Source organism: Schistocerca gregaria, chromosome 10, assembly GCF_023897955.1.
Source record: "Schistocerca gregaria isolate iqSchGreg1 chromosome 10, iqSchGreg1.2, whole genome shotgun sequence".
Lineage (NCBI taxonomy): Eukaryota > Metazoa > Arthropoda > Insecta > Orthoptera > Acrididae > Schistocerca > Schistocerca gregaria.
Genome location: NC_064929.1, coordinates 31,138,176 through 31,210,264, shown reverse-complemented (window position 1 = coordinate 31,210,264; position 72,089 = coordinate 31,138,176).

Sequence of the window (72,089 nt, the reverse complement as noted above, 5' to 3'; positions counted from 1 at the left end):
AAGAAGACCAGTAGTAGTTTCCGATGCATATCTGGAAACAATCTGTAATCTGTGGACTATCAGTGTGTTGATGAAACACAGAAATTGCATCGGGATTGAATACAACAGTCACCATCCGCACTTTCCTCCATGGGAGTAATATCTGAAACAGTCCACGCCTTGATCTCTCCCTGGAAGACCAGTATTTGCTTCCGATGCACATCTGGAGGAATTCTGTAATCTGTGGACCTTCAAAGTGTTGATGAAACACAGAATTTGCCTCGGGAGTGAATACAACAGTCATAATCCGCACTTTTCTCCATAAGAGTAACGTCTGAAACAGTCTACGCTTTGATCGTTCCCTGGAAGACAAGTAGTAGTTTCCAATACACATCTGGTGGCATTCTGTAACCTGTGGACTATCAGAGTGTTGACGAAAAACACAGAAATTGCATCGGGATTGAATACAACAGTCACCATGCGCACTTTCCTTCATGGGAGTAATGTCTCAAACAGTCTACGCTTAAATCGTTCCCTGGAAGACCAGTAGTGGTTTCCGATGCACATCTGGAGGCATTCTGTAATCTGTGGACTATAGAGTGTTGATAAAACACAGAAATTGCATCGGGATTGAATACAACAGTCACCATGCGCACTTTCCTAAATGGGAGTAATGTCTCAAACAGTCTATGCTTTGATTGTTCCCAGGAAGGCCAGTAGTAGTTTGCGATGCATATGTGGAGGCAATCTGTAATCTGTGGACTATCAGATTGTTGATGAAACACAGAAATTGCATCGGAATTGAATGCAAAATTCACCATTCACACTTTCCACCACGGGAGTAATGTCTCAAACAGTCTACGCTTTGATCGTTCCCTGGAAGACCAGTAGTAGTTTCCGATGCACATCTGGAGGCATTCTGTAATCTGTGGACCTTCAAAGTGTTGATGAAACACAGAAATTGCATCGGGATTAAATACAACTGTCACCATGCGCACATTCCTCCATGGGAGTAATGTCTCAAACAGTCTATGCTCTGATCGTTCCCAAGAAGACCAGTAGTAGTTTCCGATGCATATCTGGAAACAATCTGTAATCTGTGGACTATCAGAGTGTTGATGAAACACAGAAATTGCATCGGGATTGAATACAACAGTCACCATCCGCACTTTCCTCCATGGGAGTAATATCTGAAACAGTCCACGCCTTGATCTCTCCCTGGAAGACCAGTATTTGCTTCCGATGCACATCTGGTGGCATTCAGTAATCTGTGGACTATCAGAGTGTTGATGAAACAAAGAAATTGCATCGGGATTGAATACAACAGACACCATGCGCACTTTCCTCCACAGGAGTAATATCTCAAACAGTCTACGTGTAGATCGTTCCATGGAAGACCAGTAGTAGTCTCCGATGCACATCTGGAGGCATTCTGTAATCTGTGGACTATCAGAGTGTTGATGAAACATATAAATTGCATCGGGATTGAATACAACAGTCACCATCCACACTTTACTCCATGGGAGTAGTGTCTGAAACAGTGCACGCTTTGATCGTTCCCTGGAAGACCAGCAGTAGTATCCGATGCACATCTGGTGGCATTCTGAAATCTGTGGACCATCAGAGTGTTGACGAAACAAAAAATTGCATCGGGATTGTATACATCAGTCACCATGGGGACTTTCCTCCACGGGAGTAATGTCTCAAACAGTCTACGTTTTGATCGTTCCCTGGAAGACCAGTAGTAGTTTCCGATGCACATCTGGTAGCATTCTGTAATCTGTGGACTATCAGAGTGTTGATGAAACACAGAAATTACATCGGGATTGAATACAACAGTCACCATGCGAACTTTCCTCCATGGGAGTAATGTCTCAAACAGTCTACGATTTTGATCGTTCCCCGGAAGACCAGTAGTACTTTCCGATGCACATCTGAAGGCATTCTGTAATCTGTGGACTACCTGAGTGTTGATGAAACACAGAAATTGCATCGGGATTGAATACAACAGTCACCATCCGCACTGTCCTCCATGTGAGTATTGTCTCAAACAGTCTACGCTTCGATCGTTCCCAGGAAGACCAGTGGTAGTTTCCGATGCACATCTGGAGGCAATCTTTAATCTGTGGACTATCAGAGTGTTGATGAAACACAGAAATTGCATCGGGATTGAATACAACAGTCACCACGGCCACTTTCCTCCATGTGAGTAAATTCACAAACAGTCCACGCTTTGATCGTTCCCTGGAAGACCAGTAGTAGTTTCCGATGCACATCTGGCGGCAATCTGTAATCTCTGGACTGTCAGAGTGTTGATGAAACACAGAAATTGCATCGGGTTTGAATACAACAGTCACCATGCGCACTTTCCTCCATGGGAGTAATGTCTCAAACAGTCTATGCTTTGATCGTTCCCAGGAAGACCAGTAGTAGTTTCCGATGCACATCTGGAGGCATTCTGAAATCTGTAAACTATCAGAGTGTTGATGAAACACAGAAATTCCATCGGGATTGAATACAACAGTCACCATGTGCACATTCCTCCATTCGAGTAATTCTCAAACAGTCTACCATTTGATCGCTCACTGGAAGACCAGTAATAGTTTCCGATGCATATCTGGCGGCATTCTGTAATCTGTGGACCATCAGAGTGTTGATGAAACACAGAAATTGCATCGGGATTGAATACAACAGTCACCATGCGCACTTTCCTCCACAGGAGTAATATCTCATACAGTCTACGCTTTGATCGTTCATTGGAAGACCAGTAGTAGTTTCCGATGCAGAACTGGTGGCATTCTGTATTCTGTGGACTATCAGAGTGTTGATGGAAAACAGAAAATGCATCGGGATTGAATACAACAGTCACCATGCGCACTTTCCTCCACAGGAGTAATATCTCATACAGTCTACGCTTTGATCATTACCTAGAAGACCAGAAGTAGTTTCCGATGCACATCTGTAGGAATTCTGTAATCTGTGGACCTTCAAAGTGTTGATGAACCACAGAATTTGCATCGGGAGTGAATACAACAGTCATAATCCACACATTTCTCAATAAGAGTAACGTCTGAAACAGTCTACGCTTTGAACGTTCCCTGGAAGACAAGTAGTAGTTTCCGATACACATCTGGTGGCATTCTGTAACCTGTGGACTATCAGAGTGTTGACGAAAAACACAGAAATTGCATCGGGATTGAATACAACAGTCACCATGCGCACTTTCCTTCATGGGAGTAATGTCTCAAACAGTCTACGCTTAGATCGTTCCCTGGAAGGCCAGTAGTAGTTTCCGATGCACATCTGGAGGCATTCTGTAATCTGTGGACTATAGAGTGTTGATGAAACACAGAAATTCCATCGGGATTGAATACAACAGTCACCATGCGCACTTTATTAAATGGGTTGTAATGTCTCAAACAGTCAATGCTTTGATCGTTCCCAGGAAGGCCAGTAGTAGATTCCGATGCACATCTGCAGGCAATCTGTAATCTGTGGTCTATCAGATTGTTGATGAAACACAGAAATTGCATTGGGATTGAATACAAAATTCACCATTCGCACTTCCCCCCACGGGAGAAATGTCTCAAACAGTCTACGCTTTGATCGTTCCCTGGAAGACCAGTAGCAGTTTCCGATGCACATCTGGAGGCATTCTGTTATCTGTGGACCTTCAAAGTGTTGATGAAACACAGAAATTGCATCGGTATTGAATACAACAGTCACCATGCGCACTTTCCTCCAAGGGAGTAATGTCTCAAACAGTCTATGCTTTGATCGTTCCCAAGAAGACCAGTAGTAGTTTCCGATGCATATCTGGAAACAATCTGTAATCTGTGGACTATCAGAGTGTTGATGAAACACAGAAATTGCATCGGGATTGAATACAACAGTCACCATCCGCACTTTCCTCCATGGGAGTAATATCTGAAACAGTCCACGCCTTGATCTATCCCTGGACGACCAGTATTTGCTTCCGATGCACATCTGGTGGCATTCTGTAATCTGTGGACTATCAGAGTGTTGATGAAACACAGAAATTGCATCGGGATTGAATACTACAGTCACCATGCGACTTTCCTCCACAGGAGTAATATCTCATACAGTCTACGCTTTGTTCGTTCATTGGAAGACCAGTAGTGGTTTCCGATGCAGAACTGGTGGCATTCTGTAATCTGTGGACTATCAGAGTGTTGATGGAAAACAGAAAATGCATCGGGATTGAATACAACAGTCACCATGCGCACTTTCCTCCACGGGAGTAATGTCTCAAACAGTCTACGGTTAGATCGTTCCCTGGAAGACCAGTAGTAGTCTCCGATGCACATCTGGTGGCATTCTGTAATCTGTGGACTATCAGAGTGTTGATGAAACACAGAAATTGCATCGAGATTGAATACAACAGTCACCATGCGCACTTTCCTCCACAGGAGTAATATCTCATACAGTCTACGCTTTGATCGTTCATTGGAAGACCAGTAGTGGTTTCCGATGCAGAACTGGTGGCATTCTGTAATCTGTGGACTATCAGAGTGTTGATGGAAAACAGAAAATGCATCGGGATTGAATACAACAGTCACCATGCGCACTTTCCTCCATGAGAGTAATGTCTCACACAGTCTACGCTTTGATCGTTCCCTGGAAGACCAGTAGTAGTCTCCGATGCACATCTGGTGGCATTCTGTATTCTGTGGACTATTAGAGTTTTGATGAAACACAGAAATAGCATCGGGATTGAATACAACAGTGACCAAACGCACTTTCCTCCATGGGAGTAATGTCTCAAACAGTCTACGCTTTGATCGTTCCCTGGAAGACCAGTAGTAGTTTCCGATGCACATCTGGAGGCATTCTGTAATCTGTGGACTATAGAGTGTTGATGAAACACAGAAATTCCATCGGGATGGAATACAACAGTCACCATCCGCAATTTTCTCCATGGGAGTAATATCTGAAACAGTCTACGCTTTGATCATTCCCTAGAAGACCAGTAGTAGTTTCCGATGCACATCTGGAGGAATTCTGTAATCTGTGGACCTTCAAAGTGTTGATGAAACACAGAATTTGCATCGGGAGTGAATACAACAGTCATAATCCGCACTTTTCTCCATAAAAGTAACGTCTGAAACAGTCTAAGCTTTGATCGTTCACTGGAAGACAAGTAGTAGTTTCCGATACACATCTGGTGGCATTCTGTAACCTGTGGACTATCAGAGTGTTGACGAAAAACACAGAAATTGCTTCGGGATTGAATACAACAGTCACCATGCGCTTTTTCCTTCATGGGAGTAATGTCTCAAACAGTCTACGCTTAGATCGTTCCCTGGAAGACCAGTAGTAGTTTCCGATGCACATCTAGAGGCATTCTGTAATCTGTGGACTATAGAGTGTTGATGAAACACAGAAATTCCATCGGGATTGAATACAACAGTCACCATGCGCACTCTCCTAAATGGGAGTAATGTCTCAAACAGTCTATGCTTTGATCGTTCCCAGGAAGGCGAGTAGTAGTTTCCGATGCACATCTGGAGGCAATCTGTTATCTGTGGACTATCAGATTGTTGATGAAACACAGAAATTGCATCGGGATTGAATACAGAATTCACCATTCGCACTCTCCTCCACGGGAGTAATGTCTCAAACAGTCTACGCTTTGATCGTTCCCTCGAAGACAGTAGTAGTTTCCGATGCACATCTGAAGGCATTGTGTAATCTGTGGACCTTCAAAGTGTTGATGAAACACAGAAATTGCATCGGGATTGAATACAACAGTCACCATGCGCACTTTACTCCAAGGGAGTAATGTCTCAAACAGTCTATGCTTTGATCGTTCCCAAGAAGACCAGTATTTGCTTCCGATGCACATCTGGTGGCATTCTGTAATCTGTGGACTATCAGAGTGTTGATGAAACAAAGAAATTGCATCGGGATTGCATGCAACAGTCTCCATCCACACTTTCCTCCAAGGGAGTAATGTCTGAAACAGCCCACGCTTTGATCGTTCCCTGGAAGACCAGCAGTAGTTTCCGATGCACATCTGGTGGCATTCTGAAATCTGTGGACCATCAGAGTGTTCACGAAACACATAAATTGCATCGGGATTGAATACAACAGTCACCATCCACACTTTCCTCCATGGGAGTAATGTCTGAAACAGTCCACGCTTTGATCGTTCCCTGGAAGACCAGCAGTAGTTTCCGATGCACATCTGGTGGCATTCTGAAATCTGTGGACCATCAGAGTGTTGACGAAGCAAAAAATTGCATCGGGATTGTATACATCAGTCACCATGGGCACATTCCTCCACGGGAGTAATGTCACAATCAGTCTACGCTTTGATCGTTCCCTGGAAGACCAGTAGTAGTTTCCGATGCACATCTGGTAGCATTCTGTAATCTGTGGACTATCAGAGTGTTGATGAAACACAGAAATTACATCGGGATTGAATACAACAGTCACCATGCGAACTTTCCTCCATGGGAGTAATGTCTCGAACAGTCTACGAATTTGATCGTTAACTGGAAGACCAGTAGTAGTTTCCGATGCACATCTGAAGGCATTCTGTAATCTGTGGACTACCTGAGTATTGATGAAACACAGATATTGCATCGGGATTGAATACACAGTCACCATCCGCACTTTCCTCCATGTGAGTATTGTCTCAAACAGTGTACGCTTCGATCGTTCCCAGGAAGACCAGTAGTAGTTTCCGATGCACATCTGGAGGCATTCTGTAATCTCTGGACTGTCAGAGTGTTGATGAAACACAGAAATTGCATCGGGTTTGAATACAACAGTCACCATGCGCACTTTCCTTAATGGGAGTAATGTCTCAAACAGTCTACGCTTTGATAGTTCCCTGGAGGACTAGTAGTAGTTTGCAATGCACATCTGGAGGCATTCTGTAGTCTGTGGACCTTCAAAGTGTTGATGAAACACAGAAATTGCATCGGGATTGAATACAACAGTCACCATGCGCACTTTCCTCCATGTGAGTAATGTCTCAAACAGTCTATGCTTTGATCGTACCCAGGAAGACCAGTAGTAGTTTCCGATGCACATCTGGAGGCATTCTGAAATCTGTAAAGTATCAGAGTGTTGATTAAACACAGAAATTCCATCGGGATTGAATACAACAGTCACCATGCGCACTTTCCTCCATGGGAGTAATTCTCAAACAGTCTACCATTTGATCGCTCACTGGAAGACCAGTAATAGTTTCCGATGCATATCTGGCGGCATTCTGTAATCTGTGGACAATCAGAGTGTTGATGAAACACAGAAATTGCATCGGGATTGAATACAACAGTCACCATGCGCACTTTCCTCCACAGGAGTAATATCTCATACAGTCTACCCTTTGATCGTTCATTGGAAGACCAGTAGTAGTTTCCGGTGCAGAACTGGTGGCATTCTGTATTCTGTGGACTATCGGAGTGTTGATGGAAAACAGAAAATGCATCGGGATTGAATACAACAGTCACCATGCGCACTTTCCTCCATGGGAGTAATGTCTAACACAGTCTACGCTTTGATCGTTCCCTGGAAGACCAGTAGTAGTTTCCAATGCACATCTGGAGGCATTCTGTAATCCGTGGACCTTCAAAGTGTTGATGAAACACAGAATTTGCATCGGGAGTGAATACAACAGTCATAATCTGCACTTTTTTCCATAAGAGTAACGTCTGAAACAGTCTACGCTTTGATCGTTCCCTGGAACACAAGTATTAGTTTCCGATACACATCTGGTGGCATTCTGTAACCTGTGGACTATCAGAGTGTTGACGAAAAACACAGAAATTGCATCGGGATTGAATACAACAGTCACCATGCGCACTTTCCTTCATGGGAGTAATGTCTCAAACAGTCTACGCTTAGATCGTTCCCTGGAAGACCAGTAATAGTTTCCGATGCACATCTGGAGGCATTCTGTAATCTGTGGACTATAGAGTGTTGATGAAACACGGAAATTGCATCGGGATTGAATACAACAGTCACCATCCGCACTTTCCTCCATGTGAGTATTGTCTCAAACAGTCTACGCTTTGATCGTTCCATGGAAGACCAGTAGTAGTTTCTGATGCACATCTGGTGGCATTCTGTAATCTGTGGACGATCAGAGTGTTGATGAATCACAGAAATTGCATCGGGATTGAATACAACAGTCACCATCCCCACTTTTCTTCATGGGAGTAATTTCTCAAACAGTCTACGCTTTGGTCGTAGCCTGGAAGACCAGTAGTGGTTTCCGACTCACAACTGGTGGCATTCTGTAAACTATGGACTATCAGAGTGTTGACAAAAACACAGAAACTGCATCGGGATTGAATACAACAGTCACCATGCGCACTTTCCATCATGGGAGTAATGTTTTAAACAGTCTACGCTTTGATCGTTCCCTGGAAGACCAGTAGTAGCTTCCGATGCACATCTGGAGGCATTCTGTAATCTGTGGACTATAGAGTGTTGATGAAACACAGAAATTCCATCGGGATTGAATACAACAGTCACCATTCGCACATTCCTCCACGGGAGTAATGTCTCAAACAGTCTACGCTTTGATCGTTCCCTGGAAGACCAGTAGTAGTTTCCGATGCACATCTGGAGGCATTCTGTAATCTGTGGACCTTCAAAGTGTTGATGAAACACAGAAATTGCATCGGGATTGAATACAACAGTCACCATGCGCACTTTCCTCCATGGGAGTAATGTCTCAAACAGTCTATGCTTTGATAGTTCCCAAGAAGACCAGTAGTAGTTTCCGATGCATATCTGGAAACAATCTGTAATCTGTGGACTATCAGAGTGTAGATGAAACACAGAAATTGCATCGGGATTGAATACAACAGTCACCATCCGCACTTTCCTCCATGGGAGTAATAACTGAAACATTCCACGCCTTGTTCTCTCCCTCGAAGACCAGTATTTGCTTCCGATGCACATCTGGTGGCATTCTGTAATCTGTGGACTATCAGAGTGTTGATGAAACACAGAAATGGCATCGGGATTGAATACAACAGTCATCATGCGCACTTTCCTCCACAGGAGTAATATCTCATACAGTCTACGCTTTGATCGTTCATTGGAAGACCAGTAGTGGTTTCCGATGCAGAACTGGTGGCATTCTGTAATCTGTGGACTATCAGAGTGTTGATGGAAAACAGAAAATGCATCGGGATTGAATACAACACTCACCATCCACACTTTCCTCCATGGGAGTAATGTCTGAAACAGTCCACGCTTTCATCGTTCCCTGGAAGACCAGCAGTAGTTTCCGATGCACATCTGTTGTCATTCTGAAATCTGTGGACCATCAGAGTGTTGGCGAAACAAAAAATTGCATCGGGATTGTATACATCAGTCACCATGGGCACTTTCCTCCATGGGAGTAATGTCTGAAACAGTCTACGATTTTGATCGTTCCCTGGAAGACCAGTAGTAGCTTCCGATGCACATCTGAGGGCATTCTGTAATCTGTGGACTACCTGAGTGTTGATGAAACACAGAAATTGCATCAGGATTGAATACAACAGTCACCATCCGCACTTTCCTCCATGTGAGTATTGTCTCAAACAGTCTACGCTTCGATCGTTCCCAGGAAGACGAGTAGTAGTTTACGATGCACATCTGGAGGCAATCATTAATCTGTAAACTATCAGAGTGTTGATGAAACACAGAAATTCCATCGGGATTGAATACAACAGTCACCATGCGCACTTTCCTCCATGGGAGTAATTCTCAAACAGTCTACCACTCGATCGCTCACTGGATGACCAGTAGTAGTTTCCGATGCACATCTGGCGGCATTCTGTAATCTGAGGACCATCAGAGTGTTGATGAAACACATAAATTGCATCGGGATTGAATACAACAGTCAGCATCCACACTTTCCTCCATGGGAGTAATGTCTGAAACAGTCCACGCTTTGATCGTTCCCTGGAAGACCAGCAGTAGTTTCCGATGCACATCTGGTGGCATTCTGAAATCTGTGGACCATCAGAGTGTTGACGAAACAAAAAATTGCATCGGGATTGTATACATCAGTCACCATGGGCACTTTCCTCCACGGGAGTAATGTCTCAAACAGTCTACGCTTTGATCGTTCCCTGGAAGACCAGTAGTAGCTTCCGATGCACATCTGGAGGCATTCTGTAATCTGTGGACTATAGAGAGTTGATGAAACACAGAAATTGCATCAGGATTGAATACAACAGTCACCATGCGCACTTTTCTCCATGTGAGTAACGTCTGAAACAGTCTACGCTTTGATCGTTCCGTGGAAGACCAGAAGTAGTTTCCGATACACATCTGGTTGCATTCTGTAATCTGTGGACTATCTGAGTGTTGATGAAACAGAGAAATTGCATCGCGATTCAATACAACAGTCACCATCCTCACTTTCCTCCATGGGAGTATTGTCTCAAAGAGTCTACGCTTTGATTGTTCCCTGGAAGACCAGTAGTAGTTTCTGATGAACATCTGGTGGCATTCTGTAATCTGTGGACGATCAGAGTGTTGATGAATTACAGAAATTGCATCGGGATTGAATACAACAGTCACCATCCCCACTTTTCTCCATGGGAGTAAGGTCTCAAACAGTCTACGCTTTGGTCGTACCCTGGAAGACCAGTAGCGGTTTCCGATACACAACTGGTGGCTTTCTGTAATCTATGGACTAGCAGAGTGTTGATGAAAAACAGAAAATGCATCGGGATTGAATACAACAGTCACCATGCGCACATTCCTCCACGGGAGTAATGTCTCAAACAGTCTACGCTTTGATCGTTCCCTGGAAGACCAGTAGTAGTTTCCGATGCACATCTGGTGGCATTCTGTAATCTGTGGACTATCAGGGTGTTGACGAAACACATAAATTGCATCGGGATTGAATACAATATTCACAATCCACACTTTCCTCCATGGGTGTCATGTGTGAAACAGTCCACGCTTTGATCGTTCCCTGGAAAACCAGTAGTAGTTTCCGATGCACATCTAAAGGCATTCTGTAATCTGTGGACTACCTGAGTGTTGATGAAATACAGAAATTGCATCGGGATTGAATACAACAGTCACCATGCGCACTTTCCTCCACAGGAGTAATATCTCATACAGTCTACGCTTTGATCGTCCATTGGAAGACCAGTAGTGGTTTCCGTTGCAGAACTGGTGGCATTCTGTAATCTGTGGACTATCAGAGTGTTGTTGGAAAACAGAAAATGCATCGGGATTGAATACAACAGTCACCATGCGCACTTTCCTCCATGGGAGTAATGTCTGAAACAGTCCAGGCTTTGATCGTTCACTGGAAGACCGGCAGTAGTTTCCGATGCACATCTGGTGGCATTCTGAAATCTGTGGACCATCAGAGTGTTGACGAAACTAAAAATTGCATCGGGATTGTATACATCAGTCACCATGGGCACTTTCCTCCACGGGAGTAATGTCTCAAACAGTCTACGCTTTGATCGTTCCCTGGAAGGCCAGTAGCAGTTTCCGATGCACATATGGTGGCATTCTGTAATCTGTGGACTATCTGAGTGTTGATGAAACAGAGAAATTGCATCGCGATTGAATACAACAGTCACCATCCTCACTTTCCTCCATGGGAGTATTGTCTCAAAGAGTCTACGCTTTGATCGTTCCCTAGAAGATCAGTAGTAGTTTCTAATGCACATCTGGTGGCATTCTGTAATCTGTGGACGATCAGAGTGTTGATGAATCACAGAAATTGCATCGGGATTGAATACAACAGTCACCTTCCCCACTTTTCTCCATGGGAGTAATGTCTCAAACAGTCTACGCTTTGGTCGTACCCTGGAAGACCAGTAGTGGTTTCCGATGCACAACTGGTGGCATTCTGTAAACTATGGACTATCAGAGTGTTGATGAAAAACAGAAAATGCATCGGGATTGAATACAACAGCCACCATGCGCACTTTCCTCCACGGGAGTAATGTCTCAAACAGTCTACGCTTTGATCGTTCCATGGAAGACCAGTAGTAGTTTCTGATGCACATCTGGTGGCATTCTGTAATCTGTGGACGATCAGAGTGTTGATGAATCACAGAAATTGCATCGGGATTGAATACAACAGTCACCATCCCCACTTTTCTCCATGGGAGTAATGTCTCAAACAATCTAAGCTTTGGTCGTACCCTGGAAGACCAGTAGTGGTTTCCGACTCACAACTGGTGGCATTCTGTAATCTATGGACTATCAGAGTGTTGACAAAAACACAGAAATTGCATCGGTATTGAATACAACAGTCACCATGCGCACTTTCCATCATGGGAGTAATGTCTCAAACAGTCTACGCTTTGATCGTTCCCTGGAAGACCAGTAGTAGTTTCCGATGCATATCTGGAATCAATCTGTAATCTGTGTACTATCAGAGTTTTGATGATACACAGAAATTGCATCGGGAATGAATACAACAGTCACCATCCGCACTTTCCTCCATGGGAGTAATATCTGAAACACTCCACGCCTTGATCTCTCCCTAAAAGACCAGTATTTGCTTCCGATGCACATCTGGTGGCATTCTGTATTCTGTGGACTATCAGAGTGTTGATGAAACACAGAAATTACATCGGGATTGAATACAACAGTCACCATGCGCACTTTCCTCCACAGGAGTAATATCTCATACAGTCTACGCTTTGATCGTTCAATGGAAGACCAGTAGTGGTATCCGATGCACAACTGGTGGCATTCTGTTATCTGTGGACTATCAGAGTGTTGATGGAAAACAGAAAATGCATCAGGATTGAATACAACGGTCACCATGCGCACTTTCCTCCACGGGAGTAATGTCTCAAACAGTCTACGGTTAGATCGTTCCCTGGTAGACCAGTAGTAGTCTCCGATGCACATCTGGTGGCATTCTGTAATCTGTGGACTATCAGAGTGTTGATGAAACACATAAATTGCATCGGGATTGAATACAACAGTCAACATCCACACTTTCTTCCATGGGAGTAATGTCTGAAACAGTCCACGCTTTGATCGTTCCCTGGAAGACCAGTAGTAGTTTCCGATGCACATCTGGTAGCATTCTGTAATCTGTGGACTATCAGATTGTTGATGAAACACAGAAATTACATCGGGATTGAATACAACAGTCACCATGCGAACTTTCCTCCATGGGAGTAATGTCTCAAACAGTCTACGATTTTGATCGTTCCCTGGAAGACCAGTAGTACTTTCCGATGCACATCTGGAGGCATTCTGTAATCTGTAGACTATCAGAGTGTTGATGAAACACAGAAATTCCATCGGGAATAAATACAACAGTCACCATGCTCACTTTCCTCCGTGGGAGTAATTCTCAAACAGTCTACCCTTTGAACGTTCACTGGAAGACCAGAAGTAGTTTCCGATGCACATCTGGTGGCATTCTGTAATCTGTGGACTATCAGAGTGTTTATGAAACACAGAATTTGCATCGGGATTGTAACAACAGTCATTATGCGCACTTTCCTCCACGGGAGTAATGTCTCAAACAGTTTACGCCTTGATCGTTCCCTGGAAGACCAGTAGTAGTTTCCGATGCACATCTGGAGGCATTCTGTAATCTCTGGACTACCTGAGTGTTGATGAAACACAGAAATTGCATCGGGATTGAATACAACATTCACCATCCGCACTTTCCTCCATGTGAGTATTGTCTCAAACAGAATACGCTTCGATCGTTCCCAGGAAGACCAGTAGTAGTTTCTGATGAACATCTGGTGGCATTATATAATCTGTGGACGATCAGAGTGTTGATGAATCACAGAAATTGCATCGGGATTGAATACAACAGTCACCATCCCCACTTTCCTCCATGGGAGTAATTCTCAAACAGTCTACCATTTGATCGCTCACTGGAAGACCAGTAGTAGCTTCCGATGCACATCTGAAGGCATTCTGTAATCTGTTTACTACCTGAGTGTTGATGAAACACAGAAATTGCATCCGGATTGAATACAACAGTCACCATCCGCACTTTTCTCCATGTGAGTAACGTCTGAAACAGTCCAGGCTTTGATCGTTCCCTGGAAGACCAGCAGTAGTTTCCGATGCACATCTGGTGGCATTCTGAAATCTGTGGACCATCAGGGTGTTGACGAAACAAAAAATTGCATCGGGATTGCATACATCAGTCACCATGGGCACTTTCCTCGACGGGAGTAATGTCTCAAACAGTCTACGCTTTGATCGTTCCCTGGAAGACCAGTAGTAGTTTCCGATGCACATATGGTAGCATTCTGTAATCTGTAAACTATCTGAGTGTTGATGAAACAGAGAAATTGCATCGCGATTGAATACAACAGTCAACATCCTCACTTTCCTCCATGGGAGTATTGTCTTAAAGAGTGTACGCTTTGATCGTTCCCTGGAAGATCAGTAGTAGTTTCCAATGCACATCTGGTGGCATTCTGTAATCTGTGGACGATCAGAGTGTTGATGAATCACAGAAATTGCATCGGGATTGAATACAACAGTCACCATCCCCACTTTTCTCCATGGGAGTAATGTCTCAAACAGTCTACGCTTTGGTCGTACCCTGGAAGACCAGTAGTGATTACCGATGCACAACTGGTGGCATTCTGTAATCTATGGACTATCAGAGTGTTGATGAAAAACAGAAAATGCATCGGGATTGAATACAACAGTCACCATGCGCACTTTCCTCCACGGGAGTAATGTCTCTAACAGTCTACGCTTTGATCGTTCCATGGAAGACCAGTAGTAGTTTCTGATGCACATCTGGTGGCATTCTGTAATCTGTGGACGATCAGAGTGTTGATGAATCACAGAAATTGCATCGGGATTGAATACAACAGTCACTATCCCCACTTTTCTCCATGGGAGTAATGTCTCTAACAGTCTACGCTTTGGTCGTACCCTGGAAGACCAGTAGTGGTTTCCGACTCACAACTAGTGGCATTCTGTAATCTATGGACTATCAGAGTGTTGACAAAAACACAGAAATTGTATCGGGATTGAATACAACAGTCACCATGCGCACTTTCCATCGTGGGAGTAATGTCTGAAACAGTCCACGCTTTGATCGTTCCCTGGAAGACCAGTAGTAGTTTCCAACGCACATCTGGTAGAATTCTGTAATCTGTGGACTATCAGAGTGTTGATGAAACACAGAAATTACATCGGGATTGAATACAACAGTCACCATGCGAACTTTCCTCCATGGGAGTAATGTCTCAAACAGTCTACGATTTTGATCGTTCCCTGGAAGACCAGTAGTAGTTTCCGATGCACATCTGGAGGCATTCTGTAATCTGTAGACTATCAGAGTGTTGATGAAACACAGAAATTCCATCGGGAATAAATACAACAGTCACCATGCTCACTTTCCTCCGTGGGAGTAATTCTCAAACAGTCTACCCTTTGAACGTTCCCTGGAAGACCAGTAGTAGTTTCCGATGCACATCAGGAGGCATTCTGTAATCTGTGGACTACCTGAGTGTTGATGAAACACAGAAATTGCATCGGGATCGAATACAACAGTCACCATCCGCACTTTCCTCCATGTGAGTATTGTCTCAAACAGAATACGCTTCGATCGTTCCCAGGAAGACCAGTAGTAGTTTCTGATGAACATCTGGTGGCATTCTGTTATCTGTGGACGATCAGAGTGTTGATGAATCACAGAAATTGCATCGGGATTGAATACAACAGTCACCATCCCCACTTTCCTCCATGGGAGTAATTCTCAAACAGTCAACCATTTGATCGCTCACTGGAAGACCAGTAGTAGCTTCCGATGCACATCTGAAGGCATTCTGTAATCTGTTTACTACCTGAGTGTTGATGAAACACAGAAATTGCATCGGGATTGAATACAACAGTCACCATCCCCACTTTTCTCCATGGGAGTAACGTCTGAAACAGTCTACGCTTTGATCGTTCCGTGGAAGACCAGTAGTGGTATCCGATGCACAACTGGTGGCATTCTGTTATCTGTGGACTATCAGAGTGTTGATGGAAAACAGAAAATGCATCAGGATTGAATACAACGGTCACCATGCGCACTTTCCTCCACGGGAGTAATATCTGATACAGTCTACGCTTTGATCGTTCAATGGAAGACCAGTAGTGGTATCCGATGCACAACTGGTGGCATTCTGTTATCTGTGGACTATCAGAGTGTTGATGGAAAACAGAAAATGCATCAGGATTGAATACAACGGTCACCATGCGCACTTTCCTCCACGGGAGTAATGTCTCAAACAGTCCACGCTTTGATCGTTCCCTGGAAGACCAGCAGTAGTTTCCGATGCACATCTGGTGGCATTCTGAAATCTGTGGACCATCAGAGTGTTGACGAAACAAAAAATTGCATCGGGATTGTATACATCAGTCACCATGGGCACTTTCCTCCACGGGAGTAATATCTCAAACAGTCTACGCTTTGATCGTTCCCTGGAAGACCAGTAGTAGTTTCCGATGCACATATGGTTGCATTCTGTAATCTGTGGACTATCTGAGTGTTGATGAAACAGAGAAATTGCATCGCGATTGAATACAACAGTCACCATCCTCACTTTCCTCCATGGGAGTATTGTCTCAAACAGTCTACGCTTTGGTCGTACCCTGGAAGACCAGTAGTGGTTTCCGATGCACAACTGGTGGCATTCTGTAATCTATGGACTATCAGAGTGTTGATGAAAAACAGAAAATGCATCGGGATTGAATACAACAGTCACCATGCGCACTTTCCTCCACGGGAGTAATGTCTCAAACAGTCTACTCTTTGATCGTTCCATGGAAGACCAGTAGTAGTTTCTGATGCACATGTGGTGGCATTCTGTAATCTGTGGACGATCAGAGTGTTGATGAATCACAGAAATTGCATCGGGATTGAATACAACAGTCACCATCCCCACTTTTCTCCATGGGAGTAATGTCTCGAACAGTCTACGCTTTGGTCGTACCCTGGAAGACCAGTAGTGGTTTCCGACTCACAACTGGTGGCATTCTGTAATCTATGGACTATCAGAGTGTTGACAAAAACACATAAATTGCATCGGGATTGAATACAACTGTCACCATGCGCACTTTCCATCATGGGAGTAATGTCTCAAACAGTCTTCGCTTTGATCGTTCCCTGGAAGACCAGTAGTAGTTTCCGATGCATATCTGGAATCAATCTGTAATCTGTGGACGATCAGAGGTTTGATGAAACACAGAAATTGCATCGGGATTGAATACAACAGTCACCATCCGCACTTTCCTCCATGGGAGTAATATCTGAAACACTCCACGCCTTGATCTCTCCCTGGAAGACCAGTATTTGCTTCCGATGTACATCTGGTGGCATTCTGTAATCTGTGGACTATCAGAGTGTTGATGAAACACAGAAATTGCATCGGGATTGAATACAACAGTCACCATGCGCACTTTCCTCCACAGGAGTAATATCTCATACAGTCTACCATTTGATCGCTCACTGGAAGACCAGTGGTAGCTTCCGATGCACATCTGAAGGCATTCTGTAATCTGTTTACTACCTGAGTGTTGATGAAACACAGAAATTGCATCGGGATTCAATACAACAGTCACCATCCGCACTTTTCTCCATGTGAGTAACGTCTGAAACAGTTTACGCTTTGATCGTTCCGTGGAAGACCAGAAGTAGTTTCCGATACACATCTGGTTGCATTCTGTAATCTGTGGACTATCAGAGTGTTGATGAAACACATAAATTGCATCGGGATTGAATACAACAGTCAACATCCACACTTTCTTCCATAGGAGTAATGCCTGAAACAGTCCACGCTTTGATCGTTCCCAGGAAGACCAGTAGTAGTTTCCGATGCACATCTGGAGGCATTCTGAAATCTGTAAACGATCAGAGTGTTGATGAAACACAGAAATTCCATGGGGATTGAATACAACAGTCACCATGCGCACTTTCCTCCATGGGAGTAATTCTCAAACAGTCTACCATTTGATCGCTCACTGGAAGACCAGTGGTAGCTTCCGATGCACATCTGAAGGCATTCTGTAATCTGTTTACTACCTGAGTGTTGATGAAACACAGAAATTGCATCGGGATTCAATACAACAGTCACCATCCGCACTTTTCTCCATGTGAGTAACGTCTGAAACAGTCTACGCTTTGATCGTTCCGTGGAAGACCAGAAGTAGTTTCCGATACACATCTGGTTGCATTCTGTAATCTGTGGACTATCTGAGTGTTGATGAAACAGAGAAATTGCATCGCGATTGAATACAACAGTCACCATCCTCACTTTCCTCCATGGGAGTATTGTCTCAAAGAGTCTACGCTTTGATCGTACCCTGGAAGACCAGTAGTAGTTTCTGATGAACATCTGGTGGCATTCTGTAATCTGTGGACGATCAGAGTGTTGATGAATTACAGAAATTGCATCGGGATTGAATACAACAGTCACCATCCCCACTTTTCTCCATGGGAGTAAGGTCTCAAACAGTCTACGCTTTGGTCGTACCCTGGAAGACCAGTAGTGGTTTCCGATGCACAACTGGTGGCATTCTGTAATCTATGGACTAGCAGAGTGTTGATGAAAAACAGAAAATGCATCGGGATTGAATACAACAGTCACCATGCGCACATTCCTCCACGGGAGTAATGTCTCAAACAGTCTACGCTTTGATCGTTCCCTGGAAGACCAGTAGTAGTTTCCGATGCACATCTGGTGGCATTCTGTAATCTGTAGACTATCAGGGTGTTGACGAAACACATAAATTGCATCGGGATTGAATACAATATTCACAATCCACACTTTCCTCCATGGGTGTCATGTGTGAAACAGTCCACGCTTTGATCGTTCCCTGGAAAACCAGTAGTAGTTTCCGATGCACATCTAAAGGCATTCTGTAATCTGTGGACTACCTGAGTGTTGATGAAATACAGAAATTGCATCGGGATTGAATACAACAGTCACCATGCGCACTTTCCTCCACAGGAGTAATATCTCATACAGTCTACGCTTTGATCGTCCATTGGAAGACCAGTAGTGGTTTCCGTTGCAGAACTGGTGGCATTCTGTAATCTGTGGACTATCAGAGTGTTGATGGAAAACAGAAAATGCATCGGGATTGAATACAACTGTCACCATGCGCACTTTCCTCCACGGGAGTAATGTCTCAAACAGTCTACGGTTAGAGCGTTCCCTGGAAGCCCAGTAGTAGTCTCCGATGCACATCTGGTGGCATTCTGTAATCTGTGGACTATCAGAGTGTTGATGAAACACATAAATTGCATCGGGATTGAATACAACAGTCACCATCCACACTTTCCTCCATGGGAGTAATGTCTGAAACAGTCCAGGCTTTGATCGTTCCCTGGAAGACCAACGGTAGTTTCCGATGCACATCTGGTGGCATTCTGAAATCTGTGGACCATCAGAGTGCTGACGAAACAAAAAATTGCATCGGGATTGTATACATCAGTCACCATGGGCACTTTCCTCCACGGGAGTAATGTCTCAAACAGTCTACGCTTTGATCGTTCCCTGGAAGACCAGTAGCAGTTTCCGATGCACATATGGTAGCATTCTGTAATCTGTGGACTATCTGAGTGTTGATGAAACAGAGAAATTGCATCGCGATTGAATACAACAGTCACCATCCTCACTTACCTCCATGGGAGTATTGACTCAAAGAATCTACGCTTTGATCGTTCCCTAGAAGATCAGTAGTAGTTTCTAATGCACATCTGGTGGCATTCTGTAATCTGTGGACGATCAGAGTGTTGATGAATCACAGAAATTGCATCGGGATTGAATACAACAGTCACCATCCCCACTTTTCTCCATGGGAGTAATGTCTCAAACAGTCTACGCTTTGGTCGTACCCTGGAAGACCAGTAGTGGTTTCCGATGCACAACTGGTGGCATTCTGTAATCTATGGACTATCAGAGTGTTGATGAAAAACAGAAAATGCATCGGGATTGAATACAACAGCCACCATGCGCACTTTCCTCCACGGGAGTAATGTCTCAAACAGTCTACGCTTTGATCGTTCCATGGAAGACCAGTAGTAGTTTCTGATGCACATCTGGTGGCATTCTGTAATCTGTGGACGATCAGAGTGTTGATGAATCACAGAAATTGCATCGGGATTGAATACAACAGTCACCATCCCCACTTTTCTCCATGGGAGTAATGTCTCAAACAGTCTACGCTTTGGTCGTACCCTGGAATACCAGTAGTGGTTTCCGACTCACAACTGGTGGCATTCTGTAATCTATGGACTATCAGAGTGTTGACAAAAACACAGAAATTGCATCGGTATTGAATACAACAGTCACCATGCGCACTTTCCATCATGGGAGTAATGTCTCAAACAGTCTACGCTTTAATCGTTCCCTGGAAGACCAGTAGTAGTTTCCGATGCATATCTGGAATCAATCTGTAATCTGTGGACTATCAGAGTTTTGATGAAACACAGAAATTGCATCGGGATTGAATACAACAGTCACCATCCGCACTTTCCTCCATGGGAGTAATATCTGAAACACTCCACGCCTTGATCTCTCCCTAAAAGACCAGTATTTGCTTCCGATGCACATCTGGTGGCATTCTGTATTCTGTGGACTATCAGAGTGTTGATGAAACACAGAAATTGCATCGGGATTGAATACAACAGTCACCATGCGCACTTTCCTCCACAGGAGTAATATCTCATACAGTCTACGCTTTGATCGTTCAATGGAAGACCAGTAGTGGTATCCGATGCACAACTGGTGGCATTCTGTTATCTGTGGACTATCAGAGTGTTGATGGAAAACAGAAAATGCATCAGGATTGAATACAACGGTCACCATGCGCACTTTCCTCCACGGGAGTAATGTCTCAAACAGTCTACGGTTAGATCGTTCCCTGGTAGACCAGTAGTAGTCTCCGATGCACATCTGGTGGCATTCTGTAATCTGTGGACTATCAGAGTGTTGATGAAACACATAAATTGCATCGGGATTGAATACAACAGTCAACATCCACACTTTCTTCCATGGGAGTAATGTCTGAAACAGTCCACGCTTTGATCGTTCCCTGGAAGACCAGTAGTAGTTTCCGATGCACATCTGGTGGCATTCTGTAATCTGTGGACTATCAGAGTGTTGATGAAACACAGAAATTACATCGGGATTGAATACAACAGTCACCATGCGAACTTTCCTCCATGGGAGTAATGTCTCAAACAGTCTACGATTTTGATCGTTCCCTGGAAGACCAGTAGTAGTTTCCGATGCACATCTGGAGGCATTCTGTAATCTGTAGACTATCAGAGTGTTGATGAAACACAGAAATTCCATCGGGAATAAATACAACAGTCACCATGCTCACTTTCCTCCGTGGGAGTAATTCTCAAACAGTCTACCCTTTGAACGTTCACTGGAAGACCAGAAGTAGTTTCCGATGCACATCTGGTGGCATTCTGTAATCTGTGGACTATCAGAGTGTTTATGAAACACAGAATTTGCATCGGGATTGTAACAACAGTCATTATGCGCACTTTCCTCCACGGGAGTAATGTCTCAAACAGTTTACGCCTTGATCGTTCCCTGGAAGACCAGTAGTAGTTTCCGATGCACATCTGGAGGCATTCTGTAATCTCTGGACTACCTGAGTGTTGATGAAACACAGAAATTGCATCGGGATTGAATACAACAGTCACCATCCGCACTTTCCTCCATGTGAGTATTGTCTCAAACAGAATACGCTTCGATCGTTCCCAGGAAGACCAGTAGTAGTTTCTGATGAACATCTGGTGGCATTATATAATCTGTGGACGATCAGAGTGTTGATGAATCACAGAAATTGCATCGGGATTGAATACAACGGTCACCATCCCCACTTTCCTCCATGGGAGTAATTCTCAAACAGTCTACCATTTGATCGCTCACTGGAAGACCAGTAGTAGCTTCCGATGCACATCTGAAGGCATTCTGTAATCTGTTTACTACCTGAGTGTTGATGAAACACAGTAATTGCATCCGGATTGAATACAACAGTCACCATCCGCACTTTTCTCCATGTGAGTAACGTCTGAAACAGTCTACGCTTTGATCGTTCTGTGGAAGACCAGAAGTAGTTTCCGATACACTTCTGGTTGCATTCTGTAATCTGTGGACTATCTGAGTGTTGATGAAACAGAGAAATTGCATCGCGATTGAATACAACAGTCACCATCCTCACTTTCCTCCATGGGAGTATTGTCTCAAAGAGTCTACGATTTGATCGTTCCCTGGAAGACCAGTAGTAGTTTCTGATGAACATCTGGTGGCATTCTGTAATCTGTGGACGATCAGAGTGTTGATGAAACACATAAATTGCATCGGGATTGAATACAACAGTCACCATCCACACTTTCCTCCATGGGAGTAATGTCTGAAACAGTCCAGGCTTTGATCGTTCCCTGGAAGACCAGCAGTAGTTTCCGATGCACATCTGGTGGCATTCTGAAATCTGTGGACCATCAGGGTGTTGACGAAACAAAAAATTGCATCGGGATTGCATACATCAGTCACCATGGGCACTTTCCTCCCCGGGAGTAATGTCTCAAACAGTCTACGCTTTGATCGTTCCCTGGAAGACCAGTAGTAGTTTCCGATGCACATATGGTAGCATTCTGTAATCTGTAAACTATCTGAGTGTTGATGAAACAGAGAAATTGCATCGCGATTGAATACAACAGTCACCATCCTCACTTTCCTCCATGGGAGTATTGTCTTAAAGAGTGTACGCTTTGATCGTTCCCTGGAAGATCAGTAGTAGTTTCCAATGCACATCTGGTGGCATTCTGCAATCTGTGGACGATCAGAGTGTTGATGAATCACAGAAATTGCATCGGGATTGAATACAACAGTCACCATCCCCACTTTTCTCCATGGGAGTAATGTCTCAAACAGTCTACGCTTTGGTCGTACCCTGGAAGACCAGTAGTGATTACCGATGCACAACTGGTGGCATTCTGTAATCTATGGACTATCAGAGTGTTGATGAAAAACAGAAAATGCATCGGGATTGAATACAACAGTCACCATGCGCACTTTCCTCCACGGGAGTAATGTCTCTAACAGTCTACGCTTTGATCGTTCCATGGAAGACCAGTAGTAGTTTCTGATGCACATCTGGTGGCATTCTGTAATCTGTGGACGATCAGAGTGTTGATGAATCACAGAAATTGCATCGGGATTGAATACAACAGTCACTATCCCCACTTTTCTCCATGGGAGTAATGTCTCTAACAGTCTACGCTTTGGTCGTACCCTGGAAGACCAGTAGTGGTTTCCGACTCACAACTAGTGGCATTCTGTAATCTATGGACTATCAGAGTGTTGACAAAAACACAGAAATTGTATCGGGATTGAATACAACAGTCACCATGCGCACTTTCCATCGTGGGAGTAATGTCTGAAACAGTCCACGCTTTGATCGTTCCCTGGAAGACCAGTAGTAGTTTCCAACGCACATCTGGTAGAATTCTGTAATCTGTGGACTATCAGAGTGTTGATGAAACACAGAAATTATATCGGGATTGAATACAACAGTCACCATGCGAACTTTCCTCCATGGGAGTAATGTCTCAAACAGTCTACGATTTTGATCGTTCCCTGGAAGACCAGTAGTAGTTTCCGATGCACATCTGGAGGCATTCTGTAATCTGTAGACTATCAGAGTGTTGATGAAACACAGAAATTCCATCGGGAATAAATACAACAGTCACCATGCTCACTTTCCTCCGTGGGAGTAATTCTCAAACAGTCTACCCTTTGAACGTTCCCTGGAAGACCAGTAGTAGTTTCCGATGCACATCAGGAGGCATTCTGTAATCTGTGGACTACCTGAGTGTTGATGAAACACAGAAATTGCATCGGGATCGAATACAACAGTCACCATCCGCACTTTCCTCCATGTGAGTATTGTCTCAAACAGAATACGCTTCGATCGTTCCCAGGAAGACCAGTAGTAGTTTCTGATGAACATCTGGTGGCATTCTGTTATCTGTGGACGATCAGAGTGTTGATGAATCACAGAAATTGCATCGGGATTGAATACAACAGTCACCATCCCCACTTTCCTCCATGGGAGTAATTCTCAAACAGTCTACCATTTGATCGCTCACTGGAAGACCAGTAGTAGCTTCCGATGCACATCTGAAGGCATTCTGTAATCTGTTTACTACCTGAGTGTTGATGAAACACAGAAATTGCATCGGGATTGAATACAACAGTCACCATCCGCACTTTTCTCCATGTGAGTAACGTCTGAAACAGTCTACGCTTTGATCGTTCCGTGGAAGACCAGTAGTGGTATCCGATGCACAACTGGTGGCATTCTGTTATCTGTGGACTATCAGAGTGTTGATGGAAAACAGAAAATGCATCAGGATTGAATACAACGGTCACCATGCGCACTTTCCTCCACGGGAGTAATATCTGATACAGTCTACGCTTTGATCGTTCAATGGAAGACCAGTAGTGGTATCCGATGCACAACTGGTGGCATTCTGTTATCTGTGGACTATCAGAGTGTTGATGGAAAACAGAAAATGCATCAGGATTGAATACAACGGTCACCATGCGAACTTTCCTCCACGGGAGTAATGTCTCAAACAGTCCACGCTTTGATCGTTCCCTGGAAGACCAGCAGTAGTTTCCGATGCACATCTGGTGGCATTCTGAAATCTGTGGACCATCAGAGTGTTGACGAAACAAAAAATTGCATCGGGATTGTATACATCAGTCACCATGGGCACTTTCCTCCACGGGAGTAATATCTCAAACAGTCTACGCTTTGATCGTTCCCTGGAAGACCAGTAGTAGTTTCCGATGCACATATGGTAGCATTCTGTAATCTGTGGACTATCTGAGTGTTGATGAAACAGAGAAATTGCATCGCGATTGAATACAACAGTCACCATCCTCACTTTCCTCCATGGGAGTATTGTCTCAAAGAGTCTACGCTCTGATCGTTTCCTAGAAGATCAGTAGTAGTTTCTAATGCACATCTGGTGGCATTCTGTAATCTGTGGACGATCAGAGTGTTAATGAATCACAGAAATTGCATCGGGATTGAATACAACAGTCACCATCCCAACTTTTCTCCATGGGAGTAATGTCTCAAACAGTCTACGCTTTGGTCGTACCCTGGAAGACCAGTAGTGGTTTCCGATGCACAACTGGTGGCATTCTGTAATCTATGGACTATCAGAGTGTTGATGAAAAACAGAAAATGCATCGGGATTGAATACAACAGTCACCATGCGCACTTTCCTCCACGGGAGTAATGTCTCAAACAGTCTACTCTTTGATCGTTCCATGGAAGACCAGTAGTAGTTTCTGATGCACATCTGGTGGCATTCTGTAATCTGTGGACGATCAGAGTGTTGATGAATCACAGAAATTGCATCGGGATTGAATACAACAGTTACCATCCCCACTTTTCTCCATGGGAGTAATGTCTCTAACAGTCTACGCTTTGGTCGTACCCTGGAAGACCAGTAGTGGTTTCCGACTCACAACTGGTGGCATTCTGTAATCTATGGACTATCAGAGTGTTGACAAAAACACATAAATTGCATCGGGATTGAATACAACAGTCACCATGCGCACTTTCCATCATGGGAGTAATGTCTCAAACAGTCTTCGCTTTGATCGTTCCCTGGAAGACCAGTAGTAGTTTCCGATGCATATCTGGAATCAATCTGTAATCTGTGGACTATCAGAGGTTTGATGAAACACAGAAATTGCATCGGGATTGAATACAACAGTCACCATCCGCACTTTCCTCCATGGGAGTAATATCTGAAACACTCCACGCCTTGATCTCTCCCTGGAAGACCAGTATTTGCTTCCGATGTACATCTGGTGGCATTCTGTAATCTGTGGACTATCAGAGTGTTGATGAAACACAGAAATTGCATCGGGATTGAATACAACAGTCACCATGCGCACTTTCCTCCACAGGAGTAATATCGCATACAGTCTACGCTTTGATCGTTCAATGGAAGACCAGTAGTGGTATCCGATGCACAACTGGTGGCATTCTGTTATCTGTGGACTATCAGAGTGTTGATGGAAAACAGAAAATGCATCAGGATTGAATACAACGGTCACCATGCGAACTTTCCTCCACGGGAGTAATGTCTCAAACAGTCTACGGTTAGATCGTTCCCTGGAAGACCAGTAGTAGTCTCCGATGCACATCTGGTGGCATTCTGTAATCTGTGGACTATCAGAGTGTTGATGAAACACATAAATTGCATCGGGATTGAATACAACAGTCAACATCCACACTTTCTTCCATAGGAGTAATGCCTGAAACAGTCCACGCTTTGATCGTTCCCAGGAAGACCAGTAGTAGTTTCCGATGCACATCTGGAGGCATTCTGAAATCTGTAAACGATCAGAGTGTTGATGAAACACAGAAATTCCATGGGGATTGAATACAACAGTCACCATGCGCACTTTCCTCCATGGGAGTAATTCTCAAACAGTCTACCATTTGATCGCTCACTGGAAGACCAGTGGTAGCTTCCGATGCACATCTGAAGGCATTCTGTAATCTGTTTACTACCTGAGTGTTGATGAAACACAGAAATTGCATCGGGATTCAATACAACAGTCACCATCCGCACTTTTCTCCATGTGAGTAACGTCTGAAACAGTCTACGCTTTGATCGTTCCGTGGAAGACCAGAAGTAGTTTCCGATACACATCTGGTTGCATTCTGTAATCTGTGGACTATCTGAGTGTTGATGAAACAGAGAAATTGCATCGCGATTGAATACAACAGTCACCATCCTCACTTTCCTCCATGGGAGTATTGTCTCAAAGAGTCTACGCTTTGATCGTTCCCTGGAAGACCAGTAGTAGTTTCTGATGAACATCTGGTGGCATTCTGTAATCTGTGGACGATCAGAGTGTTGATGAATTACAGAAATTGCATCGGGATTGAATACAACAGTCACCATCCCCACTTTTCTCCATGGGAGTAAGGTCTCATACAGTCTACGCTTTGGTCGTACCCTGGAAGACCAGTAGTGGTTTCCGATGCACAACTGGTGGCATTCTGTAATCTATGGACTAGCAGAGTGTTGATGAAAAACAGAAAATGCATCGGGATTGAATACAACAGTCACCATGCGCACATTCCTCCACGGGAGAAATGTCTCAAACAGTCTACGCTTTGATCGTTCCCTGGAAGACTAGTAGTAGTTTCCGATGCACATCTAGTGGCATTCTGTAATCTGTGGACTATCAGGGTGTTGACGAAACACATAAATTGCATCGGGATTGAATACAATATTCACAATCCACACTTTCCTCCATGGGTGTCATGTGTGAAACAGTCCACGCTTTGATCGTTTTCTGGAAAACCAGTAGTAGTTTCCGATGCACATCTAAAGGCATTCTGTAATCTGTGGACTACCTGTGTGTTGATGAAATACAGAAATTGCATCGGGATTTAATACAACAGTCACCATGCGCACTTTCCTCCACAGGAGTAATATCTCATACAGTCTACGCTTTGATCGTCCATTGGAAGACCAGTAGTGGTTTCCGTTGCAGAACTGGTGGCATTCTGTAATCTGTGGACTATCAGAGTGTTGATGGAAAACAGAAAATGCATCGGGATTGAATACAACAGTCACCATGCGCACTTTCCTCCACGGGAGTAATGTCTCAAACAGTCTACGGTTAGAGCGTTCCCTGGAAGCCCAGTAGTAGTCTCCGATGCACATCTGGTGGCATTCTGTAATCTGTGGACTATCAGAGTGTTGATGTAACACATAAATTGCATCGGGATTGAATACAACAGTCACCATCCACACTTTCCTCCATGGGAGTAATGTCTGAAACAGTCCAGGCTTTGATCGTTCCCTGGAAGACCAACGGTAGTTTCCGATGCACATCTGGTGGCATTCTGAAATCTGTGGACCATCAGAGTGCTGACGAAACAAAAAATTGCATCGGGATTGTATACATCAGTCACCATGGGCACTTTCCTCCACGGGAGTAATGTCTCAAACAGTCTACGCTTTGATCGTTCCCTGGAAGACCAGTAGCAGTTTCCGATGCACATATAGTAGCATTCTGTAATCTGTGGACTATCTGAGTGTTGATGAAACAGAGAAATTGCATCGCGATTGAATACAACAGTCACCATCCTCACTTTCCTCCATGGGAGTATTGTCTCAAAGAATCTACGCTTTGATCGTTCCCTAGAAGACCAGTAGTAGTTTCTAATGCACATCTGGTGGCATTCTGTAATCTGTGGACGATCAGAGTGTTGATGAATCACAGAAATTGCATCGGGATTGAATACAACAGTCACCATCCCCACTTTTCTCCATGGGAGTAATGTCTCAAACAGTCTACGCTTTGGTCGTACCCTGGAAGACCAGTAGTGGTTTCCGATGCACAACTGGTGGCATTCTGTAATCTATGGACTATCAGAGTGTTGATGAAAAACAGAAAATGCATCGGGATTGAATACAACAGCCACCATGCGCACTTTCCTCCACGGGAGAAATGTCTCAAACAGTCTACGCTTTGATCGTTCCATGGAAGACCAGTAGTAGTTTCTGATGCACATCTGGTGGCATTCTGTAATCTGTGGACGATCAGAGTGTTTATGAATCACAGAAATTGCATCGGGATTGAATACAACAGTCACCATCCCCACTTTTCTCCATGGGAGTAATGTCTCAAACAGTCTACGCTTTGGTCGTACCCTGGAATACCAGTAGTGGTTTCCGACTCACAACTGGTGGCATTCTGTAATCTATGGACTATCAGAGTGTTGACAAAAACACAGAAATTGCATCGGTATTGAATACAACAGTCACCATGCGCACTTTCCATCATGGGAGTAATGTCTCAAACAGTCTACGCTTTGATCGTTCCCTGGAAGACCAGTAGTAGTTTCCGATGCATATCTGGAATCAATCTGTAATCTGTGGACTATCAGAGTTTTGATGAAACACAGAAATTGCATCGGGATTGAATACAACAGTCACCATCCGCACTTTCCTCCATGGGAGTAATATCTGAAACACTCCACGCCTTGATCTCTCCCTAAAAGACCAGTATTTGCTTCCGATGCACATCTGGTGGCATTCTGTATTCTGTGGACTATCAGAGTGTTGATGAAACACAGAAATTGCATCGGGATTGAATACAAAAGTCACCATGCGCACTTTCCTCCACAGGAGTAATATCTCATACAGTCTACGCTTTGATCGTTCAATGGAAGACCAGTAGTGGTATCCGATGCACAACTGGTGGCATTCTGTTATCTGTGGACTATCAGAGTGTTGACGGAAAACAGAAAATGCATCAGGATTGAATACAACGGTCACCATGCGCACTTTCCTCCACGGGAGTAATGTCTCAAACAGTCTACGGTTAGATCGTTCCCTGGTAGACCAGTAGTAGTCTCCGATGCACATCTGGTGGCATTCTGTAATCTGTGGACTGTCAGAGTGTTGATGAAACACATAAATTGCATCGGGATTGAATACAACAGTCAACATCCACACTTTCTTCCATGGGAGTAATGTCTGAAACAGTCCACGCTTTGATCGTTCCCTGGAAGACCAGTAGTAGTTTCCGATGCACATCTGGTAGCATTCTGTAATCTGTGGACTATCATAGTGTTGATGAAACACAGAAATTACATCGGGATTGAATACAACAGTCACCATGCGAACTTTCCTCCATGGGAGTAATGTCTCAAACAGTCTACGATTTTGATCGTTCCCTGGAAGACCAGTAGTAGTTTCCGATCCACATCTGGAGGCATTCTGTAATCTGTAGACTATCAGAGTGTTGATGAAACACAGAAATTCCATCGGGAATAAATACAACAGTCACCATGCTCACTTTCCTCCGTGGGAGTAATTCTCGAACAGTCTACCCTTTGAACGTTCACTGGAAGACCAGAAGTAGTTTCCGATGCACATCTGGTGGCATTCTGTAATCTGTGGACTATCAGAGTGTTTATGAAACACAGAATTTGCATCGGGATTGTAACAACGGTCATTATGCGCACTTTCCTCCACGGGAGTAATGTCTCAAACAGTTTATGCCTTGATCGTTCCCTGGAAGACCAGTAGTAGTTTCCGATGCACATCTGGAGGCATTCTGTAATCTGTGGTTTACCTGAGTGTTGATGAAACACAGAAATTGCATCGGGATTGAATACAACAGTCACCATCCGCACTTTCCTCCATGTGAGTATTGTCTCAAACAGAATACGCTTCGATCGTTCCCAGGAAGACCAGTAGTAGTTTCTGATGAACATCTGGTGGCATTCTGTAATCTGTGGACGATCAGAGTGTTGATGAATCACAGAAATTGCATCGGGATTGAATACAACAGTCACCATCCCCACTTTCCTCCATGGGAGTAATTCTCAAACAGTCTACCATTTGATCGCTCACTGGAAGACCAGTAGTAGCTTCCGATGCACATCTGAAGGCATTCTGTAATCTGTTTACTACCTGAGTGTTGATGAAACACAGAAATTGCATCCGGATTGAATACAACAGTCACCATCCGCACTTTTCTCCATGTGAGTAACGTCTGAAACAGTCTACGCTTTGATCGTTCCGTGGAAGACCAGAAGTAGTTTCCGATACACTTCTGGTTGCATTCTGTAATCTGTGGACTATCTGAGTGTTGATGAAACAGAGAAATTGCATCGCGATTGAATACAACAGTCACCATCCTCACTTTCCTCCATGGGAGTATTGTCTCAAAGAGTCTACGCTTTGATCGTTCCCTGGAAGACCAGTAGTAGTTTCTGATGAACATCTGGTGGCATTCTGTAATCTGTGGACGATCAGAGTGTTGATGAAACACATAAATTGCATCGGGATTGAATACAACAGTCACCATCCACACTTTCCTCCATGGGAGTAATGTCTGAAACAGTCCAGGCTTTGATCGTTCCCTGGAAGACCTGCAGTAGTTTCCGATGCACATCTGGTGGCATTCTGAAATCTGTGGACCATCAGGGTGTTGACGAAACAAACAATTGCATCGGGATTGCATACATCAGTCACCATGGGCACTTTCCTCCACGGGAGTAGTGTCTCAAACAGTCTACGCTTTGATCGTTCCCTGGAAGACCAGTAGTAGTTTCCGATGCACATATGGTAGCATTCTGTAATCTGTGGACTATCTGAGTGTTGATGAAACAGAGATATTGCATCGCGATTGAATACAACAGTCACCATCCTCACTTTCCTCCATGGGAGTATTGTCTTAAAGAGTCTACGCTTTGATCGTTCCCTGGAAGATCAGTAGTAGTTTCCAATGCACATCTGGTGGCATTCTGTAATCTGTGGACGATCAGAGTGTTGATGAATCACAGAAATTGCATCGGGATTGAATACAACAGTCACCATCCCCACTTTTCTCCATGGGAGTAATGTCTCAAACAGTCTACGCTTTGGTCGTACCCTGGAAGACCAGTAGTGATTACCGATGCACAACTGGTGGCATTCTGTAATCTATGGACTATCAGAGTGTTGATGAAAAACAGAAAATGCATCGGGATTGAATACAACAGTCACCATGCGCACTTTCCTCCACGGGAGTAATGTCTCTAACAGTCTACGCTTTGATCGTTCCATGGAAGACCAGTAGTAGTTTCTGATGCACATCTGGTGGCATTCTGTAATCTGTGGACGATCAGAGTGTTGATGAATCACAGAAATTGCATCGGGATTGAATACAACAGTCACTATCCCCACTTTTCTCCATGGGAGTAATGTCTCTAACAGTCTACGCTTTGGTCGTACCCTGGAAGACCAGTAGTGGTTTCCGACTCACAACTAGTGGCATTCTGTAATCTATGGACTATCAGAGTGTTGACAAAAACACAGAAATTGTATCGGGATTGAATACAACAGTCACCATGCGCACTTTCCATCATGTGAGTAATGTCTGAAACAGTCCACGCTTTGATCGTTCCCTGGAAGACCAGTAGTAGTTTCCAACGCACATCTGGTAGAATTCTGTAATCTGTGGACTATCAGAGTGTTGATGAAACACAGAAATTACATCGGGATTGAATACAACAGTCACCATGCGAACTTTCCTCCATGGGAGTAATGTCTCAAACAGTCTACGATTTTGATCGTTCCCTGGAAGACCAGTAGTAGTTTCCGATGCACATCTGGAGGCATTCTGTAATCTGTAGACTATCAGAGTGTTGATGAAACACAGAAATTCCATCGGGAATAAATACAACAGTCACCATGCTCACTTTCCTCCGTGGGAGTAATTCTCAAACAGTCTACCCTTTGAACGTTCCTTGGAAGACCAGAATTAATTTCCGATGCACATCTGGTGGCATTCTGTAATCTGTGGCCTATCAAAGTGTTTATGTAACACAGAATTTGCATCGGGATTGTAACAACAGTCATTATGCGCACTTTCCTCCACGGGAGTAATGTCTCAAACAGTTTACGCCTTGATCGTTCCCTGGAAGACCAGTAGTAGTTTCCGATGCACATCAGGAGGCATTCTGTAATCTGTGGACTACCTGAGTGTTGATGAAACACAGAAATTGCATCGGGATTGAATACAACAGTCACCATCCGCACTTTCCTCCATGTGAGTATTGTCTCAAACAGAATACGCTTCGATCGTTCCCAGGAAGACCAGTAGTAGTTTCTGATGAACATCTGGTGGCATTCTGTAATCTGTGGACGATCAGAGTGTTGATGAATCACAGAAATTGCATCGGGATTGAATACAACAGTCACCATCCCCACTTTTCTCCATGGGAGTAATGTCTCAAACAGTGTACGCTTTGGTCGTACCCTGGAAGACCAGTAGTGGTTTCCGATGCACAACTGGTGGCATTCTGTAATCTATGGACTATCAGAGTGTTGATGAAAAACAGAAAATGCATCAGGATTGAATACAACAGTCACCATGCGCACTTTCCTCCACGGGAGTAATGTCTCAAACAGTCTACGCTTTGATCGTTCCCTGGAAGACCAGTAGTAGTTTCCGATGCACATCTGGTGGCATTCTGTAATCTGTGGACTATCAGGGTGTTGACGAAACACATAAATTGCATCGGGATTGAATACAATATTCACAATCCACACTTTCCTCCATGGGTGTCATGTGTGAAACAGTCCACGCTTTGATCGTTCCCTGGAAAACCAGTAGTAGTTTCCGATGCACATCTAAAGGCATTCTGTAATCTGTGGACTACCTGAGTGTTGATGAAATACAGAAATTGCATCGGGATTGAATACAACAGTCACCATGCGCACTTTCCTCCACAGGAGTAATATCTCATACAGTCTACGCTTTGATCGTTCATTGGAAGACCAGTAGTGGTTTCCGTTGCAGAACTGGTGGCATTCTGTAATCTATGGACTATCAGGGTGTTGATGGAAAACAGAAAATGCATCGGGATTGAATACAACAGTCACCATGCGCACTTTCCTCCATGGGAGTAAAGTCTGAAACAGTCCAGGCTTTGATCGTTCCCTGGAAGACCAGCAGTAGTTTCCGATGCACATCTGGTGGCATTCTGAAATCTGTGGACCATCAGAGTGTTGACGAAACAAAAAATTGCATCGGGATTGTATACATCAGTCACCATGGGCACTTTCCTCCACGGGAGTAATGTCTCAAACAGTCTACGCTTTGATCGTTCCCTGGAAGACCAGTAGTAGTTTCCGATGCACATATGGTAACATTCTGTAATCTGTGGACTATCAGAGTGTTGATGAAACACAGAAATTACATCGGGATTGAATACAACAGTCACCATGCGAACTTTCCTCCATAGGAGTAATGTCTCAAACAGTCTACGATTTTGATCGTTCCCTGGAAGACCAGTAGTAGTTTCCGATGCACATCAGGAGGCAATCTGTAATCTGTGGACTGTCAGAGTGTTGATGAAACACAGAAATTGCATCGGGTTTGAATACAACAGTTACCATGCGCACTTTCCTCCATGGGAGTAATGTCTCAAACAGTCTACGCTTTGATAGTTCCCTGGAGGACCAGTAGTAGTTTCCAATGCACATTTGGAGGCATTCTGTAATCTGTGGACCTTCAAAGTGTTGATGAAACACAGAAATTGCATCGGGATCGAATACAACAGTCACCATGCGCACTTTCCTCCATGTGAGTAATGTCTCAATCAGTTTATGCTTTGATCGTTCCCAGGAAGACCTGTAGTAGTTTCCAATGCACATCTGGAGGCATTCTGAAATCTGTAACCTATCAGAGTGTTGATGAATCACAGAAATTGCATCGGGATTGAATACAACAGTCACAATCCCCACTTTTCTCCATGGGAGTAATGTCTCAAACAGTCTACGCTTTGGTCGTACCCTGGAAGACCAGTAGTGGTTTCCGATGCACAACTGGTGGCATTCTGTAATCTGTGGACTATCAGAGTGTTGACAAAAACACAGAAATTGCATCGGGATTGAATACAACAGTCACCATGCGCACTTTCCTAAATGAGAGTAATGTCTCAAACAGTCTATGCTTTGATCGTTCCCTGGAAGGCCAGTAGTAGTTTCCGATTCAAATCTGGAGGCAATCTGCAATCTGTGGACTATCAGATTGTTGATGAAACACAAAAATTGCATCGGGATTGAATACAAAATTCACCATTCGCACTTTCCTCCACGGGAGTAATGTCTCAAACAGTCTATGCTTTGATCGTTCCCTGGAAGACCAGTAGTAGTTTCCGATGACCATCTGGAGCCATTCTGTAATCTGTGGACCTTCAAAGTGTTGATGAAACACAGCAATTGCATCGGGATTGAATACAACAGTCACCATGCGCACTTTCCTCCACAGGACTAATATCTCATACAGTCTACGCTTTGATCGTTCAATGGAAGACCAGTAGTGGTATCCGATGCACAACTGGTGGCATTCTGTTATCTGTGGACTATCGGAGTGTTGATGGAAAACAGAAAATGCATCGGGATTGAATACAACAGTCACCATGCGCACTTTCCTCCACGGGAGTAATGTCTCAAACAGTCTACCGTTAGATCGTTCCCTGGGATACCAGTAGTAGTCTCCGATGCACATCTTGTGCCATTCTGTAATCTGTGGACTATCAGAGTGTTGATGAAACACAGAATTTGCATCGGGATTGTAACAACAGTCATTATGCGCACATTCCTCCACGGGAGTAATGTCTCAAACAGTTTACGCCTTGATCGTTCCCTGGAAGACCAGTAGTAGTTTCCGATGCACATCTGGCGGCATCTTGAAATCTGTGGACTATCAGAGTGTTGATGAAACACAGAAATAGCATCGGGATTGAATACAACAGTCACCATGCGCACTTTCCTCCATGGGAGTAATGTCTCAAACAGTCTACGCTTTGATCGTCCCCTGGAAGACCAGTAGTAGTTTCCGATGCACATCTGTAGGCAATGTGTAGTCTGTGGACCTTCAAAGTGTTGTTGAAACACAGAAATTGCATCGGGATTGAATACAACAGTCACCATGCGCAATTTCCTCCATGGGAGTAATGTCTCAAACAGTCTATGCTTTGATCGTTCCCAGGAAGACCAGTAGTAGTTTCCGATGCACATCTGGCGGCATCTTGCAATCTGTGGACTATCAGAGTGTTGATGAAACACAGAAATAGCATCGGGATTGAATACAACAGTCACCATGCGCACTTTCCTCCATGGGAGTAATGTCTCAAACAGTCTACGCTTTGATCGTCCCCTGGAAGACCAGTAGTAGTTTCCGATGCACGTCTGGTGGCATCCTGTAATCTGTGGACTATCAGAGTGTTGATGAAACACAGAAATTGCATCGGGAGTGAATACAACAGTCACCATCCGCACTTTTCTCCATGGGAGTAACGTCTGAAACAGTCTACGCTTTGATCGTTCCCTGCAAGACCAGTAGTAGTTTCCGATACACATCTGGTGGCATTCTGTAATCTGTGGACTGTCAGAGTGTTGACGAAACAAAAAATTGCATCGGGATTGTATACATCAGTCACCATGGGCACTTTCCTCCACGGGAGTAATGTCTCAAACAGTCTACGCTTTGATCGTTCCCTGGACGACCAGTAGTAGTTTCCGATGCACATCTGGTAGCATTCTGTAATCTGTATACTATCAGAGTGTTGATAAAACACAGAAATTACATCGGGATTGAATACAACAGTCACCATGCGAACATTCCTCCATGGGAGTAATGTCTCAAACAGTCTACGATTTTGATCGTTCCCTGGAAGACCAGTAGTAGTTTCCGATGCACATCTGAAGGCATTCTGTAATCTGTGGACTATCTGAGTGTTGATGAAACATAGAAATTGCATCGGGATTGAATACGTCAGTCACCATCCGCACTTTCCTCAATGTGAGTATTGTCTCAAACAGTCCACGCTTCGATCGTTCCCAGGAGGACGAGTAGTAGTTTCCGATGCACATCTGGAGGCAATCTTTAATCTGTGGACTATCAGAGTGTTGATGAAACACAGAAATTGCATCGGGATTGAATACAACAGTCACCACGCCCACTTTCCTCCATGTGAGTAAATTCTCAAACAGTCCACGCTTTGATCGTTCCCTGGAAGACCGGTAGTAGTTTCCGATGCACATCTGGAGGCAATCTGTAATCTGTGGACTGTCAGAGTGTTGATGAAACACAGAAATTGCATCGGGTTTGAATACAACAGTCACCATGCGCACTTTCCTCCATGGGAGTAATGTCTCAAACAGTCTACGCTTTGATAGTTCCCTGGAGGACCAGTAGTAGTTTCCAATGCACATCTGGAGGCATTCTGTAATCTGTGGACCTTCAAAGTGTTGATGAAACACAGAAATTGCATCGTGATTGAATACAACAGTCACCATGCGCACTTTCCTCCATGTGAGTAATGTCTCAAACAGTCTATGCTTTGATCATTCCCAGGAAGACCAGTAGTAGTTTCCGATGCACATCTGGAGGCATTCTGAAATCTGTAAACTATCAGAGTGTCGATGAAACACAGAAATTCCATCGGGATTGAATACAACGGTCACCATGCGCACTTTCCTCCTTGGGAGTAATTCTCAAACAGTCTACCATTTGATCGCTCACTGGAAGACCAGTAGTAGTTTCCTATGCACATCTGGCGGCATTCTGTAATCTGTGGACTATCAGAGTATTGATGAAACACAGAAATTGCATCGGGATTGAATACAACAGTCACTATCCGCACTTTTCTCCATGGGAGTAACGTCTGAAACAGTCTACAATTTGATCGTTCCGTGGAAGACCAGTAGTAGTTTCCGATACACATCTGGTGGCATTCTGTAATCTGTGGACTATCTGAGTGTTGATGAAACAGAGAAATTGCATCGCGATTGAATACAACAGTCACCATCCTCACATTCCTCCATGGAAGTAATGTCTCAAAGAGTCTACGCTTTGATCGTTCCCTGGAAGATCAGTAGTAGTTTCTGATGCACATCTGGTGGCATTCAGTAATCTGTGGACGATCAGAGTGTTGATGAATCACAGAAATTGCATCGGGATTGAATACAACAGTCACAATCCCCACTTTTCTCCATGGGAGTAATGTCTCAAACAGTCTACGCTTTGGACGTACCCTGGAAGACCAGTAGTGGTTTCCGATGCACAACTGGTGGCATTCTATAATCTATGAACTTACAGAGTGTTGATGAAACACATAAATTGCGTCGGGATTGAATACAATATTCACAATCCACACATCCCTCCATGGGTGTAATGTGTGAAAAAGTCCACGCTTTGATCGTTCCCTGGAAAACCAGTAGTAGTTTCCGATGCACATCTGGTGGCATTCTGTAATCTGTGGACTATCAGAGTGTTGACAAAAACACAGAAATTGCATCGGGATTGAATACAACAGTCACCATGCGCATTTTCCTTCATAAGAGTAATGTCTCAAACAGTCTTCGCTTTGATCGTTCCATGGAACACCAGTAGTAGTTTCCGATGCACATCTGGTGGCATTCTGTAATCTGTGGACTATCAGGGTGTTGATGAAACACATAAATTGCATCGGGATTGAATACAATATTCACAATCCACACCTCCCTCCATGGGTGTAATGTGTGAAAAAGTCCACGCTTTGATCGTTCCCTGGAAAACCAGTAGTAGTTTCCGATGCACATCTGGTGGCATTCTGTAATCTGTGGACTATCAGAGTGTTGACAAAAACACAGAAATTGCATCGGGATTGAATACAACAGTCACCATGCGCACTTTCCTTCATGGGAGTAATGTCTCAAACAGTCTACGCTTTGATCTTTCCCTGGAAGACCAGTAGTAGCCTCCGATGCACATCTGGAGGCAATCTGTAATCTGTGGACTATAGAGTGTTGATGAAAAACAGAAATTGCATCGGGATATAATACAACATTCACCATCCGCACTTTCCTCCATGGGAGTAATATCTGAAACACTCCACGCCTTGATCTCTCCCTGGAAGACCAGTATTGTTTCCGATGCACATCTGGTGGCATTCTGTAATCTGTGGACTATCAGAGTGTTGATGAAACACAGAAATTGCATCGGGATTGAATACAACAGTCACCATGCGCACTTTCCTCCACAGGAGTAATATCTCATACAGTCTACGCTTTGATCGTTCAATGGAAGACCAGGAGTGGTATCCGATGCACAACTGGTGGCATTCTGTTATCTGTGGACTATAAGAGTTTTGATGGAAAACAGAAAATGCATGAGGATTGAATACAACGGTCACCATGCGCACTTTCCTCCCCGGGAGTAATGTCTCAAACAGTCTACGGTTAGATCGTTCCCTGGAAGACCAGTAGTAGTCTCCGATGCACATCTGGTGGCATCCTGTAATCTGTGGACTATCAGAGTGTTGATGAAACACATAAATTGCATCGGGATTGAATACAACAGTCACCATCCACACTTTCTTCCATGGGAGTAATGTCTGAAACAGTCCACGCATAGATCGTTCCCTGGAAGACCAGCAATAGTATCCGATGCACATCTGGTGGCATTCTGTAATCTGTGGACCATCAGAGTGTTGACGAAACAAGAAATTGCATCGGGATTGTATACATCAGGCACCATGGGCACTTTCCTCCACGCGAGTACTGTCTCAAACAGTCTACGCTTTGATCGTTCCCTGGAAGACCAGTGGTAGTTTCCGATGCACATCTGGTAGCATTCTGTTATCTGTGGACTATCAGAGTGTTGATGAAACACAGAAATTCCATCGGGAATGAATACAACAGTCACCATGCTCACTTTCCTCCGTGGGAGTAATTCTCAAACAGACTATCCTTTGATCGTTCACTGGAAGACCAGAAGTAGTTTCCGATGCACATCTGGTGGCATTCTGTAATCTGTGGACTATCAGAGTGTTGATGAAACACAGAATTTGCATCGGGATTGTAACAACAGTCATTATGCGCACTTTCCTCCGCGGGAGTAATGTCTTAAACAGTTTACGCCTTGATCGTTCCCTGGAAGACCAGTAGTAGATTCCGATGCACATCTGGAGGCATTCTGTAATCTGTGGACTACCTGAGTGTTGATGAAACACAGAAATTGCATCGTGATTGAATACAACAGTCACCATCCGCACTTTCCTCCATGGGAGTAACGTCTGAAACAGTCTACGCTTTGATCGTTCCCTGGAAGACCAGTAGTAGTTTCCGGTACACATCTGGTGGCATTCTGTAATCTGTGGACTGTCAGAGTGTTGACGAAACAAAAAATTGCATCGGGATTGTATACATCAGTCACCATGGGCACTTTCCTCCACGGGAGTAATGTCTCAAACAGTCTACGCTTTGATCGTTCCCTGGAAGACCAGTAGTAGTTTCCGATGCACATCTGGTAGCATTCTGTAATCTGTGGACTATCAGAGTGTTGATGAAACACAGAAATTACATCGGGATTGAATACAACAGTCACCATGCGAACTTTCCTCCATGGGAGTAGTGTCTCAAACAGTCTACGATTTTGATCGTTCCCTGGAAGACCAGTAGTAGTTTCCGATGCACATCTGAAGGCATTCTGTAATCTGTGGACTACCTGAGTATTGATGAAACACAGAAATTGCATCGGGATTGAATACAACAGTCACCATCCGCACTTTCCTCCATGTGAGTATTGTCTCAAACAGTCTACGCTTCGATCGTTCCCAGGAAGACGAGTAGTAGTTTCCGATGCACATCTGGAGGCTATCTTTAATCTGTGGACTATCAGACTGTTGATGAAACACAGAAATTGCATCGGGATTGAATACAACAGTCACCACGCCCACTTTCCTCCATGTGAGTAAATTCTCAAACATTCCACGCTTTGATCGTTCCCTGGAAGACCAGTAGTAGCTTCCGATGCACATCTGGAGGCAATCTGTAATCTGTGGACTGTCAGAGTGTTGATGAAACACAGAAATTGCATCGGGTTTGAATACAACAGTCACCATGCGCACTTTCCTCCATGGGAGTAGTATCTCAAACAGTCTACGCTTTGATAGTTCCCTGGAGGACCAGTAGTAGTTTCCAATGCACATCTGGAGGCATTCTGTAATCTGTGGACCTTCAAACTGTTGATGAAACACAGAAATTGCATCGGGATTGAATACAACAGTCACCATGCGCACTTTCCTCCATGTGAGTAATGTCTCAAACAGTCTATGCTTTGATCGTTCCCAGGAAGACCAGTAGTAGTTTCCGATGCACATCTGGAGGCATTCTGAAATCTGTAAACTATCAGAGTGTCGATGAAACACAGAAATTCCATCGGGATTGAATACAACAGTCACCATGCGCACTTTCCTCCATGGGAGTAATTCTCAAACAGTCTACCATTTGATCGCTCACTGGAAGACCAGTAGTAGTTTCCGATGCACATCTGGCGGCATTCTGTAATCTGTGGACCATCAGAGTATTGATGAAACACAGAAATTGCATCGGGATTGAATACAACAGTCACCATCCGCACTTTTCTCCATGGGAGTAACGTCTGAAACAGTCTACACTTTGATCGTTCCGTGGAAGACCAGTAGTAGTTTCCGATACACATCTGGTGGCATTCTGTAATCTGTGGACTATCTGAGTGATGATGAAACAGAGAAATTGCATCGGGATTGAATACAATATTCACAATCCACACCTCCCTCCATGGGTGTAAAGTGTGAAAAAATCCACGCTTTGATCGTTCCCTGGAAAACCAGTAGTAGTTTCCGATGCACATCTGGTGGCATTCTGTAATCTGTGGACTATCAGAGGGTTGATGAAACACATCAATTGCATCGGGATTGAATACAACAGTCACCATCCACACTTTCTTCCATGGGAGTAATGTCTCAAAGAGTCTACGCTTTGATCGTTCCCTGGAAGATCAGTAGTAGTTTCTGATGCACATCTGGTGGCATTCAGTAATCTGTGGACGATCAGAGTGTTGATGAATCACAGAAATTGCATCGGGATTGAATACAACAGTCACAATCCCCACTTTTCTATATGGGAGTAATGTCTCAAACAGTCTACGCTTTGGTCGTACCCTGGAAGACCAGTAGTGGTTTCCGATGCACAACTGGTGGCATTCTGTAATCTGTAACCTATCAGAGTGTCGATGAAACACAGAAATTCCATCGGGATTGAATACAACAGTCACCATGCGCACTTTCCTCCTTGGGAGTAATTCTCAAACAGTCTACCATTTGATCGCTCACTGGAAGACCAGTAGTAGTTTCCTATGCACATCTGGCGGCATTCTGTAATCTGTGGACTATCAGAGTATTGATGAAACACAGAAATTGCATCGGGATTGAATACAACAGTCACTATCCGCACTTTTCTCCGTGGGAGTAACGTCTGAAACAGTCTACAATTTGATCGTTCCGTGGAAGACCACTAGTAGTTTCCGATACACATCTGGTGGCATTCTGTAATCTGTGGACTATCTGAGTGTTGATGAAACAGAGAAATTGCATCGCGATTGAATACAACAGTCACCATCCTCACATTCCTCCATGGGAGTATTGTCTCAAAGAGTCTACGCTTTGATCGTTCCCTGGAAGATCAGTAGTAGTTTCTGATGCACATCTGGTGGCATTCAGTAATCTGTGGACGATCAGAGTGTTGATGAATCACAGAAATTGCATCGGGATTGAATACAACAGTCACAATCCCCACTTTTCTCCATGGGAGTAATGTCTCAAACAGTCTACGCTTTGGTCGTACCCTGGAAGACCAGTAGTGGTTTCCGATGCACAACTGGTGGCATTCTATAATCTATGGACTTACAGAGTGTTGATGAAACACATAAATTGCATCGGGATTGAATACAATATTCACAATCCACACCTCCCTCCATGGGTGTAATGTGTGAAAAAGTCCACGCTTTGATCGTTCCCTGGAAAACCAGTAGTAGTTTCCGATGCACATCTGGTGGCATTCTGTAATCTGTGGACTATCAGAGTGTTGACAAAAACACAGAAATTGCATCGGGATTGAATACAACAGTCACCATGCGCACTTTCCTTCATGGGAGTAATGTCTCAAACAGTCTACGCTTTGATCGTTCCATGGAACACCAGTAGTAGTTTCCGATGCACATCTGGTGGCATTCTGTAATCTGTGGACTATCAGGGTGTTGATGAAACACATAAATTGCATCGGGATTGAATACAATATTCACAATCCACACCTCCCTCCATGGGTGTAATGTGTGAAAAAGTCCACGCTTTGATCGTTCCCTGGAAAACCAGTAGTAGTTTCCGATGCACATCTGGTGGCATTCTGTAATCTGTGGACTATCAGAGTGTTGACAAAAACACAGAAATTGCATCGGGATTGAATACAACAGTCACCATGCGCACTTTCCTTCATGGGAGTAATGTCTCAAACAGTCTACGCTTTGATCGTTCCCTGGAAGACCAGTAGTAGCTTCCGATGCACATCTGGAGGCATTCTGTAATCTGTGGACTATAGAGTGTTGATGAAAAACAGAAATTGCATCGGGATATAATACAACAGTCACCATCCGCACTTTCCTCCATGGGTAGTAATATCTGAAACACTCCACGCCTTGATCTCTCCCTGGAAGACCAGTATTGTTTCCGATGCACATCTGGTGGCATTCTGTAATCTGTGGACTATCAGAGTGTTGATGAAACACAGAAATTGCATCGGGATTGAATACAACAGTCACCATGCGCACTTTCCTCCACAGGAGTAATATCTCATACAGTCTACGCTTTGATCGTTCAATGGAAGACCAGGAGTGGTATCCGATGCACAACTGGTGGCATTCTGTTATCTGTGGACTATAAGAGTTTTGATGGAAAACAGAAAATGCATGAGGATTGAATACAACGGTCACCATGTGCACTTTCCTCCACGGGAGTAATGTCTCTAACAGTCTACGGTTAGATCGTTCCCTGGAAGACCAGTAGTAGTCTCCGATGCACATCTGGTGGCATCCTGTAATCTGTGGACTATCAGAGTGTTGATGAAACACATAAATTGCATCGGGATTGAATACAACAGTCACCATCCACACTTTCTTCCATGGGAGTAATGTCTGAAACAGTCCACGCTTAGATCGTTCCCTGGAAGACCAGCAATAGTATCCGATGCACATCTGGTGGCATTCTGTAATCTGTGGACCATCAGAGTGTTGACGAAACAAGAAATTGCATCGGGATTGTATACATCAGTCACCATGGGCACTTTCCTCCACGCGAGTACTGTCTCAAACAGTCTACGCTTTGATCGTTCCCTGGAAGACCAGTGGTAGTTTCCGATGCACATCTGGTAGCATTCTGTTATCTGTGGACTATCAGAGTGTTGATGAAACACAGAAATTACATCGGGATTGAATACAACAGTCACCATGCGAACTTTCCTCCATGGGAGTAATGTCTCAAACAGTCTACGGTTTTGATCGTTCCCTGGAAGACCAGTAGTAGTTTCCGATGCATATCTGGAGGCATTCTGTAATCTGTGGACTATCAGATTGTTGATGAAACACAGAAATTCCATCGGGAATGAATACAACAGTCACCATGCTCACTTTCCTCCGTGGGAGTAATTCTCAAACAGTCTATCCTTTGATCGTTCACTGGAAGACCAGAAGTAGTTTCCGATGCACATCTGGTGGCATTCTGTAATCTGTGGACTACCTGAGTGTTGATGAAACACAGAAATTGCATCGTGATTGAATACAACAGTCACCATCCGCACTTTCCTCCATGGGAGTAACGTCTGAAACAGTCTACGCTTTGATCGTTCCCTGGAAGACCAGTAGTAGTTTCCGGTACACATCTGGTGGCATTCTGTAATCTGTGGACTGTCAGAGTGTTGACGAAACAAAAAATTGCATCGGGATTGTATACATCAGTCACCATGGGCACTTTCCTCCACGGGAGTAATGTCTCAAACAGTCTACGCTTTGATCGTTCCCTGGAAGACCAGTAGTAGTTTCCGATGCACATCTGGTAGCATTCTGTAATCTGTGGACTATCAGAGTGTTGATGAAACACAGAAATTACATCGGGATTGAATACAACAGTCACCATGCGAACTTTCCTCCATGGGAGTAATGTCTCAAACAGTCTACGATTTTGATCGTTCCCTGGAAGACCAGTAGTAGTTTCCGATGCACATCTGAAGGCATTCTGTAATCTGTGGACTACCTGAGTATTGATGAAACACAGAAATTGCATCGGGATTGAATACAACAGTCACCATCCGCACTTTCCTCCATGTGAGTATTGTCTCAAACAGTCTACGCTTCGATCGTTCCCAGGAAGACGAGTAGTAGTTTCCGATGCACATCTGGAGGCTATCTTTAATCTGTGGACTATCAGACTGTTGATGAAACACAGAAATTGCATCGGGATTGAATACAACAGTCACCACGCCCACTTTCCTCCATGGGAGTAATTCTCAAACAGTCTACCATTTGATCGCTCACTGGAAGACCAGTAGTAGTTTCCGATGCACATCTGGCGGCATTCTGTAATCTGTGGACCATCAGAGTATTGATGAAACAGAGAAATTGCATCGGGATTGAATACAATATTCACAATCCACACTTCCCTCCATGGGTGTAAAGTGTGAAAAAGTCCACGCTTTGATCGTTCCCTGGAAAACCAGTAGTAGTTTCCGATGCACATCTGGTGGCATTCTGTAATCTGTGGACTATCAGAGGGTTGATGAAACACATCAATTGCATCGGGATTGAATACAACAGTCACCATCCACACTTTCTTCCATGGGAGTAATGTCTCAAAGAGTCCATGCTTTGATCGTTCCCTGGAAGATCAGTAGTAGTTTCTGATGCACATCTGGTGGCATTCAGTAATCTGTGGACGATCAGAGTGTTGATGAATCACAGAAATTGCATCGGGATTGAATACAACAGTCACAATCCCCACTTTTCTATATGGGAGTAATGTCTCAAACAGTCTACGCTTTGGTCGTACCCTGGAAGACCAGTAGTGGTTTCCGATGCACAACTGGTGGCATTCTGTAATCTATGGACTTACAGAGTGTTGATGAAAAACAGAAAATGCATCGGGATTGAATACAACAGTCACCATGCACACTTTCCTCCACGGGAGTAATGTCTCAAACAGTCTACGCTTTGATCGTTCCATGGAAGACCAGTAGTAGTTTCCGAAGCACATCTGGTGCCATTCTGTAATCTGTGGACTATCAGGGTGTTGATGAAACACATAAATTGCATCGGGATTGAATACAATATTCACAATCCACACCTCCCTCCATGGGTGTAATGTGTGAAAAACTCCACGCTTTGATCGTTCCCTGGAAAACCAGTAGTAGTTTCCGATGCACATCTGGTGGCATTCTGTAATCTGTGGACTATCAGAGTGTTGACAAAAACACAGAAATTGCATCGGGATTGAATACAACAGTCACCGTGCGCACTTTCCTTCATGGGAGTAATGTTTCAAACAGTCTACGCTTTGATCGTTCCCTGGAAGACCAAGAGTAGTTTCCGATGCACATCTGGTGGCATTCTGTAATCTGTGGACTGTCAGAGTGTTGACGAAACAAAAAATTGCATCGGGATTGTATACATCAGTCACCACGCCCACTTTCCTCCATGTGAGTAAATTCTCAAACAGTCCACGCTTTGATCGTTCCCTGGAGGACCAGTAGTAGTTTCCAATGCACATCTGGAGGCATTCTGTAATCTGTGGAGCTTCAAAGTGTGGATGAAACACAGAAATTGCATCGGGATTGAATACAACAATCACCATGCGCACTTTCCTCCATGTGAGTAATGTCTCAAACAGTCTATGCTTTGATCGTTCCCAGGAAGACCAGTAGTAGATTCCGATGCACATCTGGAGGCATTCTGAAATCTGTAAACTATCAGAGTGTCGATGAAACACAGAAATTCCATCGGGATTGAATACAACAGTCACCATGCGCACTTTCCTCCATGGGAGTAATTCTCAAACAGTCTACCATTTGATCGCTCACTGGAAGACCAGTAGTAGTTTCCGATGCACATCTGGTGGCATTCTGTAATCTGTGGACCATCAGAGTATTGATGAAACACTGAAATTGCATCGGGATTAAATACGACAGTCACCATCCGCACTTTTCTCCATGGGAGTAACGTCTGAAACAGTCTACACTTTGATCGTTCCGTGGAAGACCAGTAGTAGTTTCCGATACACATCTGGTGGCATTCTGTAATCTGTGGACTATCTGAGTGTTGATGAAACCGAGAAATTGCATCGGGATTGAATACAACAGTCACCATCCCCACTTTTCCCCATGGGAGTAATGTCTCAAACAGTCTACGCTTTGGTCATACCCTGGAAGACCAGTAGTGGTTTCCAATGCACATCTGGAGGCATTCTGTAATCTGTGGACCTTCAAAGTGTTGATGAAACACAGAAATTGCATCGGGATTGAATACAACAGTCACCATGCGCACTTTCCTCCATGTGAGTAATGTCTCAATCTGTCTATGCTTTGATCTTTCCCAGGAAGACCAGTAGTAGTTTCCGATGCATATCTGGAGGCATTCTGAAATCTGTAAACTATCAGAGTGTTGATGAAACACAGAAATTCCATCGGGATTGAATACAACAGTCACCATGCGCACTTTCCTCCATAGGAGTAATTCTCAAACAGTCTACCATTTGATCGCTCACTGGAAGACCAGTAGTAGTTTCCGATGCAAATCTGGCGGCATTCTGTAATCTGTGGACCATCAGAGTATTGATGAAACAAAGAAATTGCATCGGGATTGAATACAACAGTCACCATCCACACTTTCTTCCATGGGCGAAATGTCTGAAGCAGTCCACGCTTTGATCGTTCCCTGGAAGACCAGCAGTAGTTTCCGATGCACATCTGGTGGCATTCTGTAATCTGTGGACCATCAGAGTGTTGACGAAACAAAAAATTGCATCGGGAATGTATACATCAGTCACCATATGCACTTTCCTCCACGGGAGTAATGTCTCAAACAGTCTACGATTTTGATCTTTCCCTGGAAGACCAGTAGTAGTTTCCGATGCACATCTGGTGGCATTCTGTAATCTGTGGACTATCAGAGTGTTGATGAAACACAGAATTTGCATCGGGATTGTAACAACAGTCATTATGAGCACTTTCCTCCACGGGAGTAATGTCTCAAACAGTTTACGCCTTGATCGTTCCCTGGAAGACCAGTAGTAGTTTCCGGTGCACATCTGGAGGCACTCTGTAATCTGTGGACTACGTGAGTGTTGATGAAACACAGAAATTGCATCGGGATTGAATACAACAGTCACCATCCGCACTTTCCTCCATCGGAGTATTGTCTCAAACAATCTACGCTTCGATCGTTACAAGGAAGACCAGTAGTAGTTTCCGATGCACATCTGGAGGCAATCTGTAATCTGTGGACCTTCAAAGTGTTGATGAAACACAGAAATTGCATCGGGATTGAATACAACAGTCACCATGCGCACTTTCCTCCATGTGCGTAATGTCTCAAACAGTCTATGCTTTGATCGTTCCCAGGAAGACCAGTAGTAGTTTCCGATGCACATCTGGAATCATTCTGAAATCTGTAAACTATCAGAGTGTTGATGAAACACAGAAATTCCATCGGGATTGAATACAACAGTCACCATGCGCACTTTCCTCCATGGGAGTAAATCTCAAACAGTCTACCATTTGATCGCTCACTGGAAGACCAGTAGTAGTTTCCGATGCACATCTGGAGGCATTCCGTAATCTGTGGACCATCAGAGTGTTGATGAAACACAGAAATTGCATCGTGATTGAATACAACAGTCACCATCCGCACTTTCCTCCATGGGAGTAACGTCTGAAACAGTCTACGCTTAGATCGTTCCCTGGAAGACCAGCAATAGTATCCGATGCACATCTGGTGGCATTCTGTAATCTGTGGACCATCAGAGTGTTGACGAAACAAGAAATTGCATCGGGATTGTATACATCAGTCACCATGGGCACTTTCCTCCACGCGAGTACTGTCTCAAACAGTCTACGCTTTGATCGTTCCCTGGAAGACCAGTGGTAGTTTCCGATGCACATCTGGTAGCATTCTGTTATCTGTGGACTATCAGAGTGTTGATGAAACACAGAAATTACATCGGGATTGAATACAACAGTCACCATGCGAACTTTCCTCCATGGGAGTAATGTCTCAAACAGTCTACGGTTTTGATCGTTCCCTGGAAGACCAGTAGTAGTTTCCGATGCATATCTGGAGGCATTCTGTAATCTGTGGACTATCAGATTGTTGATGAAACACAGAAATTCCATCGGGAATGAATACAACAGTCACCATGCTCACTTTCCTCCGTGGGAGTAATTCTCAAACAGTCTATCCTTTGATCGTTCACTGGAAGACCAGAAGTAGTTTCCGATGCACATCTGGTGGCATTCTGTAATCTGTGGACTACCTGAGTGTTGATGAAACACAGAAATTGCATCGTGATTGAATACAACAGTCACCATCCGCACTTTCCTCCATGGGAGTAACGTCTGAAACAGTCTACGCTTTGATCGTTCCCTGGAAGACCAGTAGTAGTTTCCGGTACACATCTGGTGGCATTCTGTAATCTGTGGACTGTCAGAGTGTTGACGAAACAAAAAATTGCATCGGGATTGTATACATCAGTCACCATGGGCACTTTCCTCCACGGGAGTAATGTCTCAAACAGTCTACGCTTTGATCGTTCCCTGGAAGACCAGTAGTAGTTTCCGATGCACATCTGGTAGCATTCTGTAATCTGTGGACTATCAGAGTGTTGATGAAACACAGAAATTACATCGGGATTGAATACAACAGTCACCATGCGAACTTTCCTCCATGGGAGTAATGTCTCAAACAGTCTACGATTTTGATCGTTCCCTGGAAGACCAGTAGTAGTTTCCGATGCACATCTGAAGGCATTCTGTAATCTGTGGACTACCTGAGTATTGATGAAACACAGAAATTGCATCGGGATTGAATACAACAGTCACCATCCGCACTTTCCTCCATGTGAGTATTGTCTCAAACAGTCTACGCTTCGATCGTTCCCAGGAAGACGAGTAGTAGTTTCCGATGCACATCTGGAGGCTATCTTTAATCTGTGGACTATCAGACTGTTGATGAAACACAGAAATTGCATCGGGATTGAATACAACAGTCACCACGCCCACTTTCCTCCATGGGAGTAATTCTCAAACAGTCTACCATTTGATCGCTCACTGGAAGACCAGTAGTAGTTTCCGATGCACATCTGGCGGCATTCTGTAATCTGTGGACCATCAGAGTATTGATGAAACAGAGAAATTGCATCGGGATTGAATACAATATTCACAATCCACACTTCCCTCCATGGGTGTAAAGTGTGAAAAAGTCCACGCTTTGATCGTTCCCTGGAAAACCAGTAGTAGTTTCCGATGCACATCTGGTGGCATTCTGTAATCTGTGGACTATCAGAGGGTTGATGAAACACATCAATTGCATCGGGATTGAATACAACAGTCACCATCCACACTTTCTTCCATGGGAGTAATGTCTCAAAGAGTCCATGCTTTGATCGTTCCCTGGAAGATCAGTAGTAGTTTCTGATGCACATCTGGTGGCATTCAGTAATCTGTGGACGATCAGAGTGTTGATGAATCACAGAAATTGCATCGGGATTGAATACAACAGTCACAATCCCCACTTTTCTATATGGGAGTAATGTCTCAAACAGTCTACGCTTTGGTCGTACCCTGGAAGACCAGTAGTGGTTTCCGATGCACAACTGGTGGCATTCTGTAATCTATGGACTTACAGAGTGTTGATGAAAAACAGAAAATGCATCGGGATTGAATACAACAGTCACCATGCACACTTTCCTCCACGGGAGTAATGTCTCAAACAGTCTACGCTTTGATCGTTCCATGGAAGACCAGTAGTAGTTTCCGAAGCACATCTGGTGCCATTCTGTAATCTGTGGACTATCAGGGTGTTGATGAAACACATAAATTGCATCGGGATTGAATACAATATTCACAATCCACACCTCCCTCCATGGGTGTAATGTGTGAAAAACTCCACGCTTTGATCGTTCCCTGGAAAACCAGTAGTAGTTTCCGATGCACATCTGGTGGCATTCTGTAATCTGTGGACTATCAGAGTGTTGACAAAAACACAGAAATTGCATCGGGATTGAATACAACAGTCACCGTGCGCACTTTCCTTCATGGGAGTAATGTTTCAAACAGTCTACGCTTTGATCGTTCCCTGGAAGACCAAGAGTAGTTTCCGATGCACATCTGGTGGCATTCTGTAATCTGTGGACTGTCAGAGTGTTGACGAAACAAAAAATTGCATCGGGATTGTATACATCAGTCACCACGCCCACTTTCCTCCATGTGAGTAAATTCTCAAACAGTCCACGCTTTGATCGTTCCCTGGAGGACCAGTAGTAGTTTCCAATGCACATCTGGAGGCATTCTGTAATCTGTGGAGCTTCAAAGTGTGGATGAAACACAGAAATTGCATCGGGATTGAATACAACAATCACCATGCGCACTTTCCTCCATGTGAGTAATGTCTCAAACAGTCTATGCTTTGATCGTTCCCAGGAAGACCAGTAGTAGATTCCGATGCACATCTGGAGGCATTCTGAAATCTGTAAACTATCAGAGTGTCGATGAAACACAGAAATTCCATCGGGATTGAATACAACAGTCACCATGCGCACTTTCCTCCATGGGAGTAATTCTCAAACAGTCTACCATTTGATCGCTCACTGGAAGACCAGTAGTAGTTTCCGATGCACATCTGGTGGCATTCTGTAATCTGTGGACCATCAGAGTATTGATGAAACACTGAAATTGCATCGGGATTAAATACGACAGTCACCATCCGCACTTTTCTCCATGGGAGTAACGTCTGAAACAGTCTACACTTTGATCGTTCCGTGGAAGACCAGTAGTAGTTTCCGATACACATCTGGTGGCATTCTGTAATCTGTGGACTATCTGAGTGTTGATGAAACCGAGAAATTGCATCGGGATTGAATACAACAGTCACCATCCCCACTTTTCCCCATGGGAGTAATGTCTCAAACAGTCTACGCTTTGGTCATACCCTGGAAGACCAGTAGTGGTTTCCAATGCACATCTGGAGGCATTCTGTAATCTGTGGACCTTCAAAGTGTTGATGAAACACAGAAATTGCATCGGGATTGAATACAACAGTCACCATGCGCACTTTCCTCCATGTGAGTAATGTCTCAATCAGTCTATGCTTTGATCTTTCCCAGGAAGACCAGTAGTAGTTTCCGATGCATATCTGGAGGCATTCTGAAATCTGTAAACTATCAGAGTGTTGATGAAACACAGAAATTCCATCGGGATTGAATACAACAGTCACCATGCGCACTTTCCTCCATAGGAGTAATTCTCAAACAGTCTACCATTTGATCGCTCACTGGAAGACCAGTAGTAGTTTCCGATGCAAATCTGGCGGCATTCTGTAATCTGTGGACCATCAGAGTATTGATGAAACAAAGAAATTGCATCGGGATTGAATACAACAGTCACCATCCACACTTTCTTCCATGGGCGAAATGTCTGAAGCAGTCCACGCTTTGATCGTTCCCTGGAAGACCAGCAGTAGTTTCCGATGCACATCTGGTGGCATTCTGTAATCTGTGGACCATCAGAGTGTTGACGAAACAAAAAATTGCATCGGGAATGTATACATCAGTCACCATATGCACTTTCCTCCACGGGAGTAATGTCTCAAACAGTCTACGATTTTGATCTTTCCCTGGAAGACCAGTAGTAGTTTCCGATGCACATCTGGTGGCATTCTGTAATCTGTGGACTATCAGAGTGTTGATGAAACACAGAATTTGCATCGGGATTGTAACAACAGTCATTATGAGCACTTTCCTCCACGGGAGTAATGTCTCAAACAGTTTACGCCTTGATCGTTCCCTGGAAGACCAGTAGTAGTTTCCGGTGCACATCTGGAGGCACTCTGTAATCTGTGGACTACGTGAGTGTTGATGAAACACAGAAATTGCATCGGGATTGAATACAACAGTCACCATCCGCACTTTCCTCCATCGGAGTATTGTCTCAAACAATCTACGCTTCGATCGTTACAAGGAAGACCAGTAGTAGTTTCCGATGCACATCTGGAGGCAATCTGTAATCTGTGGACCTTCAAAGTGTTGATGAAACACAGAAATTGCATCGGGATTGAATACAACAGTCACCATGCGCACTTTCCTCCATGTGCGTAATGTCTCAAACAGTCTATGCTTTGATCGTTCCCAGGAAGACCAGTAGTAGTTTCCGATGCACATCTGGAATCATTCTGAAATCTGTAAACTATCAGAGTGTTGATGAAACACAGAAATTCCATCGGGATTGAATACAACAGTCACCATGCGCACTTTCCTCCATGGGAGTAAATCTCAAACAGTCTACCATTTGATCGCTCACTGGAAGACCAGTAGTAGTTTCCGATGCACATCTGGAGGCATTCCGTAATCTGTGGACCATCAGAGTGTTGATGAAACACAGAAATTGCATCGTGATTGAATACAACAGTCACCATCCGCACTTTCCTCCATGGGAGTAACGTCTGAAACAGTCTACGCTTAGATCGTTCCCTGGAAGACCAGCAATAGTATCCGATGCACATCTGGTGGCATTCTGTAATCTGTGGACCATCAGAGTGTTGACGAAACAAGAAATTGCATCGGGATTGTATACATCAGTCACCATGGGCACTTTCCTCCACGCGAGTACTGTCTCAAACAGTCTACGCTTTGATCGTTCCCTGGAAGACCAGTGGTAGTTTCCGATGCACATCTGGTAGCATTCTGTTATCTGTGGACTATCAGAGTGTTGATGAAACACAGAAATTACATCGGGATTGAATACAACAGTCACCATGCGAACTTTCCTCCATGGGAGTAATGTCTCAAACAGTCTACGGTTTTGATCGTTCCCTGGAAGACCAGTAGTAGTTTCCGATGCATATCTGGAGGCATTCTGTAATCTGTGGACTATCAGATTGTTGATGAAACACAGAAATTCCATCGGGAATGAATACAACAGTCACCATGCTCACTTTCCTCCGTGGGAGTAATTCTCAAACAGTCTATCCTTTGATCGTTCACTGGAAGACCAGAAGTAGTTTCCGATGCACATCTGGTGGCATTCTGTAATCTGTGGACTACCTGAGTGTTGATGAAACACAGAAATTGCATCGTGATTGAATACAACAGTCACCATCCGCACTTTCCTCCATGGGAGTAACGTCTGAAACAGTCTACGCTTTGATCGTTCCCTGGAAGACCAGTAGTAGTTTCCGGTACACATCTGGTGGCATTCTGTAATCTGTGGACTGTCAGAGTGTTGACGAAACAAAAAATTGCATCGGGATTGTATACATCAGTCACCATGGGCACTTTCCTCCACGGGAGTAATGTCTCAAACAGTCTACGCTTTGATCGTTCCCTGGAAGACCAGTAGTAGTTTCCGATGCACATCTGGTAGCATTCTGTAATCTGTGGACTATCAGAGTGTTGATGAAACACAGAAATTACATCGGGATTGAATACAACAGTCACCATGCGAACTTTCCTCCATGGGAGTAATGTCTCAAACAGTCTACGATTTTGATCGTTCCCTGGAAGACCAGTAGTAGTTTCCGATGCACATCTGAAGGCATTCTGTAATCTGTGGACTACCTGAGTATTGATGAAACACAGAAATTGCATCGGGATTGAATACAACAGTCACCATCCGCACTTTCCTCCATGTGAGTATTGTCTCAAACAGTCTACGCTTCGATCGTTCCCAGGAAGACGAGTAGTAGTTTCCGATGCACATCTGGAGGCTATCTTTAATCTGTGGACTATCAGACTGTTGATGAAACACAGAAATTGCATCGGGATTGAATACAACAGTCACCACGCCCACTTTCCTCCATGGGAGTAATTCTCAAACAGTCTACCATTTGATCGCTCACTGGAAGACCAGTAGTAGTTTCCGATGCACATCTGGCGGCATTCTGTAATCTGTGGACCATCAGAGTATTGATGAAACAGAGAAATTGCATCGGGATTGAATACAATATTCACAATCCACACTTCCCTCCATGGGTGTAAAGTGTGAAAAAGTCCACGCTTTGATCGTTCCCTGGAAAACCAGTAGTAGTTTCCGATGCACATCTGGTGGCATTCTGTAATCTGTGGACTATCAGAGGGTTGATGAAACACATCAATTGCATCGGGATTGAATACAACAGTCACCATCCACACTTTCTTCCATGGGAGTAATGTCTCAAAGAGTCCATGCTTTGATCGTTCCCTGGAAGATCAGTAGTAGTTTCTGATGCACATCTGGTGGCATTCAGTAATCTGTGGACGATCAGAGTGTTGATGAATCACAGAAATTGCATCGGGATTGAATACAACAGTCACAATCCCCACTTTTCTATATGGGAGTAATGTCTCAAACAGTCTACGCTTTGGTCGTACCCTGGAAGACCTGTAGTGGTTTCCGATGCACAACTGGTGGCATTCTGTAATCTATGGACTTACAGAGTGTTGATGAAAAACAGAAAATGCATCGGGATTGAATACAACAGTCACCATGCACACTTTCCTCCACGGGAGTAATGTCTCAAACAGTCTACGCTTTGATCGTTCCATGGAAGACCAGTAGTAGTTTCCGAAGCACATCTGGTGCCATTCTGTAATCTGTGGACTATCAGGGTGTTGATGAAACACATAAATTGCATCGGGATTGAATACAATATTCACAATCCACACCTCCCTCCATGGGTGTAATGTGTGAAAAACTCCACGCTTTGATCGTTCCCTGGAAAACCAGTAGTAGTTTCCGATGCACATCTGGTGGCATTCTGTAATCTGTGGGCTATCAGAGTGTTGACAAAAACACAGAAATTGCATCGGGATTGAATACAACAGTCACCGTGCGCACTTTCCTTCATGGGAGTAATGTTTCAAACAGTCTACGCTTTGATCGTTCCCTGGAAGACCAAGAGTAGTTTCCGATGCACATCTGGTGGCATTCTGTAATCTGTGGACTGTCAGAGTGTTGACGAAACAAAAAATTGCATCGGGATTGTATACATCAGTCACCACGCCCACTTTCCTCCATGTGAGTAAATTCTCAAACAGTCCACGCTTTGATCGTTCCCTGGAGGACCAGTAGTAGTTTCCAATGCACATCTGGAGGCATTCTGTAATCTGTGGAGCTTCAAAGTGTGGATGAAACACAGAAATTGCATCGGGATTGAATACAACAATCACCATGCGCACTTTCCTCCATGTGAGTAATGTCTCAAACAGTCTATGCTTTGATCGTTCCCAGGAAGACCAGTAGTAGATTCCGATGCACATCTGGAGGCATTCTGAAATCTGTAAACTATCAGAGTGTCGATGAAACACAGAAATTCCATCGGGATTGAATACAACAGTCACCATGCGCACTTTCCTCCATGGGAGTAATTCTCAAACAGTCTACCATTTGATCGCTCACTGGAAGACCAGTAGTAGTTTCCGATGCACATCTGGTGGCATTCTGTAATCTGTGGACCATCAGAGTATTGATGAAACACTGAAATTGCATCGGGATTAAATACGACAGTCACCATCCGCACTTTTCTCCATGGGAGTAACGTCTGAAACAGTCTACACTTTGATCGTTCCGTGGAAGACCAGTAGTAGTTTCCGATACACATCTGGTGGCATTCTGTAATCTGTGGACTATCTGAGTGTTGATGAAACCGAGAAATTGCATCGGGATTGAATACAACAGTCACCATCCCCACTTTTCCCCATGGGAGTAATGTCTCAAACAGTCTACGCTTTGGTCATACCCTGGAAGACCAGTAGTGGTTTCCAATGCACATCTGGAGGCATTCTGTAATCTGTGGACCTTCAAAGTGTTGATGAAACACAGAAATTGCATCGGGATTGAATACAACAGTCACCATGCGCACTTTCCTCCATGTGAGTAATGTCTCAATCAGTCTATGCTTTGATCTTTCCCAGGAAGACCAGTAGTAGTTTCCGATGCATATCTGGAGGCATTCTGAAATCTGTAAACTATCAGAGTGTTGATGAAACACAGAAATTCCATCGGGATTGAATACAACAGTCACCATGCGCACTTTCCTCCATAGGAGTAATTCTCAAACAGTCTACCATTTGATCGCTCACTGGAAGACCAGTAGTAGTTTCCGATGCAAATCTGGCGGCATTCTGTAATCTGTGGACCATCAGAGTATTGATGAAACAAAGAAATTGCATCGGGATTGAATACAACAGTCACCATCCACACTTTCTTCCATGGGCGAAATGTCTGAAGCAGTCCACGCTTTGATCGTTCCCTGGAAGACCAGCAGTAGTTTCCGATGCACATCTGGTGGCATTCTGTAATCTGTGGACCATCAGAGTGTTGACGAAACAAAAAATTGCATCGGGAATGTATACATCAGTCACCATATGCACTTTCCTCCACGGGAGTAATGTCTCAAACAGTCTACGATTTTGATCTTTCCCTGGAAGACCAGTAGTAGTTTCCGATGCACATCTGGTGGCATTCTGTAATCTGTGGACTATCAGAGTGTTGATGAAACACAGAATTTGCATCGGGATTGTAACAACAGTCATTATGAGCACTTTCCTCCACGGGAGTAATGTCTCAAACAGTTTACGCCTTGATCGTTCCCTGGAAGACCAGTAGTAGTTTCCGGTGCACATCTGGAGGCACTCTGTAATCTGTGGACTACGTGAGTGTTGATGAAACACAGAAATTGCATCGGGATTGAATACAACAGTCACCATCCGCACTTTCCTCCATCGGAGTATTGTCTCAAACAATCTACGCTTCGATCGTTACAAGGAAGACCAGTAGTAGTTTCCGATGCACATCTGGAGGCAATCTGTAATCTGTGGACCTTCAAAGTGTTGATGAAACACAGAAATTGCATCGGGATTGAATACAACAGTCACCATGCGCACTTTCCTCCATGTGCGTAATGTCTCAAACAGTCTATGCTTTGATCGTTCCCAGGAAGACCAGTAGTAGTTTCCGATGCACATCTGGAATCATTCTGAAATCTGTAAACTATCAGAGTGTTGATGAAACACAGAAATTCCATCGGGATTGAATACAACAGTCACCATGCGCACTTTCCTCCATGGGAGTAAATCTCAAACAGTCTACCATTTGATCGCTCACTGGAAGACCAGTAGTAGTTTCCGATGCACATCTGGAGGCATTCCGTAATCTGTGGACCATCAGAGTGTTGATGAAACACAGAAATTGCATCGGGATTGAATACAACAGTCACCATCTGCACTTTTCTCCATGGGAGTAACGTCTGAAACAGTCTACGCTTTGATCGTTCCCTGGAAGACCAGTAGTAGTTTCCGATACACATCTGGTGGCATTCTGTAATCTGTGGGCTATCTGAGTGTTGATGAAACAGAGAAATTGCATCGCGATTGAATACAACAGTCACCATCCTCACTTTCCTCCATTGGAGTAATGTCTCAAACAGTCTACGCTTTGATAGTTCCCTGGAAGACCAGTAGTAGTTTCCAATGCACATCTGGTAACATTCTGTAATCTATGGACTATCAGAGTGTTGATGAACACAGACATAGCATCGGGATAGAATACAACAGTCACCATCCGCACTTTTCTCCATGTGAGTAACGACTGAAACAGTCTACGCTTTGATCGTTCCGTGGAAGACCAGTAGTAGTTTCCGATACACATCTGGTTGCATTCTGTAATCTGTGGACTATCTTAGTGTTGATGAAACAGAGAAATTACATCGCGATTGAATACAACAGTCACCATCCTCACTTTCCCCCATGGGAGTATGGTCTCAAAGAGTCTACGCTTTGATCGTTCCCAGGAAGACCAGTAGTAGTTTCCGATGCACATCTGGAGGCATTCTGAAATCTGTAAACTATCAGAGTGTTGATGAAACACAGAAATTCCATCGGGATTGAATACAACAGTCACCATGCGCACTTTCCTCCATGGGAGTAATTCTCAAACAGTCTACCATTTGATCGCTCACTGGAAGACCAGTAGTAGTTTCCGATGCATATCTGGCGCATTCTGTAATCTGTGGCCCATCGGAGTGTTGATGAAACACAGAAATTGCATCGGGATTGAATACAACAGTCACCATCCGCACTTTTCTCCATGTGAGTAACGTCTGAAACAGTCTACGCTTTGATCGTTCCGTGGAAGACCAGTAGTAGTTTCCGATACACATCTGGTTGCATTCTGTAATCTGTGGACTATCTCAGTGTTGATGAAACAGAGAAATTACATCGCGATTGAATACAACAGTCACCATCCTCACTTTCCCCCATGGGAGTATGGTCTCAAAGAGTCTACGCTTTGATCGTTCCCTGGAAGACCAGTAGTAGTTTCTGATGCACATCTGGTGGCATTCTGTAATCTGTGGACGATCAAAGTGTTGAAGAATCACAGAAATTGCATCGGGAGTGAATACAACAGTCACCATCCCCACTTTTCTCCATGGGAGTAATGTCTCAAACAGTCTACGCTTTGGTCATACCCTGGAAGACCAGTAGTGGTTTCCGATGCACAACTGGTGGCATTCTGTAATCTATGGACTATCAGAGTGTTGATGAAAAACAGAAAATGCATCGGGATTGAATACAACAGTCACCATGCGCACTTTCCTCCACGGGAGTAATGTCTCAAACAGTCTACGCTTTGATCGTTCCCTGGAAGACCAGTAGTAGTTTCCGATGCACATCTGGTGGCATTCTGTATTCTGTGGACTATCAGGGTGTTGAAGAAACACATAAATTGCATCGGGATTGAATACAATATTCACAATCCACACTTTCCTCCATGGGTGTCATGTGTGAAACAGTCCACGCTTTGATCGTTCCCTGGAAAACCGGTAGTAGTTTCCGATGCACATCTAAAGGCATTCTGTAATCTGTGGACTACCTGAGTGTTGATGAAATACAGAAATTGCATCGGGATTGAATACAACAGTCACCATGCGCACTTTCCTCCACAGGAGTAATATCTCATACAGTCTACGCTTTGATCGTTCATTGGAAGGCCAGTAGTGGTTTCCGATGCAGAACTGGTGGCATTCTGTAATCTGTGGACTATCAGAGTGTTGATGGAAAACAGAAAATGCATCGGGATTGAATACAACAGTCACCATGCGCACTTTCCTCCACGGGAGTAATGTCTCAAACAGTCTACGGTTAGATCGTTCCCTGGAAGACCAGTAGTAGTCTCCGATGCACATCTGGTGGCATTCTGTAATCTGTGGACCATCAGAGTGTTGACGAAACAAAAAATTGCATCGGGATTGTATACATCAGTCACCATGGGCACTTTCCTCCATGGGAGTAATGTCTCAAACAGTCTACGATTTTGATCGTTCCCTGGAAGACCAGTAGTAGTTTCCGATGCACATCTGGAGGCAATCTTTAATCTGTGGACTGTCAGAGTGTTGATGAAACACAGAAATTGCATCGGGATTGAATACAACAGTCACCACGCCCACTTTCCTCCACGAGAGTAAATTCTCAAACAGTCCACGCTTTGATCGTTCCCTGAAAGACCAGTAGTAGTTTCCGATGCACATCTGGAGGCAATCTGTAATCTGTGGACCTTCAAAGTGTTGATGAAACACAGAAATTGCATCGGGATTGAATACAACAGTCACCATGCGCACTTTCCTCCATGTGCGTAATGTCTCAAACGGTCTATGCTTTGATCGTTCCCTGGAAGACCAGTAGTAGTTTCCGATGCACATCTGGAGGCATTCTGAAATCTGTAAACTATCAGAGTGTTGATGAAACACGGAAATTCCATCGGGATTGAATACAACAGTCACCATGCGCACTTTCCTCCATTGGAGTAAATCTCAAACAGTCTACCATTTGATCGCTCACTGGAAGACCAGTAGTAGTTTCCGATGCACATCTGGCGGCATTCCGTAATCTGTGGACCATCAGAGTGTTGATGAAACACAGAAATTGCATCGGGATTGAATACAACAGTCACCATGCGCACTTTCCTCCATGGGAGTAATTCTCAAACAGTCTACCATTTGATCGCTCACTGGAAGACCAGTAGTAGTTTCCGATGCACATCTGGCGGCATTCTGTAATCTGTGGACCATCAGAGTATTGATGAAACACAGATATTGCATCGGGATTGAATACAACAGTCAGCATGCGCACTTTCCTAAATGAGAGTAATGTCTCAAACAGTCTATGCTTTGATCGTTCCCAGGAAGGCCAGTAGTAGTTTTCGATGCATATCTGGAATCAATCTGTAATCTGTGGACTAACAGAGTGTTGATGAAACACAGAAATTGCATCGGGATTGAATACAACAGTCACCATCCGCACTTTCCTCCATGGGAGTAATATCTGAAACACTCCACGCCTTGATCTCTCCCTGGAAGACCAGTATTTGCTTCCGATGCACATCTGGTGGCATTCTGTAATCTGTGGACTATCAGAGTGTTGATGAAACACAGAAATTGCATCGGGATTGAATACAACAGTCACCATGCGCACTTTCCTCCACGGGAGTAATGTCTCAAACAGTCTACGGTTAGATCGTTCCCTGGAAGACCATTAGTAGTCTCCGATGGACATCTGGTGGCATTCTGTAATCTGTGGACTATCAGAGTGTTGATGAAACACAGAATTTGCATCGGGATTGTAACAACAGTCATTATGCGCACTTTCCTCCACGGAAGTAATGTCCCAAACAGTTTACGCCTTGATCGTTCCCTGGAAGACCAGTAGTAGTTTCCGATGCACATCTGGAGGCATTCTGTAATTTGTGGACTACCTGAGTGTTGATGAAACACAGAAATTGCATCGGGATTGAATACAACAGTCACCACGCCCACTTTCCTCCACGAGAGTAAATTCTCAAACAGTCCACGCTTTGATCGTTCCCTGAAAGACCAGTAGTAGTTTCCGATGCACATCTGGAGGCAATCTGTAATCTGTGGACCTTCAAAGTGTTGATGAAACACAGAAATTGCATCGGGATTGAATACAACAGTCACCATGCGCACTTTCCTCCATGTGCGTAATGTCTCAAACGGTCTATGCTTTGATCGTTCCCTGGAAGACCAGTAGTAGTTTCCGATGCACATCTGGAGGCATTCTGAAATCTGTAAACTATCAGAGTGTTGGTGAAACACGGAAATTCCATCGGGATTGAATACAACAGTCACCATGCGCACTTTCCTCCATTGGAGTAAATCTCAAACAGTCTACCATTTGATCGCTCACTGGAGGACCAGTAGTAGTTTCCGATGCACATCTGGCGGCATTCCGTAATCTGTGGACCATCAGAGTGTTGATGAAACACAGAAATTGCATCGGGATTGAATACAACAGTCACCATGCGCACTTTCCTCCATGGGAGTAATTCTCAAACAGTCTACCATTTGATCGCTCACTGGAAGACCAGTAGTAGTTTCCGATGCACATCTGGCGGCATTCTGTAATCTGTGGACCATCAGAGTATTGATGAAACACAGATATTGCATCGGGATTGAATACAACAGTCACCATGCGCACTTTCCTAAATGAGAGTAATGTCTCAAACAGTCTATGCTTTGATCGTTCCCAGGAAGGCCAGTAGTAGTTTTCGATGCATATCTGGAATCAATCTGTAATCTGTGGACTAACAGAGTGTTGATGAAACACAGAAATTGCATCGGGATTGAATACAACAGTCACCATCCGCACTTTCCTCCATGGGAGTAATATCTGAAACACTCCACGCCTTGATCTCTCCCTGGAAGACCAGTATTTGCTTCCGATGCACATCTGGTGGCATTCTGTAATCTGTGGACTATCAGAGTGTTGATGAAACACAGAAATTGCATCGGGATTGAATACAACAGTCACCATGCGCACTTTCCTCCACGGGAGTAATGTCTCAAACAGTCTACGGTTAGATCGTTCCCTGGAAGACCATTAGTAGTCTCCGATGGACATCTGGTGGCATTCTGTAATCTGTGGACTATCAGAGTGTTGATGAAACACAGAATTTGCATCGGGATTGTAACAACAGTCATTATGCGCACTTTCCTCCACGGAAGTAATGTCCCAAACAGTTTACGCCTTGATCGTTCCCTGGAAGACCAGTAGTAGTTTCCGATGCACATCTGGAGGCATTCTGTAATTTGTGGACTACCTGAGTGTTGATGAAACACAGAAATTGCATCGGGATTGAATACAACAGTCACCATCCGCACTTTCCTCCATCGGAGTATTGTCTCAAACAATCTACGCTTCGACAGTTCCCAGGAAGACCAGTAGCAGTTTCCGATGCACATCTGGAGGCAATCTTTAATCTGTGGACTATCAGAGTGTTGATGAAACACAGAAATTGCATCGGGATTGAATACAACAGTCACCACGCCCACTTTCCTCCATGTGAGTAAATTCTCAAACAGTACACGCTTTGATCGTTCCCTGAAAGACCAGTAATAGTTTCCGATGCACATCTGGAGGCAATCTGTAATCTGTGGACCTTCAAAGTGTTGATGAAACACAGATATTGCATCGGGATTGAATACAACAGTCACCATGCGCACTTTCCTCCATGTGCGTAATGTCTCAAACAGTCTATGCTTTGATCGTTCCCTGGAAGACCAGTAGTAGTTTCCGATGCACATCTGGAGGCATTCTGAAATCTGTAAACTATCAGAGTGTTGATGAAACACGGAAATTCCATTGGGATTGAATACAACAGTCACCATGCGCACTTTCCTCCATTGGAGTAAATCTCAAACAGTCTACCATTTGATCGCTCACTGGAAGACCAGTAGTAGTTTCCGATGCACATCTGGCGGCATTCCGTAATCTGTGGACCATCAGAGTGTTGATGAAAAACAGACATTGCATCGGGATTGAATACAACAGTCACCATCTGCAACTTTCTCCATGGGAGTAACGTCTGAAACAGTCTACGCTTTGATCGTTCCCTGGAAGACCAGTAGTAGTTTACGATACACATCTGGTGGCATTCTGTAATCTGTGGGCTATCTGAGTGTTGATGAAACAGAGAAATTGCATCGCGATTGAATACAACAGTCACCATCCTCACTTTCCTCCATTGGAGTAATGTCTCAAACAGTCTACGCTTTAATAGTTCCCTTTTAGACCAGTAGTAGTTTCCGATGCACATCTGGTGGCATTCTGTAATCTATGGACTATCAGAGTGTTGATGAAACACAGAAATAGCATCGGGATTGATAACAACAGTCATTATGCGCACTTTCCTCCACAGGAGTAATGTCTCAAACAGTCTACACCTTGATCGTTCCCTGGAAGACCAGTAGTAGTTTCGATGCACATCTGGAGGCATTCAGTAATCTGTGGACCTTCAAAGTGTTGATGAAACGCAGAAATTGCATCGGGATTTAATACACCAGTCACCATGCGCACCTTCCTCCATGTGAGTAATGTCTCAAACAGTCTATGCTTTGATCGTACCCAGGAAGACCAGTAGTAGTTTCCGATACACATCTGATGGCATTCTGTAATCTGTGAACTGTCAGAGTGTTGATGAAACACAGAAATTGCATCGGGTTTGAATACAAAATTCACCATGCGCACTTTCCTCCATGGGAGTAATGTCTCAAACAGTCTACGCTTTGATAGTTCCCTGGAAGACCAGTAGTAGTTTCCAATGAACATCTGATGGCATTCTGTAATCTATGGACTATCAGAGTGTTGATGAAACACAGAAATTGCATCGGGATTCAATACAACAGTCACCATTCGCACTTTTCTCCATATGAGTAATGTCTGAAACAGTCTACACCTTGATCGTTCCCTGGAAGACCAGTAGTAGTTTCCGATGCACATCTGGAGGCATTCTCTAATCAGTGGACCTTCAAAGTGTTGATGAAACACAGAAATTGCATCGGGAGTGAATACAACAGTCACAATCCGCACTTTCCTCAATGGGAGTAATGTCTGATACAGTCTACGCTTTGATCGTTCCCAGGAAGACCAGTAGTAGTTTCCGATGCACATCTGGAGGCTATCTGTAATCTGTGGACTATCAGAGTGTTGATGAAACACAGAAATTGCATCGGGATTGAATACAACAGACACCATGCGCACATTCCTCCGTGGGAGTAATGTCACAATCAGTCTACGCTTTGATCGTTCCCAGGAAGACCAGTAGTAGTTTCCGATGCACATCTGGAGGCATTCTGTAATCTGTGGACCTTCAAAGTGTTGATGAAACACAGAAATTGCATCGGGATTGAATACAACTGTCACTATACGCACTTTCCTCCATGGGAGTAATGTCTCGAACAGTCTACGCTTTGATCGTTCAAAGGAATACCAGTAGTAGTTTCCGATGCACATCTGGACGCTATCTGTAATCTGTGGACTATCAGAGTGTTGAAGAAACACAGAAAGTGCATCGGGATTGAATACAACAATCACCATTCGCACTCTCCTCCACGGGAGTAATGTCTCAAACAGTCAACGCTTTGATCGTTCCCTGGAAGACCAGTAGTAGTTTCCGATGCACATATGGTAGCATTCTGTAATCTGTGGTCTATCAGAGTGTTGATGAAACACAGAAATTACATCGGGATTGAATACAACAGTCACCATGCGAACTTTTCTCCATGGGAGTAATGTCTCAAACAGTGTACGATTTTGATCGTTCCCTGGAAGACCAGTAGTAGTTTCCGATGCACATCTGGAGGCAATCTGTAATCTGTGGACTGTCAGAGTGTTGATGAAACACAGAAATTGCATCGGGTTTGAATACAACAGTCACCATGCGCACTTTCCTCCATGGGAGTAATGTCTCAAACAGTCTACGCTTTGATAGTTCCCTGGAGGACCAGTAGTAGTTTCCAATGCACATCTGGTGGCATTCTGTAATCTGTAAACCTTCAAAGTGTTGATGAAACACAGAAATTGCATCGGGATTGAATACAACAGTCACCATGCGCACTTTCCTCCATGTGAGTAATGTCTCAATCAGTCTATGCTTTGATCGTTCCCAGGAAGACCAGTAGTAGTTTCCGATGCACATCTGGAGGCATTCTGAAATCTGTAAACTATCAGAGTGTTGATGAAACACAGAAATTCCATCGGGATTGAATACAACAGTCACCATGCGCAATTTCCTCCATGGGAGTAACGTCTGAAACAGTCTACACTTTGATCGTTCCGTGGAAGACCAGTAGTAGTTTCCGATACACATCTGGTGGCATTCTGTAATCTGCGGACTATCTGAGTGTTGATGAAACAGAGAAATTGCATCGCGATTGAATACAACAGTCACCATCCTCACTTTCCTCCATGGGAGTATTGTCTCCAAGAGTCTACGCTTTGATCGTTCCCTGGAAGATCAGTAGTAGTTTCTGATGCACATCTGGTTCCATTCTGTAATCTGTGGACGATCAGAGTGTTGATGAAACACAGAAATTGCATCGGGATTGAATACAACAGTCACCATCAACACTTTTCTCCATGGGAGTAATGTCTCAAACAGTCTACGCTTTGGTCGTACCCTGGAAGACCAGTAGTGGTTTCCGATGCACAACTGGTGGCATTCTGTAATCTATGGACTATCAGAGTGTTGATGAAAAACAGAAAATGCATAGGGATTGAATACAACAGTCACCATGCGCACTTTCCTCCACGGGAGTAATGTCTCAAACCGTCTACGCTTTGATCGTTCCATGGAAGACCAGTAGTAGTTTCCGATGCACATCAGGTGGCATTCTGTAATCTGTGGACTATCTGGGTGTTGATGAAACACATAAATTGCATCGGGATTGAATACAATATTCACAATCCACACTCCACTCAATGGGTGTAATGTGTGAAACAGTCCACGCTTTGATCGTTCCCTGGAAAACCAGTAGTAGTTTCCGATGCACATCTGGTAGCATTCTGTAATCTGTGGACCTTCAAAGTGTTGATGAATCACAGAAATTGCATCGGGATTGAATACAACTGTCACTATACGCACTTTCCTCCATGGGAGTAATGTCTCGAACAGTCTACACTTTGATCGTTCAAAGGAATACCAGTAGTAGTTTCCGATGCACATCTGGAGGCAATCAGTAATCTGTGGACTATCATAGTGTTGATGAAACACAGAAAGTGCATCGGGATTGAATACAACAATCACCATTCGCACTCTTCTCCACGGGAGTAATGTCTCAAACAGTCTACGCTTTGATAGTTCCCTGGAGGACCAGTAGTAGTTTCCAATGCACATCTGGTGGAATTCTGTAATCTGTGGACCTTCAAAGTGTTGATGAAACACAGAAATTGCATCGGGATTGAATACAACAGTCACCATGCGCACTTTCCTCCATGTGAGTAATGTCTCAATCAGTCTATGCTTTGATCGTTCCCAGGAAGACCAGTAGTAGTTTCCGATGCACATCTGGAGGCATTCTGAAATCTGTAAACTATCAGAGTGTTGATGAAACACAGAAATTCCATCGGGATTGAATACAACAGTCACCATGCGCACTTTCCTCCATGGGAGTAATTCTCAAACAGTCTACCATTTGATCGCTCACTGGAAGACCAGTAGTAGCTTCCGATGCACATCTGGCGGCATTCTGTAATCTGTGGACCATCAGAGTATTGATGAAACACAGAAATTGCATCGGGATTGAATACAACAGTCACCATCCGCACTTTTCTCCATGGGAGTAACGTCTGAAACAGTCTACACTTTGATCGTTCCGTGGAAGACCAGTAGTGGTTTCCGATACACATCTGGTGGCATTCTGTAATCTGTGGACTATCTGAGTGTTGATGAAACAGAGAAATTGCATCGCGATTGAATACAACAGTCACCATCCTCACTTTCCTCCATGGGAGTATTGTCTCAAAGAGTCTACGCTTTGATCGTTACCTGGAAGATCAGTAGTAGTTTCTGATGCACATCTGGTGGCATTCTGTAATCTGTGGACGATCAGAGTGTTGATGAATCACAGAAATTGCATCGGGATTGAATACAACAGTCACCATCCCCACTTTTCTCCATGGGAGTAATGTCTCAAACAGTCTACGCTTTGGTCGTTCCATGGAAGACCAGTAGTAGTTTCCGATGCAAATGTAATGGCATTCTGTAATCTGTGGACTATCTGGGTGTTGATGAAACACATAAATTGCATCGGGATTGAATACAATATTCACAATCCACACTTCCCTCCATGGGTGTAATGTGTGAAACAGTCCACGCTTTGATCGTTCCCTGGAAAACCAGTAGTAGTTTCCGATGCACATCTGGTGGCATTCTGTAATCTGTGGACTATCAGAGTGTTGACAAAAACACAGAAATTGCATTGGGTTGAATAAAACAGTCACCATGCGCACTTTCCTTCATGTTAGTAATGTCTCCAACAGTCTACGCTTTGATCGTTCCCTGGAAGACCAGTAGTAGCTTCCGATGCACATCTGGAGGCATTCTGTAATCTGTCTACTATAGAGTGTTGATGAAACACAGAAATTGCATCGGGATTGACTACAACAGTCACCATGCGCACTTTCCTAAATGAGAGTAATGTCTCAAACAGTCTATGCTTTGATCGTTCCCAGGAAGGCCAGTAGTAGTTTCCGATGCAAATCTGGAGGCAATCTGTAGTTTGTGGACTATCAGATTGTTGATGAAACACAGAAATTTCATCGGGATTGAATACAAATTTCACCATTCGCACTTTCCTCCACGGGAGTAATGTCTCAAACAGTCTATGCTTTGATCGTTCCCTGGAAGACCAGTAGTAGTTTCCGATGACCATCTGGAGGCATTCTGTAATCTGTGGACCTTCAAAGTGTTGATGAAACACAGAAATTGCATCGGGATTGAATACAACAGTCACCATGCGCACTTTCCTCCATGGGAGTGATGTCTCAAACAGTTTACGCCTTGATCGTTCCCTGGAAGACCAGTAGTAGTTTCCGATGCACATCTGGAGGCATTCTGTAATCTGTGGACTACCTGAGTGTTGATGGAACACAGAAATTGCATCGGGATTGAATACAACAGTCACCATCCGCACTTTCCTCCATCGGAGTATTGTCTCAAACAATCTACGCTTCGATCGTTCCCAGGAAGACCAGTAGTAGTTTCCGATGCACATCTGGAGGCAATCTTTAATCTGTGGACTATCAGAGTGTTGATGAAACACAGAAATTGCATCGGGATTGAATACAACAGTCACCACGCCCACTTTCCTCCATGTGAGTAAATTCTCAAACAGTCCACGCTCTTATCGTTCCCTGAAAGACCATTAGTAGTTTCCGATGCACATCTGGAGGCAATCTGTAATCTGTGGACTGTCAGAGTGTTGATGAAACACAGAAATTGCATCGGGTTTGAATACAACAGTCACAATGCGCACTTTCCTCCATGGGAGTAATGTCTCAAACAGTCTACGCTTTGATAGTTCCCTGGAAGACCAGTAGTAGTTTCCAATGCACATCTGGAGGCAATCTGTAATCTGTGGACCTTCAAAGTGTTGATGAAACACAGAAATTGCATCGGGATTGAATACAACAGTCACCATGCGCACTTTCCTCCATGTGCGTAATGTCTCAAACGGTCTATGCTTTGATCGTTCCCTGGAAGACCAGTAGTAGTTTCCGATGCACATCTGGAGGCATTCTGAAATCTGTAAACTATCAGAGTGTTGATGAAACACGGAAATTCCATCGGGATTGAATACAACAGTCACCATGCGCACTTTCCTCCATTGGAGTAAATCTCAAACAGTCTACCATTTGATCGCTCACTGGAAGACCAGTAGTAGTTTCCGATGCACATCTGGCGGCATTCCGTAATCTGTGGACCATCAGAGTGTTGATGAAACACAGAAATTGCATCGGGATTGAATACAACAGTCACCATGCGCACTTTCCTCCATGGGAGTAATTCTCAAACAGTCTACCATTTGATCGCTCACTGGAAGACCAGTAGTAGTTTCCGATGCACATCTGGCGGCATTCTGTAATCTGTGGACCATCAGAGTATTGATGAAACACAGATATTGCATCGGGATTGAATACAACAGTCACCATGCGCACTTTCCTAAATGAGAGTAATGTCTCAAACAGTCTATGCTTTGATCGTTCCCACGAAGGCCAGTAGTAGTTTTCGACGCATATCTGGAATCAATCTGTAATCTGTGGACTAACAGAGTGTTGATGAAACACAGAAATTGCATCGGGATTGAATACAACAGTCACCATCCGCACTTTCCTCCATGGGAGTAATATCTGAAACACTCCACGCCTTGATCTCTCCCTGGAAGACCAGTATTTGCTTCCGATGCACATCTGGTGGCATTCTGTAATCTGTGGACTATCAGAGTGTTGATGAAACACAGAAATTGCATCGGGATTGAATACAACAGTCACCATGCGCACTTTCCTCCACGGGAGTAATGTCTCAAACAGTCTACGGTTAGATCGTTCCCTGGAAGACCATTAGTAGTCTCCGATGGACATCTGGTGGCATTCTGTAATCTGTGGACTATCAGAGTGTTGATGAAACACAGAATTTGCATCGGGATTGTAACAACAGTCATTATGCGCACTTTCCTCCACGGAAGTAATGTCCCAAACAGTTTACGCCTTGATCGTTCCCTGGAAGACCAGTAGTAGTTTCCGATGCACATCTGGAGGCATTCTGTAATTTGTGGACTACCTGAGTGTTGATGAAACACAGAAATTGCATCGGGATTGAATACAACAGTCACCATCCGCACTTTTCTCCATCGGAGTATTGTCTCAAACAATCTACGCTTCGATAGTTCCCAGGAAGACCAGTAGCAGTTTCCGATGCACATCTGGAGGCAATCTTTAATCTGTGGACTATCAGAGTGTTGATGAAACACAGAAATTGCATCGGGATTGAATACAACAGTCACCACGCCCACTTTCCTCCATGTGAGTAAATTCTCAAACAGTCCACGCTTTGATCGTTCCCTGAAAGACCAGTAATAGTTTCCGATGCACATCTGGAGGCAATCTGTAAACTGTGGACCTTCAAAGTGTTGATGAAACACAGATATTGCATCGGGATTGAATACAACAGTCACCATGCGCACTTTCCTCCATGTGCGTAATGTCTCAAACAGTCTATGCTTTGATCGTTCCCTGGAAGACCAGTAGTAGTTTCCGATGCACATCTGGAGGCATTCTGAAATCTGTAAACTATCAGAGTGTTGATGAAACACGGAAATTCCATTGGGATTGAATACAACAGTCACCATGCGCACTTTCCTCCATTGGAGTAAATCTCAAACAGTCTACCATTTGATCGCTCACTGGAAGACCAGTAGTAGTTTCCGATGCACATCTGGCGGCATTCCGTAATCTGTGGACCATCAGAGTGTTGATGAAACACAGAAATTGCATCGGGATTGAATACAACAGTCACCATCTGCAACTTTCTCCATGGGAGTAACGTCTGAAACAGTCCACGCTTTGATCGTTCCCTGGAAGACCAGTAGTAGTTTACGATACACATCTGGTGGCATTCTGTAATCTGTGGGCTATCTGAGTGTTGATGAAACAGAGAAATTGCATCGCGATTGAATACAACAGTCACCATCCTCACTTTCCTCCATTGGAGTAATGTCTCAAACAGTCTACGCTTTAATAGTTCCCTGTTAGACCAGTAGTAGTTTCCGATGCACATCTGGTGGCATTCTGTAATCTATGGACTATCAGAGTGTTGATGAAACACAGAAATAGCATCGGGATTGATAACAACAGTCATTATGCGCACTTTCCTCCACAGGAGTAATGTCTCAAACAGTCTACACCTTGATCGTTCCCTGGAAGACCAGTAGTAGTTTCGATGCACATCTGGAGGCATTCAGTAATCTGTGGACCTTCAAAGTGTTGATGAAACGCAGAAATAGCATCGGGATTTAATACACCAGTCACCATGCGCACCTTCCTCCATGTGAGTAATGTCTCAAACAGTCTATGCTTTGATCGTACCCAGGAAGACCAGTAGTAGTTTCCGATACACATCTGATGGCATTCTGTAATCTGTGAACTGTCAGAGTGTTGATGAAACACAGAAATTGCATCGGGTTTGAATACAACATTCACCATGCGCACTTTCCTCCATGGGAGTAATGTCTCAAACAGTCTACGCTTTGATAGTTCCCTGGAAGACCAGTAGTAGTTTCCAATGAACATCTGATGGCATTCTGTAATCTATGGACTATCAGAGTGTTGATGAAACACAGAAATTGCATCGGGATTCAATACAACAGTCACCATTCGCACTTTTCTCCATATGAGTAATGTCTGAAACAGTCTACACCTTGATCGTTCCCTGGAAGACCAGTAGTAGTTTCCGATGCACATCTGGAGGCATTCTCTAATCAGTGGACCTTCAAAGTGTTGATGAAACACAGAAATTGCATCGGGAGTGAATACAACAGTTACAATCCGCACTTTCCTCAATGGGAGTAATGTCTGATACAGTC